This window comes from Martes martes (assembly GCF_963455335.1).
Source record: "Martes martes genome assembly, chromosome: 4".
In the NCBI taxonomy this organism is placed as follows: Eukaryota; Metazoa; Chordata; class Mammalia; order Carnivora; family Mustelidae; genus Martes; species Martes martes.
Genome location: NC_137891.1, coordinates 148,162,202 through 148,232,093, shown reverse-complemented (window position 1 = coordinate 148,232,093; position 69,892 = coordinate 148,162,202). Strand labels below are relative to the sequence as shown.

Here is a 69,892-nt window from a genome sequence, read left to right as displayed (position 1 = left end):
CAAGTTATTGTTTTGGAGCATTGGTCATTATCCCAACCCTTACCCCAGCAGTTCTACTAGGTATACACCCAGGGGTTATGTACGAGAATCTTCGTAACACCAATTTGCAGTAGTAAAACAAGAACAAATCTCCTCCTCCATGCAAGGGAATGATAAATACAGAATTCGGGATAGTAATGACGTGGGATGGGGAGGACAATATGGGTAAATGGAAGTTATTACTAATGCTCTAAAATTTGAGTGGTGGGCTCACAGATCTTTGTTATATTATTAAAAATAAATCTTATTAAAATAAATAAATTAATTAAAAAAATAAATCAATGAGGGCACCTGGGTGACTCAGATGGCTAAGGGTTTGCCTTCAGCTCAGGTCATGATCCCAGGATCCTGGGATCGAGGTTCACATCAGGTTCTCTGCTCAGCGGGCGGCCTGCTTCTCCCTCTCTCTTTGCCAGCAGCTCTGCCTGCTTCTGTCTCTCTCTTTCTCAATCTCCCTGTCAAATAAATAAAATCTTAAAAAAAAAAAAAAAGTCAATGAGCATTAGAAGACAAGCCACAGACTGGGAGAAAATATTTGCAAAAGACACATCTGATAAAGGACAGTTAGCCAAAATATACAAAGAACAATTAAGTCTCAACAAAAAGAAAACAAATAACCTGATTAAAAAATGGGACAAAGACCTTAATAGACAGCTTACCAAAGAAGATATACAGATAGCAGATAAGCATATGAAAAGATACTCCACAGCATATGTCATAAGATAAATGCAACGAGATATCATGACACAAGATTAAATGACATGACAAGATTAAAACAACGAGATATCATGACACATCTTTTAGAATGGCCCAAATCCAAACACTGACAATAGCAAATGTTGGCGAGAGTGTGGAGCAACAGCCTCTCCTCTCTCTCCTATCCCGGAGGCAGATAGCCTGTAAGCCCCTTACAACTGCAGCATGAAGGGGAAGCCCAGGGTTTCTGGATGGTGCACAGAGGTCTCTAAGTCAGGTCCAGATGTGGCTCACCCTAACGCAGAGAAATGAACCAGGGAATGAAGACATGTTACCTGCTAATCCCCTGTCCCCAATACAAATTGTGGAACTGGGACACAGTAATTATAATAAACACTCTTACTCAGAAAGGGAAAGAATGGAAGACACCAACAGGAGACAGTGACTCCTCGCAATTCTCAAATTCCATTAGGCACTGCGTATGAGGATTTTCCCATGACCCTCCTTGACCACAGTTGAAGATAATGTAGGGGAGTGTACCCAAACTGGGGATTTGGTCATTGCGTCAGTCAGCTTTCTACCCACAGATGGCTAGGGACCCAAAGGCCATTTTATTATTTAACTTTTACAGTCTCTTAGCCCAAGCTAGTAGTTCTTTTGCAACTAGAGCCCTCTTGAAAACTTAGTTGGCTTCTCATCTGTTTGTTTCTGGTCAGTTGCATATGCCACTAAGCTACAACCAGAGTTATTTTCTAGAGATTCTTAGATTTGCTATACTTCTTTGTTTTCTCACCCTCATAAGTCTTGGGTTCAAGTGTGGGTATCCAGGGCCAGCATACTTTGTTGGGGGTGCTGGTTGTTTTCCTGTTGTCTCTCAGCTCCAAGTTCATGGTGTATATTTTGGTTCGTGTTGACTGGAACTCAGCAAACCACCACTTCCCAGGTGGGAAAGCCTGATGGCTTCCTGTTAGGATCTTCCAGTGGCAGAATTGGCAGGAGGTGAGAAGGTGACCGAAGGGGAAGTGGGACTTTCTTCTTCATTTCAGCACTGACTTGCATCCCTCTGGGGGCAAAGGACAGCAGTGACGTCAGCTTTCAGCTTCCTTTGGCCCTTTCGGCCCCAGGCACATCATGTCCCCTTAAAATTTTCAGCGAGCTACACCTCAGTGGTATGAAGTCCGGTCCCCCAGAGGCCCCATCACCAGAGGCTTGGTGTCCCCCCTCAGATTTCCACACACCAGCCAGTGGTACCCCTGCCAGTTCTGCAGCCACTTGGGGTTCCCCAAACCTTAGTTCTAGTAGCTACACCACTTCCTTTTTGCTCCCCATCCTAAAGACTAACCTCTTTGGGCAATTACTAGTATTACCTCAGCCCTAGGGGTGGTAGCTGCTGCTGGGAGTTACTAATATCTGGGTTATATCAACATCCTCCTTTTGTTCTTTCAGACTTCCAACACTATGGAACCCCAACTCCCTGAATTAAATCTCCTTGAGACTCCTGGTGTAGCTTCTGTTTTTCTAACTACACCAGATACAGCGGGAGAGTCACATCACTAGATCCCTTTTCCTGAGCTGTTTTGTCCAATGTAAAGATTTGCTGGGTGCTGTGCCCTTAGCAGGACCTCTACTGTGGTACTGACCACATAACGCAGTTAGGGATTTTCACAGGGGGGTGATGGCAATACCTGTGTTTTCACTTAGCCTTTCCATCAAGATTCTTCTCAGTTTCACCTTTTATAGATTGGGATTAAGAAGCAATCTTGAAAGTCCCTGAGTGTCTTGACTCTTTCTGGCCCATTTCATTCTTACTTGCAAACCAGTCAATTCTTTTCCTTTTCTTTTACATTTTTAAAAAATATTTTATTTATTTATTTGACAGACAGAGACACAGCGAGAGAAGGAACACAAGCAGGGGGAGCGGGAGAGGGAGAAGCAGGCTTCCCGCCGAGCAGGGAGCCTGATGTGATGTGGGGCTTGATAGCAGGACGCTGGGATCATGACCTGAGCTGAAGGCAGACGCTTAACAACTGAGCTACCCAGTTCTTCCTGCACCTTCTTTTACATTTTTTAAAAATTTAAGTAAACTCCATGCCGCACGTGGGACTCGAACTCACGACCCCGAGATCAAGAATCACATGCTCTACTGACTGAGCCAATCAGCTGCCCCACTGAATTTTTTCTTAAAGCATGTCTTTCTTGGAGTACTTTAAAAAAATTTCTATTTATTTATTTGAGAGAGAGAGAAAGAGAGAGAGAGAGTGAGAGAGAGCATGAGTGGAGGGAGGAGCAGAGAGAGAGAGAGAGAAGCAGACTTCCTGCTTAGCAGGGAGCCTGATGCGGGGCTCTACCCAGGGACTCCAGGATCATGACCTGAGCCCAAGGCAGAAGCTGAACCGACTGAACCACCCAGGTATCCCTTTCTTGGAGCACCTTGCCAAATGTAGCTAACAGCAACCAACATACACTAGGAATGTTCTATTTCCCAACCTCTTTCATTGAGCTACAAGTTTATTAGATCCCTGATCTGCCCTCCCACTCACTGCACAGCATAGTTTCACCAAACGTTTCACTGCCTCCAACAACAATTTCTTTGCTCCTCCCTGCCCCAATGCTAAGTCACTGTCATATATTTGGATTACAGCCGCGTTCCCTCTCTGATACCAATTTTCTTTTTTTTAACAAAGATTTTATTTACTTATTTGAGAGAGAATGAGAGAGAGAGAGAGTAAGAGAGAGCAAGAGAGCACAAGCAGGGGGAAGGGCAGAAGGAGCGGGACAAGCAGACTGCCTGCTGAGCGTGGAGCCAGACACCCACCTCGATCCCAAGACCCTGAGATCATGCCCTGAGCCGGAGTTAGACACTCAACAGACTGAGCCGCCCTGGCGCCCCTCTGGTACCAATTTTTCATGTCAGTTGGGAAAGGCTAGGTTATGAAGAGGTAACGAATATTCTTGTAGTCTCAGTAGTTTAACCCAACAAAGGTTTATTTCTCACTCAGGCCAGTGTGTCCATCAAAGGCCAACCAGGGACTCTGTTCTGTGCTCTCATGCCAGGACTGTTTTTTTTAAAAATATTTTATTTATTTATTTAATTGATAGAGATCACAAGTAGGCAGAGAGGCAGGCAGAGAGAGAGAGATAGAGGAGGAGGAAGCAGGCTCCCTGCTGAGCATAGAGCCCGATGTGGGGCTCGATCCCAGGACCCTGGGATTATGACCCGAGCCGAAGGCAGAGGCTTAACCCACTGAGCCACCCAGGCGATCCTCAGGACTGTTTTTTGTTTGTTTGTTTTTAAAGATTTTATTTATTTATTTGACAGGCAGAGATCACAAGCAGGCAGAGAGAAAGGGGGAAGCAGGCTCCCCACTGAGCAGAGAGCCTGATATGGGGCTTGACCCCAGGACCCCGAGATCATGACCCGAGCCTAAGGCAGAGGCTTTAACCCACTGAGCCACCCAGGGCACCCCCCCCCCCCTCCGCCCCAGGACTGTTTTGAATGCTGCGGCTTACCATGGGGGAGATAAGAGGAAGAGGGAAACATGCACTGACTCATAGAGCTTCTAATGAAAAGAAAACGTATAACTTGGCCAAAGCAAGTCACATGGCCTCACTTCGGAGGGGTCAGGCACGTGCAGTTCAACTACACATCTAGGTGGAGAACAGCACTCACCCAGTAACCCCCGGAACAACCAGACCAAGTTGGAATGGGAGAATGGAGGGCTCTGAGAAGAAAAAGAGCGCATGTGATAAGCCTTTGGAAATGATAGAGCAGTGATAGAGATAACGAGAGAAATCACCACGAGTATGTGGAGAGCACAGAGAGGTGAACCTGTCCAGATCTAATGAGTGAGAATAAATTAAGGCAAACAGTACAAGAAGTAATTAGAACACAAAAACAATTAGAAACCCTAGGAAAAACAAACAGCTCTGTAAGAAAGGAAATGTAATAGTACCCAATTGGCTCTGAAAAACTAATATTCCCCTAGCTGATAATAATGTGAACACTGTATATTAGAATCAACCTGGGGGCACCTGGGTGGCTCAGTGGGTTAAAGCCTCTGCCTTCGGCTCGGGTCATGATCTCAGGGTCCTGGGATCGAGCCCCGAGTCGGGCTCTCTGCTCAGCGGGGAGCCTGCTTCCTCTCTCTCTCTGCCTGTCTCTCTGCCTACTTGTGATCTCTGCCTGTCAAATAAATGAATAAAATCTTTAAAAGAAAAAAAAAGAATCAACTGTGGTCAAAGCTTAGAGGATTTAATGATGGCCACAGGACAGAATTTAATGTTAACAACCTTGGCGATTAAAAATTCAGACAGGGAAGCGGAGAGGTAGAAGAGGGAGAGGAAAGCTGCATGGGAAAGGAAGGGCCCTAATAGCCTCAGTTGACAAAGTGGGGCACCAAGCGCTCCTGTCTGTAGACTATGGGACAACGGAAAGAGTGTATGAGTATTACTTGACCTTACAAAGGTTGCCATAGATAGAATACTGTTGGGGTGGGAGTGGAGAAGAATTACGGCCGTGGTATATGTTAATTCATCACCTGTCATGGCAGGACACTCACAGATAATGTTTAAAACTGATAAAACGAGAAATTGCTGTATAAGCACCTTATTTATAAAATTGTAGATAACAACTAGAAGAAATAGCTCAAAGAATTAAAAAGCTGTTGCCTCTTGGGAAGGGAACTGGTGGTTAGGAGGAAAGGGGCAGAGTACAAATGCCTTTCATTGTAAATCTTTCAGGATTGTTTAATTTTCAAACCCTACGGATGGATATATTTCTTAGGTAAAAAAATTATTAAAATACAATTATGTTTTTAAAAGGGCTTTACAGACAAATGAAACTGAAGATCAAGGAAATTAAGTAACATGCTCAAGGTCATGGAGCTTGGTGGCAGAGTTGGATTCAAACACGGGTTCTTTGATTTTCAGGCTGGGGTTCCTTTCGCTTGCTTACACAAGCTATTTGACAAACATTTACTGAGCACCTTCGTGGGAGATGATGTCAGGTGTAAGGGCCAAGACCCGGAAGGACTGTATTGTTCAGAGGCTGCACACAGTCTACACAGCAGGAGGGCAGACGCTTCAACCAATCCTTACAGTGCAATGTGGTTACACAATCGTGTGTGCAAGACTTGAAAACGTAAGTTATGTGTTAACCACATTCAGTTGACATTGCTGCCTCTTTCGGCTTGGACTTCCTCACTGTAATACTTAACACTTAGGTCAGGTGCTATTGGGATGGCTGTGGGCTTCTGTAAGGTGACTAAGGGAAAAGTTGAGTTGGAAATCTATTCAGTAGGATATATGTATGTGGTTCTCAGTCATTTCTATGTATAGTTAGGTGGGTGCTCGCCATGCCAGTGTGGGAATGAAATAACAACAAATCCTTGAATAATTCAAAAGGCAGAAAAAGAGGAAAAGGGGAACAAAGGGCAGATGAGACAAAGAAACCCCAGCGAGCTAGTGACTTAACCTAATCACACCAATAATCACACTATGTGTAAGAAGCCCAAATACTATAATTAAAGGGAAGAAATTGTAAGATTGGATTCAAAAAAGCAAAACCCAAGTAATTTTATACTATTTATAAGACTATAAAAATAAACGTTGTTTTTTTTTTAGATTTTATTTATTTATTTGACAGAGAGAGACAGCGAGAGAGGGAACACAAGCAGGAGGAGTGGGAGAGGGAGAAGCAGGCTTCCCGCCGGGGCTCTATCCGAGGACCCTGGGATCATGACCTGAGCCAAGGCAGATGCTTACCGACTGAGTCACCCAGGTGCCCCAGAGATACAAAAGTTCTTAACAAAATTTTAACAAATCAAAGCCCACGATATATAAAAAGTAAAATATATCATTATGCAATACATATCCTAGGGATGAAAAGTTGCTTTAACATTTGAGAAGTAATCAGTGTAATTCATCATATTAACAAATTTAAAAGGACGAACCATATGATTATCTCAATAGATGCAGAAAAAGCATTTGACAAAATCCAACATCCATTCCTGATTAAAAACTTGCAGCAAACTAGAAATAGAGGGAAGAGCACTTCTTCAGTCTGATAAAGGGCCTTTATGAAAAATCTAATGTCCTAATGTCTTACTTAATGTGAAAGATTGGGTGCCCTCTCCCTAAGGTCAAGGACAAGGACAGGATGTCAGGATCTTTCCATTTGCATTTAACATTGTGGGAGTTTCTAGTCAGGGCAACTAGGCAAGACAAGAAATAAAAGGCATAGAGACTGGAAATAAAAAGGTAAAACTGTCCCTACTTGCAGACAACATGATCATCTATGAAAAAAAATTTTTAAGATTTTATTTTTAAACACTCTCTATGCCCAACGTGGGGCTTGAACTCTCAACCCCGAGATCAAGAGTTGCATGCTTTACTGACTGAGCCAGACAGGTACCCTAGAAAATTTTTAAAAATCTATAAAGTGACACTTAAAATGAGTTTTAAGGTTTCAAAATAGATGCAAATACAGTAATACACAAAAAGCAATTGTATTTCTACATCCTAGCAACATTCTGATTGAAACTGAAATTTTTATTTTTTTAAAGTTTATTTATTTATTTTTAAGTAATCTCTACCTTTAACGTGGACCTTGAAGTCATTACCCCCTGAGATTGAGAGTCCATTCTCCACCAACTGAGCCAGCCGGCTGTCCCTGAAATTGAAAATTTTAAAGTATATATATATATACATATTTTTAATCTTTTTTTTTAAAAGACTTCATTTATTCATTTATTTGTCAGAGAGAGAGTACACACAAGCAGGAGAGTGGCAGGCAGAGGCAACGAGAGAAGCAGGCTCCCTGCTGAGCAAGGAGCCCGATAAGGGACTTGATCCCAGGACCCTGAGATCATGACCTGAGCAGAAGGCAGGAGGCTTTAACCCACGGAACCACCCAGGCACCCCTTAAAGTATATTTATAATGGTATAAATACATGAAATACTTAGTAACAAATTTGACAGAAGATGAGCAAGGCTTGTAGCTGCAAACTATGAAATACTGCAGAGAGAAATTAACGAAAACCTAAATAGATGGAGAGATACACCATGTTCATGGATCAAAAAACTCAGTATTATTCACGTCAATTCTTTCCAAATTGATGGATCTGACACCATCCCTATCAAAATCCAAGCAAGCTTTATTTTATTTTATTTCATTTTTAGAAATGGATAAGCTGATTCTAAAATTTATTTATTTTTTAACGTAATTTTTAAAAAAGATTTTATTTATTTGACAGAGAGAGAGAGAGAGAGCTAGCACACAAGCAAGGGGAGCAGCAGGCAGAGGCAGAGGGAGAAGCAGGCCCCCCACTGAGCAGTAGCTGGGATCATGACCTGAGCTTGAAGGGAGACACTTCACTGACAGAGCCACCCAGGACCCCCGATTCTAAAATTTAAATGGAGATGCAAAGGACTCCGAATAGCCGAACCACTTTGAAAAAGAACAAGCCGGTAGGATTTATGCAATTTGGTTTCAAGATTTGCTATATGTGAGATTAGTCAGGAAAATGTAGTATTGACTTAAAGATAGACATGTAGATCAACAGAACCAAGCGGAGTCCAAAACCAGACCCACACACATATAGTCAACTGACTTTTGACGAAGGCGGCAAGGCAGTTCAACGGGGAAATGATAATCTTTTTCACAAGTGGTGTTGGAGGGGCTTCTGGGTAGCTCAGTCAAGTCTGCCTTCAGTTCAGGTCATGAGCCCAGAGTCCTGGGATCCAGCCCCACATCGGGTTCCCTGCTCGGTGAGAAGCCTGCTTCTCTCTCTCGTACTCCCCCTGCTTTGTTCCTTCTCTCGCTGTGTCTCTCTCTGTCAAATAAATAAATAAAATCTTTAAAACAAACACAAAACAAAACAAAACAAACCCACAAATGTTGGAACAAATGGATAGCCACGTGTAAAAAAAAAAAAAAAAAGAACCTCTATTTTTGCCTCACACCAAATATGAAAATTAACTTGGGGGCACCTGGGTGGCTCAGTTGGTTAAGTAACTGCCTTTGGCTCAGGTCATGATCCCAGGGTCCTGTGATCGAGCCCCACATTGGGCTCCTGGTTCAGCAGGAGCCTGCCTCCCCACTCCCTCTGCAAGTTGCTCCCCCTGCATGTACTTTCTCTCTCTGTGTGTCAAATAAATAAATAAAATCTTTTAAAAAGAATAGAGAAGAAAATTAACTTGGAACAGATTATAGTCTAAATGTAAAACCTAAAACTATAAAAATTCTAGAAGAAAACATAAAAGAAAATCTTAGTAACCTTGGAGTTGGCAAGGGTTTCTTAAGCAGGATGCAAAAAGTCTATGGTATAAAATAAAAAATTGATAAATTAGACTTCATCACGATTTAAAAATTTTGTTCTTCAGGACACTGTTATGAAAATGAAAAGATGAGCCCCAGATTTAGAGAAAATATCTGCAAAACATACATGCAACAGAGGACTTGTATCTAGATAGGTACAAACTTGAATTTAAAAATTTTTTAAAAATATTTTATTTATTTTAGAGAGAGTGCATATGTGTACACATGCAGGGGGAAGGACCGAGGGGGAAGGAGAGGGAGAGAGAGAATCTCAAGCAGACTCTGTGCCGAGCATGGGGCCCATATGGGGCTCGGGATCTCACGACCCTGAGATCATGGCCTGAGCGGAAACCAAGAGTCGGCATTTAACCGACGGAGCCACCCAGGCACCCCTAAAAAATTTTAAATTGTGATAAGATATACATAACGTAAAATTTATCATCTTAACTGTTTTTAAGTGTACAGTTGCTGTTCAACCAATCTCCAGGGTGTTTTTTCTTGCAAAACTAACTACATCCATTAAGCAGCTGCTAATTTCCTTCCTCCCTAGCCCCGGCAGCCACCATTCCGCATTCTATTTCTTCTCTCTTTTTTTTTTTTTTTTAAGATTTTATATATTTATTTGACAGACAGAGATCACAAGTAGGCAGAGAGGCAGGCAGAGAGAGAGAGAGGAGGAAGCAGGCTCCCTGCTGAGCAGAGAGCCCGATGCGGGGCTTGATCCCAGGACCCTGGGATCATGACCCGAGCCGAAGGCAGTGGCTTTAACCCACTGAGCCACCCAGGCGCCCCCTGCATTCTATTTCTATGAATTTGACTACCCTAGTTACCTCATATAGTGGAATCATACAGTATTGTCTTTTCGTGATTGGCTTATTGCACTTAGTATAATGTCCTCGAGGTTCCTCCGTGTTCTAGCATGCGTCAGAATTGCCTTCCCTTTTAAGGTTGAATAGATGCCACTGTATGCATGGACCACAATTTGCTTATTCATTTATCCGTCGATGGCCATTTGGGTTGTTTCTACCTTTTGCCTATTGTGACTAGTCCTGCTGTGAACATAGGTTGTACAGATATCTTCCAGAGAGCCTGTTTTCAGTTCTTTTGGATATATAAAGAACTCTTATAATTCAATAATAAGACAATCAATCCAGTCTTTTTTTTTTTTTTAAAGATTTTATTTATTTATTTGCCAGAGAGAGAGAGAGAGAGAGAGAGCGAGCACAGGCAGACAGAGTGGCAGAGGGAGAAGCAGGCTCCCTGCGGAGCAAGGAGCCCGATGTGGGACTCGATCCCAGGACGCCGGGATCATGACCTGAGCCGAAGGCAGCCGCTTAACCAACTGAGCCACCCAGGCGTCCCCAGTCTTTTTTTTTAATTGGAAAAGATTTGACTAGACATTTTACCAAAGAAGAAACAAAGATCATGGTAAGTCTGCATATAAAAAGATGCTTCACAACATTAATGGACAGGAAAATATCATGAAACCTACAATGATAAAGCCCTCCAAATCCACTGAAATGATTTAGATTAAACTGACTGACCAAGTGCTGTGAAGATGTGGGGGAAGTGGAACTCTCACGGGCTGCTGGTGGGAATGTGGACCAATACCTCCAGGGTAGAAAAATTTTGGCACTTTAAAAAACATTAAACGTATGTTCTATCATATGACTTGGCCACTCCACTCCTAGGTATCTCCTAGAGAGAGGACAGTGTATGTCCACACGCGAATTTGAACACGAATGTTCACACCAGCTTTATTTGTATACTAGCCAGCAACTACAAACAATCCCAAGTCTGTCAGTGAATGAGTAACCAAATCGTGCTATAACCATAACACGGCATTCTACTCAGCAATAGAAAGGGACAAATTATTGGTGTGTGCAACGTACATATGAATTGCAAAATTCATATTTTGAATTTTGGAAGGAAGAAGAATGCACACTGTGTGATTCCATTTATGCAGCATTCTACAAATGCAAACTGATCAAGAGTGACAGAGGCGGACTATTGTTTGCCTGGGGAGGAGGGGGAAGGGGCAGTGTGGGGCAGAAGGGAGAGATGACGAAGGGCCATGGGAAGTTTTGGGGGTAATGATGTCTTCATTGCCTCGACTGTGATGCTTTCATGAATATATATGTATATACATATTTATATATAATATGTATGTCAAAACTTAACAAATTAGATACTTTAAAAAAAGATTTTATTTATTTGACAGAGAAAGAGATCACAACTAGGCAGAGAGGCAGGTGGCGTTGGGGGAAGCAGGCTCCCTGCTGAGCAGAGAGCCCGATGTGGGGCTTGATCGAGGGGCCCTGAGATCATGACCTGAGTCGAAGGCAGAGGCTTAACCCACTGAGCCACCCGGGCACCCCACAAATTATATACTTTAAATATGTGAAGTTCATTGCATGTAATAATATCTCAATAAAGCTATAAGGCAAAAATAAGTAAATTCAAGTAGACCCATAAAGAGAAATACTATGTAGCAATGAAAACTATGGAAAGATATTTATAATAATTGTTGAGAGAGAAAAAAAAACAGATTACAAAACGGTATATCCAATCTGGTCACTTGTTTTTATTTTTAGTTTATCTTTATTATTATTATTTTTAAAAGATTTATTTATTTATTTGACAGAGAGTGAGACAGTGAGAGAGGGAACACAAGCAAGGGGAGTGGTAGAGGGAGAAGCAGGCTTCCCTCTGAGCAGGGAGTCTGATGTGGGGCTTTATCCCAGGACCCTGGGCTCATGACCTGAGCCAAAGGCAGAGGCTTAACGACTGAGCCATCCAGGCGCCCTTTTATGATTACTTTTTAAAAAGACGTTATTTTTAAGTAATCTCTATACCCAACATGGGGCTTAAACTCACAATCCTGAGACCAAGAATTGCGTGCTCTACCGACTGAGCCAGTCAGGTGTCCCTGGCCAGTTGTTTTTAGATAACTTGATTATCCCTAGCACTCACCATTTGATTATAAAGAGTACCACACTAAAATCAAATCGTGGTTTATGCCAGCCCAGAGCCATCCTGCCCAGAGCCATCTGGGAATTCCCCTTCCCAGCCAAGTCCACTGTCCTGCCTGTTTCTGGGTGTCCCCAAATGGGTCTCACTGCTCTCAGAAAGCAATCTCAGGTGTCATTTGTGTTGATGACAGTGGGGGGGCCTCTGCTGAGCTGAGGCTCTTGTAATGTTGCCAGCTGCACCAGAGATGGGCTCCCTTGTCCATGCTGCTGCTGAGCCCCAGGCATGGGGTGCCCGTCATTCCAGCCCTGACCCTCTTGTACCCTTAGGGTGCTCTGAGAGCACAGTTGAAGCCAAGTGACAAGGGAAAGTACCCCATCTTGTTACACAGACAGAGATCCCCAGGCGCGAGGCTGGCTTGGGCCCCAGGAGTGGTGGCATAGCATCTCTACGTCTAGAGACTGTACTTCTCTCTGGGGAGGGGCTGCAGCAGGAGTTCAAGTACCAGCCCCTAGGAGGTGTCCCTGATGGCTGACCCCCGACCTCGCCCATACTGGTGCAGAATGCATTCCTCTTTGCCAACCAGTCTTGTCCCAAGATCTGGTGTCTTTCAGGGACCACCCTCCTCTCCCGCCGAGGTCCAGGGCGGTGTTTCTCCCCAACATGAATACGGATGGAGATTTTTCTAGGCAGCTCCATGTGCCTATGATCATATTCTATATTTCATATCACATCATATTACTTTATATCACAGAACATAACATATGTAGGCACACACGGTGGAGAAGGAGGGGGTGCCTCCATCTCCCCAGGGGGCATGTCTACATCTTTCATCTCTAGTCTAGTTAAAAGCACATACCTTAAACTATGAACAGTGATTCTCTCCGAGGGAAGAGACCGTGGATGGTATTCACTTTTCTTTGTTCTGTTCCAAACTGTCTGTCGTCATATTTTTCTCTGCGTACGCACGCGGGCCAGACAGTGTATGCGGGCCGGGAAGCTCGTCTCAGCATCAGGCTCAGTGTTGGGCACGCAGCAGGTGCTCCCTAGAGGTGTGAACGAAGACCGCGAGAAGCGGGTTCAGCAAGAACCTGAGGGCAGCTTTTGCGCTCTGGCGCCTGTCCTGCTCCACGTGGACCCTGCCAGGCCCGGCGCCCGCGTTTCCGGGCTCTGCCCGGCGCCCCGGAACGGACGCCTGGCGGGGCGGGGTGTCTGGCGCCGGCCCGGGTGCCCTGGCCCTTTGCGGTCGCCCGGCGGCACGGGCAGTCCGGGCCGCCCCACCCGTGCTGGGGAGGGGAGGGCAGAGGAGAGGAGAGGAGGGGAGGGGAGGGGAGGGGAGGGGACCAGAGTCATCAGGAACTCGCCCAGGCCGCTCCCACCGCCGCCACCGCCGCCGCCGCCGCCGGTGCCTTTGCGAGGCCGCTTAGGGCGCCTGCAGCAGCCTCCTCGCAGCCTCCCCCATCAGACTCTGGTCTGGGACCTGAGACTGCTCAGACGCCCCGTTCTGAGTGTCGCCCCGCCGAGCTCCTTCTCTGACGTTCCCAGCAGGCTCCCCCGGGCCTCTGCCCTGCAAGCTGTGGGGTCTAGAGGGCCTACCTCTTGGGTAAGACCGGGGCCTCCTGCAGTCCCTCCCCTGCCTCCCATCTTGCAAAGGACCACACTCTCTAGGATCCTTGTACTCCTGCCTCCTGGTCTGTCCCAGCACTTTCTTTAGGCAGAGCTGCCTCTAGCTGCGCACCCCCCCCCCCACGGGCGCCAGACAAGCTGCCTGTTGTCTGGGTGCCCTCTTGCTTGGGCAGGCTGAGGCTTGAAGCATCCTGGGTTTTGAGCAGAGATGGGCCTGGCCTCTCAGTAGGATGGGAGAGGCTGGCCCTGGACCAGGGTAAGGGCCTATGGACACAAGACTCAGAGTCCAGAGGGTGCAGCCAGTGTGACTCACTGGGACATGGGGTGGGTGGGGGAGCACTAGCCCTTGTTGTGCCGGCAAGGGTCTGGTCTAGGAGGTGAGATGAGGGGTCTAACCCCCAGCAGCTGGGCTTAGACCGGCAGCAGCTGGGCCCAGGAATTGGTTCCAGCCCCGGGAGAGGCAGGTGGTGAGAGAGGGGCAAGCAGGTTATGTCTGAGCCTGCCAGGTGGGATGGAGTTTAGGATTGGCTGGGCAGGTCCAGTACTCTGCTCATGCATCCCGAGTCGGGCCTTGGGGTCTTATCAACACCCCCTCACCCCCCATCACCACCACTTGTGTCTTACCTGGAGCAGGCTTCCCACTGCTTTCCTTGTCCAGCTTCTCTGTAAAGGGCAGCTTCTCTGAGGGGGGCCTGGCCTTGGAGCAATGTTGATGTCACCTCTACTTCCTGTCTTGCTTCCTTTGTTCCTCCCTCCTGTCCCCCTTTCCATTTATCCCACAGCTTCCTTTATTCTGCCATGCCAAGCCCAAGGGGCCCCCAGAAGGAACTGGAGTCTTCAGCTTGGGGAACAGGAGAGGATGATTCATTCGTTTGATCATTCCGGTACACACGTATTTACTCCCATTCACTCACTCTTTCCCGTTCAGCTACTCCTTCCCTCATTCTTGGGACACTTAATGAGCATCTACTATTATGTTCAAGACCCTGAGTGTTAGGTGGGAGTGGCGGCAGGATACTCTAATGAATCAGCTCCATTCCTGCTGCCCACCGTTCAAGGTCAAGAAGGGGAAATGAGCACAAATCAGCCCAATTTAAGAGAAAAAGCAGTATGAGAGAGAGATGAAGGGCTGTGAAGTGTGTGTGTATGGGAGGCGGCGGGGGGGCGCAGAGGGGACTGAGGAGGAGGATGGAAGGGGCACTTAGGAAGGGCACAGAAGACTTCCTGGAGGTGGTGCCGTTTGAGCCAGGCCTTGAACGGGGACAGGATTGGGATGTAGAGCTACCAGAAGGCATCAGGACAGAGGGAACAGCGGGAACAAAGGAAACCCCAGGTGTGTGAGGAAACAGTTGGAAGCTCTGTTCATGGTTTGAAACAATTAGAAATGAGTCTGGATGGGGAAGAGGACAGATGTGTGCTCCTATCTCCCTGCCTTCTGTTAGAGGCCGGGGGAGCAGCCCTGTTCTGGGTGACCTAGAGCCATGGTCATGGGCTAATGGCAAGACCCTTGTGACTGTTAGAGTGCTTTAATCGTTCAGTCAGACTTAGAGGGGAGTGAACCCTTCAATCTCAGAGGTATGTAAGTGGAGGCTGGGATAGTGTGTGTGTGTGTGTGTGTGTGTGTGTGTGTGTGTGTGTGTCTAGCGGGGGAGAGTTATAGGTTCTGACCCAGGGAGGGGTTCAGCTAGGGCCGTTCTGAAAGTGGGAGTTGGAGTGATGACATCGGAGGTCCCCTGCTAGCCCGAGTTTGTGGTCCTATCTGGAAAGGCTAAAGGCCCAGCAGAGGGAATTCTTGGGAGTTTGGTTATTTATTCACTTACTCATTCCCTCATTTGATCCTCTACCCCTTCCTCCCGCCCTTCCTTCTTTCCTTCCCTCCTTCCTCTCGCTCACTCACTATACCCTTGTTCTGGGCAGACCCCATGCTGAGGACTCAGATGACTCAGATGAACTCCCTGTCTGTGCCAATTCCCAGTCTGATAGGGGAGACAGACCCCTGCCAGACAGTGACAACCCAGTATCACTGTGGCATATAAATGGAGGTTACTTTGCTGTGTTTTGTCACTGAGTGGGGTGACAGAGCTGGGACATGGGCTTGAAGAATTAATGCAGACATATGTCTTCCAGCTGAAGGATATTATATGGGAAATGAAGTGCTTGCGGGAGAAAATACTCAGGGTCCAGGGCTTAAGAGGCAGGCTTTCTTGATTCGAAGGGCTCCCCAGAGGTGCACTTGGGGACCAGGCCTTTGGACTACAGGCACCACAAGATCATCCCATGTCAGCAATGAGCCTACGAGTTTTGGGCACCCCTAGAGAAGTCCTTGGTTCTCATGAACTGTGAGAGGCTACAGAGTGCTGATTACACCTGTGGGCTCTGGACTTCGATCAGGGTTCAAATCCTTACACTAAGTTTTATCAGCTGCATGACTTTGGACACATGACTCTTTGCCTTCAGTTTTCCTCTGGAGGAGAGTGATAATGCTAGTGCCTTCCTCCAAGGGTGAGGCCCAGAGGTAGTACTGTACCCGAGGGGCTGGCACGGGGCTGGGCGTGTATGTGAGGAGCTCTAATGACAGTGACGGTGGCCATGAGAGTGAGGGACAGTCACGAGCCACTTCAACTGTCTCTGGGTCTCATTCTCCCTGCCTGTGTTCCCAGCTCACTGGCTCCCACGGTATGGTCCTTGGACCAGCAGCATCAGCATCCCTCGGGATCTTATTAGAAATGCAAATTCTTGGGCTCTCTGGGAGCCTTTGCTTTCAGCGGTCCGCATTTTAAACCACCTTCTGTGTGATTCTGATGCAGGCTGAAGTTTGGGGACCACCAGCCTCACTCTCACTTAAGACCGGGTCTCTACCCACCTTTCCAGGACTGTGATTCACCCAGGGCTGCGGCGTGTTTCCTACGTTTAGGGCCCTGGTCTGTGGGCTGACGGGGAGAGGGGCCAGAGATGATAAGATGTGGTGTCAGCCCTCAGGGGACTTGTGGGAGAGTTGGGAAGGGTAGGCAGATACCCATGGAGATCTTCACTGGAGTCACAGATGGAACAGAGCTGCCAAAGAAGAGCAGAGAGGAGAGAGAACTTTGTGGGCTGCAGAGCCCTCTGCAGAAAGATCTGGATCTCTGTGGCCTGTTCCTTTTTTTTTTTCTTTTAAGATTTTATTTATTTATTTGACAGAGAGAGATCACAAGTAGGCAGAGCAGCAGGCAGAGAGAGAAGGGGAAACAGGCTTCCTACTGAGCAGAGAGCCTGATTCGGGGCTCGATCCCAGGACCCTGAGATCATGACCTGAGCCGAGGGCAGAGGCTTAACCCACTGAGCCAGCCAGGCGCCCCCTCTGTGGCCTGTTCCTGACAGGATGCTGATTCAGCCTTGCTGTGAGTTCTCTCCTAAGTCTTACTGAAGCCTCTCTTGTTTTGTGTCTTGCTGTGGGGTGAGGCAGACAGGGCTCTAGGCTTGCGGTTAGGAGTAGTGATTCTAGACAACTCCTCATGGACTTTGGGTGGCTTGCCTCTCATCCCTGGGCTTCAGGGTACCCCTGTGTAAGATAGGGGGACTAGACTGAGTCTAGTATGTCTGAGACACTGTGAGCCACTGGTGAGAGGGTATGCTGGGGACCAGAAGCTCTCTGGGTCTCTGCACCGTGGAACCCTGAAATTGGCCTTCCTGTCTGCTGGGATGCCGTGTGCTGAGCTGTGCCTTCTCTGGGCTGGTTTTCTTACCAGTCAGGGGAAGACTCATAATCTCTGTCCTGTTCACTTCACATGGCTTTTGTCACATGGGGCATGTGCTTCATTCTTTGAAGCTTCTTGCTGCCTCAGCCCGGTGGCTTGGCATTTGAGGCCCTCCTTAACAGATTCCCAGCTTTTCACTGCAAGATGAGCATCCTGTTCTGTTCCTATTAGGCCTTCCATCTCACTCCTCTTCTCAAACTATCCAGACCCATTCAGTCTTCAGGCCAGAAAGTACCACCTCCTCCAGGAAGCCTCCTCGATTGCCCCACCCCTCAGGGCCATCCTTGGACCATCTTGCTGTCTTTAAGGCTTGACTTTGATTTCTCATTCATTGACACTGAACTGCTGTCAGACCCCTGAGCTCTTTCAGGGAAAGGCTTGAGCTCACAGGGATAGACATGAGAGCCCTTTCAGAGGCACACGGAACGTTAGTGAGAGAACCAGGCCCAGAACCCAGGTGTCTTAGGCTCAGGGGGAGACATCATTAGGTGTGTGGGGAGTGAGCTGGAGGCAATGAAGGGCAGATCGGGCTGAACTGTGTTCCAGCATGGCTCTGCACTCAGCAGCCGTGCCACCTGGGCCATGCCACCTTCCCCCTCCCGCCCCAAGGGACCTTCCGGTGGGCTGGAGTGAGGACAGCACTAGGCCTTGGACACAGCAGGTGTTCGGTTATTGTGAGGAGATCATTATGACTCCTGATCCGTTTGCCCACCCTGGCTCCCCTGCCTGGCTCTGCCCTGCCTTCTTTTCTTAACCACCAAGGACTTTATTTTATTGGCCCATCATGAAAAGCCCAAGTGTCAGTGTCAAGGCCTCCTTGTGAAGCCTCTTGCAGAAGCAAGAACGACAAGGGAAAATGTGGGTGTTCTCTTAGTCGGTGGTGGCTACGGAGGGCCTGGGGTGGGATTTGGCAGGTGTCACTTTAAGAAGTCACATCGCTTATTTTAAGGAAGGAGGGGGTGCTCCCTGTCCCTGGCCAGCAGCTGGCATTGGGCCGCACTTGGGGGCAGCACTCCCAAGGGTGAAGAGTCCTAGCAGGTGGGTCTGGTGTCTCTCTGGGAGGCCGCTGGCTGCTCCCTGGCTTCCTGCCACCTCCGGCCTGACCCCTTGTGGACGGATGGAAGCCTGGTGACCGTTTTGACAGTCTAACTGGCTGGGACGGGTGAGGAGGGGACTCCCGGCCCCTGGGAGGGACCCCAGAGCCAAGAGACCCCATGAGAGGACGTTGGGGCCTGGCAGTGGGGGTGACTAAGTTCAGCTGTGGCTGAAAGTAAAGTGAGTGTCCAGAGAGGTGCCCAGCGGGCGGGCACAGGGCCCCCTGACGTGGCCGGGGTCCAGTTGGCAGCCTCTCTCCTTCCTGTCTGCCAGGCGGGCCCAGGAGCCTTGGAGGGGGGTGCTCTGGGAGAAGGGGGACAGAGGGCGGTGCCAGGAGAGGCAGGACTCGGTGATAACAGCTGGGCTCAGGAGGGGCGGGAGCTCGGGAGGAGGAGCAGGCGAGAGGCTGACCGGCTTCATTTGGAGCTGGAGCCTGGCTGTTGCTCAGGTGACCAGTGTCTCTCTCAGGGGGTGCTGCCAACAGGCCTGGCCGCGATGATCCAGAATGTCGGAAATCACTTGCGAAGGGTATGCAGGGTGGGTGTGAGGAGGCTGGTTGGAGGCCAAGGGGAGGGGGCTGGAGGCTGGAGATCGTGGAAGAGAACTGAAGTTTTCATTTTAAGCCAGAAGTTCTCTGTCTTCTCTCTCATTTTCCACGGGCCATTTCCTAGCTCTCCTTGGAAGGAGGAATTGCAGAACTCCTAGGCTGGTTTATTAGAGGGAGCAATCCTGAAGCAAGCCCCAGGGGCCATGCTGAGGGGAAGTTTTCTGCGTCTGGAGTTCTATTTTGGGGGTGCGTGTTTCTCCTCGCTGAGTCCGGCGAGTGCTTCTGCCGGACATCAGAGCTCGGTGCCTCTGCGGCGTGCTGGAGTTCAAGGCTCCTGCTGGAGTTCAGGGCTTGGACCCCGATGGAAGTTACAGGGCTGGGGGTGGGGGCTGTGAGTGGGTGAGTGAGGGTGTGGCAGCCCAGGGTTCTCCGGGACAATAACCTCTTTCAGAGAGCAAGCTCTGGACCAGGCATGGTCAGGACAGGTGTCCTGCAGGGTGGCCTTACAGCCCACATTTCGCTGGAGTGTCTTACCAAGGACTTTGGAGCTGAGATTAGATGCTGAGACATGGGATGGAGCCAAGTGCTCATCACCGCCTGGCAGGGGCCTTTGATCTGGTGAATGGGAGAAGGGTGCAGGACAGACTGGTGGAGGTTGTGCTGGGCACAGAGTGGGTGTCCTCTGAGGACATTCTCAGGAAAAGCCTTTTTATTTTATTTATTTATTTATTTTTAAAGATTTTATTTATTTATTTGACAGACAGATCACAAGTAGGCAGAGAGGCAGGCAGAGAGAGAGAGAGGAGGAAGCAGGCTCCCCGCTGAGCAGAGAGCCCGATGCGGGGCTCGATCCTAGGACCCTGGGATCACGACCTGAGCTGAAAGCAGAGGCCTCAACCCACTGAGCCACCCAAGTGTCCCTTTTATTTATTTTTTTAAAAAAGATTTTATTTATTTATTTGATAGACAGAGATCATAGTAGTCAGAGAGGCAGGCAGGGAGAGAGAGTAGGAAGCAGGCTTCCTGCTGAGCAGAGAGCCTGATGTGGGGCTCGATCCCAGGACCCTGGGATCATGACCTGAGCCGAAGGCAAAGGCCCTAACCCACTGAGCCACCCAGGCGCCCCTGGGAAAAGCCTTTTTAAAGGGGACAGGGACAAGTAAATCTCTTACTGATCCCATCCCTCCATCTGCATGACTGCCACTCAGCTCAGACCTCAGCACCCTCCCGAGTCTAGGGCACCTTCTCCCTGCTTCCCCCATTCCATATCCAGGCCCTCCCAGTCCCCTCCCCTGGAGGGATGCTTCTAATAGGTAAACGGGGTTATCCCGCACCTGCTTAGCCAGCTGCCTTCAGTATAGTGTTCATGTTCCTTACCTGATACAAGAGGCTCCTGGTAATCTTCTGCCTGCTTCTCCCTCCTCATCCCACCTCCCCCACCCCGATAGATTCAGCCATGCTGAACTGCTTGCCACTGCCTCAGTATACCACCTTTGTTCTCTCCTCTGTGCTGTGATCCCTACTGTGCTTTTTGCTTGGGTGGCCCCTAGCCTCCCCCATGTCCCCTCCCCCACGTCCCCCTTAGCTCAGATGCCAACTCCTCCAGGAAGCCTTCCTAGATTTCTCAGGGCACAGAGAGCCTCTGTGTTAGTTCCTTCTCACACTGGACTGTGTGGTAGACTTGCACATCTATCTTTTCCACCAGCCAATGAGTTCCATGAGGCTGCTCTTGGTGTGCGCATCAGAGGGCTGGGCATGGTCAGAGCCCCAGACACTGCCTAATGAATGCATGGGCCTCTTACTCCCCAGCTCCTGAGCTTGGGGCAGAGAGCTTTTTCCGGGTGGGGCTGTGTCTTCTCTTGTGCCTTTCATGATTTTTTCCCCCCATTGATTCCCATTGATAATTGGGGGAGAAGGCAGTAGGGGAAGGATGTGTCCTTATCATCATTTTGCAGAGATAACAATAGAATCGTGGCAAATCCGTATATAACACTGACCACACTATGCACCACACCAAATGCTTTGTATATATTAATTCGTTCAGTTCTCTGTGAGGTGGGTACAGCTATTATCCCCGTATCCCAGATGAGGAAACTGAGGCTCAGAGGGGTTGAGGACTTGCCCAGGCTCAGAGTCACACTGGTAGGAAGTGGCGGAGCTGGGATTTGAACGCAGGCAATCTGGCGCAGAGTCTGAGCTCTTAGGGAAACTGAGGCTCAGCCCTGCGAACGGTGCAAAAGCTGAGTGAGACTCCAGTCCACAGGATCCGCGTCTGAGCCCAGGCAGCATTTTACTTCCCCATTCTGTAGCCCCCTCTCCCAAGTCTGGGAGCGGAGGTAGGTGTGGGGGTGGAATTGGGCCCATGAGGTGACATGGGTGACCTCATGCCAGCTGAGAACACTCTGGTCTGGATTGCCACCTGTGGACCATTGCCTCCATGGTAGATCTCCTTGAACTCCCCCGTTTCCTCCTGAATTCCCTTCATCCCCCAATAATATAGGACAGTTTGAGATGGTTTTCTGAGTTGTTACCAAAGCTGTTTTTAATGAAAAGCAAGCAAATAAAAAACCCCCCACCAGACACTCTTCACTGGGGACACAGAAAGCCAGGTTAACTGGGAACAGAAGGGGGCCCTCAGAGAACCCACAGCCCTGCATCCCAGGGTTTGGGGGCCCTCTTCAGTATCCCGTGGCACGGCAGATGGCAGGCATTTTCGAGTTAGACAGTTCTGGCTCTTCCCTGCACCCAGCAAGGCTCAGAACATGTGAATGAGAGTGAGGTGGTCAGCCTGCCAAACTGAGGGAGTAAGGTGTATGTGTGGGAGGGGAACTGACTCCCTGTCTGCTGGTGCTGGAAAGGTCCTGCTGTCCTGTCTCAGTCCTTGCCTCTCTCAGTGCCCAAGGTGTGTCAGTCTGTACTGGGTCCTGAGTCCCGTACTCCTGGGCTAGAAGGGGCCCGCTGATCCCTAGTGGGAGACTGGGAACTTCTGCTCGGCCTTGGTCTTAGCCAGGTCAAGGGCACCTCCGGAGTACTTTATTTACTCTGGGAAAGGTAATGGTGCTGTTGATCCCAGGTCCCCTGAGAAGCCCCACACCCTGGCAGTGTGGCCGACAGAAGGCTGGAAGGTCAGGAACAGCCACAGGCATCTGCGCACATGCTCACGCATCTACGGACGGACATGCTACTCCCGACTGCTGGCAGTGATCCTGCTGCTTCACCTTGAACCTGGGGACAGCTGGAGGTTCTCCCCAGCCTGGCCACCCAGCCTCATGAAGGGCTTAGTTCAGAGTGTGAGGAGGTTTCGGGCACCGTGTTTGGCCCCTCTTTGGATTAACATCTTATCTTCTCTCCATTGCTCATATATAACCTTGGGCCAGGTGCTCCCCCTCTTTGAGTGTTCTTTGAGGTCCCCATCAGCCTTGACATCCTGGGGGTCTGGACTTTTGGGAAGCATTTGTGCACCATCTTGAGGTTGGTCCTGACCGTGAAAGACAGGGCCTGTCTGCCTTGAGAACCTTGCTGTGTGGTAGAGGAGGGGAGACCAACAGGATTAAAATGACACCACCTATCATACAGTATGAGTGCAAAAACTACTGGATGAATGAGTGACTATGGAATCTCAGAAGGGTGCTGAAGTGGTCCCAGAAGGCTTCCTGGAGGAAGAGGCAAGACTTAGCTACATAGCCTCAGCCTGTTCAGGAACCCTATATGAACCCTGGTTTCAGCCATGGACAGACACCCTTAGTGTTTGTAGTCTGTCCGGAGGACTCGCCTTCATCCTTCAAAACCTAGCTCAGCCATCATCCCCCTGTCCCGTCTGCATCTTGCCCGCCCCCGGAATGAATGGCATCTCCTCAGGACAGTATACTGATTTCAGTTCTTCCCTGCGCAGGAATTAGCCTGTGGCAGGTTATAAGCAGCCTGTGATGAACCCAGGCTGCTATGCGGAGCTGCCGGCTAATGAAGGAGACACAGTGAGAAAGTAGTCAAGTAAATACAGGACCAAAACCTGTGCTAAGTGCCACGAACAGTAATGACAATGAGAGTAGATGCCATCGAAGCGCTCCCCGTGTGCCAAGCATGCATGAACTCATTTAGCCTTTGTAACAACTCTGTGTAGGAGATAACGTTACTATGCCCCTGTTGAAGATGAACCTGAGAGAGGTTAAGTAACTTGCTCAAGGTTACACAGCTGTTAAGTGGCACAGCTGACGTTGAACTCAGATTGCTGGAGAACCGGGGACTGAGAGAATAATGAGAAAGGTCAGGGGAATGCCCTCTGGGCCGGTGACTACTGAGCAGAAACCTAGCTGCTGAGAAGGAGACAGCCAAAGGAAGGGCTGGAAGCACATTCCAGGCAGAGGGAATGGCATTCACTGGCAGGCTCTGAGGTGTGAGTGGGGGCGCTGGGTGCCTTGGAGCTACGAAGTGGAGGTGGGTGTGGCTGGGACAGGAGTAGGTGGGAGGGGCGGAGACAAGGCTACCCTGGACAGCGGGCTGGGGGTCTGGGCCTTGCAGGCAGGGTTTGGGGTTTGGAATGCTAGGGGTTGTATTATCCTGCCCGCCAGACTGTGCGGTGCGTGGGGATGCTCTGGTCCCCAGGCTTAGTGCAAAGGTACACAGTCCCTGCACACTGTGCTCAGAGAAGCTCAGAGAAGCTCAGAGACCTGGTTCCCGTCTGTATGGCCAGCACCAGGAAGGTCCCGGCCATCTTCCCCTCCACTCCCTGACCCCTCACAACAGGCAGGTGGGTGATAAGCTCAGTCCCCTGATGCAGACAAGGCACAGAGAAGTGAGATGATGTGCTTGGGCTTGTACAGCTGGTGAGACACTTAGAATCCCTAACTGCCAGGCCAAGACCCCTTTCCCAGCCCCTGTCCTGGCCAGGGAGACATTTGGAACCTCTGTATATCTAGAGAATGGCCTCACTGTCACACCCAGACCCACCCCATCGCAGCTGTGTCTGCCCACCATTGCCGGCTGACAACGATGATTAGGGCCATCACCTTCTCCCCTGCCTCACACATACCAGGGTTGAGGGGAGGCTGCACCCCTGCCTTCCACCTGTGTTTGGTCCAGACCAGGCCAAGCTGGCCTCCTCAGCACCTCTGCACAGCTGCTCAGGAGTCTAGAGACCTGTGTTAGAGATACTAACTCCCTTGACCCTTCGTTTCCTCCTCTATGAACCTCGACTGTTCCTCTAGATCTTGCTGGGTCATTGGCAACGTTAATGACTTTGGAGGAGTACAGAGCTTGGCATACAACTGACCATGGTAGATATGGGTCCTTTTCTTTTCGTTTCATCTAGATTCATCTGGCTTTACCTATCAGAAAACCAAGGCTCTAGCCCCGAGCCACTTTGAGCTGGTTAGAGAATTCAAAGTCTTGTGCTGGTTAGAGAATTTAGTCTCATCTGGGCCCAAGCTACAGTGGGGCAGGGCCCTGGTGCCATGGCTCTTCTTCTTGTCCTGGGCTGACCTGGCTAAGTGGACGGAGTGACCCCTCTGCCTTGTGCCTGCCCTATTCTCCACCTCCAGGGACAGATGGTGCTCTGCCAGCTCCCTGGCTGTGGGCCACTATCCAGGAGCAGCCTCCCTGTGTGGAGGAGCTGGCATCAGGGTGGTGAGGGAAAGTCTGGCACTTTGGGGACACCGGAATGAGTCAGACTGGACGTGTCCTCAGGTGCCCCCAGACTGATGTGGAGACAGGGAGAGGTACAGAACACTGGTGACAGTGGAGTGCGGCCAGGATGTGACAGAGGGAAGCCAGAGGTGGCCCTTCATCAGCCTAGGGGGCAGGGCAGGCTTCCTGGGGGAAGTCACGGGTTAGCATGGCCTTGGAAGTGTTTTCGGATCGGGAAGCCTGGTCCAGGCGGAGGCCTCCGTGCATGAGATGTGAGACTGAGCTTGTTGTGCTAGCAGTGGGGAGAGAGTGTGGTAGTGACTCCTCGAGGAGGCCCTCTCCAGCCCTCTTGTCCATGTAATATGTATGTCCTGCCTGGGGCTTCTTCCACGGTAATAGTTGGCCCTCAGCAAATCGGGCCTTAATTAATGAATGTCAGCAGACATTAAGCATCTGTTTTGAAGATACAGCTTTTGTAGTGAGGAAAGCAAAATTCCAGCGCCACCCCTCGGGCCCAACGCCCTTAGGCAAGTCCTTCAGATAGGCCGGGTCTCAGTTTCCTTTCTTGTGCAAGAGGGATCGTTATCCCTCGTATGGTTTTGGTGAGGATTACATGATATTATGGATACAAAGCCATTATACAATGTATGTAAAGGCCTGGAACATGGTAGGTCCAGAAAAAATTATGTCGGGGAGGTCGGAGGAAAGTGGAGATGTGGGTCAAAGGGTACCACCTTTCAGTTAGAAGATGAGTAAGTTCTGGAGACCTGGTGTACAGTGTGGGGAGCACTGTTAACAGCAATGTATTACCAACTTGAAATTTGCTAAGAGAGTAAATCTCAGGTGTTCTCATTCCCCCCCAACCCCCGCCCAAAACAGGGTAACTGCAAGGTGATGGGTGTGTTCATAAGCTTGATTGTGGTCATCATTCCACAATGCATATGTATATCAAAACATCATCTAGTGTGATCTAACTTTTTTTTTTTTTAAAGATTTTATCTATTTATTTGACAAAGAGAGAGAGATCACAAGTAGGCAGAGTGGCTGGCAGAGGTGGAGGGGGAAGCAGGCTCCCTGCTGAGCAGAGAGCCCGATGCGGGGCTCAATCCCAGGACCCTGGGATCATGAGCTGAGCCAAAGGCAGAGGCTTAACCCGCTGAGCCACCCAGGCACCCCTATATGCAACTTTTATTTGTCAATCACTGGGATTCTAGGGAGCCACGGGACCTGGTCCCGCGCTCAAGGAGTCTCCTAGTTCCTCATGTCTACACCCGCTTGACAGTCTGGGATGTGCTCTACAAAGTCGGCAGGCTGCCACCAGTGCCACCTGTGCTGTGGCCCTGAGAGGCCCGTCCCCAGGGAAGGATGCTCACTGCCCCATGACGGAGCCAAGCCCCAGCCTCTCCACTCCTTGCCCGTGTCCTATTTGTGACCTCCAGAACATGCTGCGATCTGCCCCTGGGGGTGCGGCCCTGCCAGGTGTGGCCCATTCCCTAACCTGGAAAGCGGTCAGAGGTCGAGAAGGGGAGTGGCTCTAAACCCGTCCTAAAGCAGCCTCAGGTTTCCAGCATTCTCCAGGGCTGAGCTGAACCAGGTGGGTCTCAATTTCCATTTGATTCCTTAGGGAGGTTGTGGTGAGACCCAGCTCCTGTCCTTCTCTGGGGATACTACCCCATGTGAGTGGTGGCAGGGACAGAGGGGCAGGAGGTGGGGGTTGTGCAGTCTGGAGTCAGAACTGAGTCTGGCTGGCTCTGGGCTCCTGGCTAGTCAGTGGCTGGCTACTCTTTTCTCAGCCATAGTTTCCTTGTCTGTAACATGGGGCGGGGGGTAGTAATGGGCCTGGTCACTTGAGACTGCTTTTGGCAAGCAGGTTAGTGCCCAGCTGGCCCTTCCACAGAGAAGATGAGTTTTCAGATTGAGTGGTGTGCCTATAGGCTTTGAGGGTGGTGGGGTACATGGGGGAGGGGGCAGGAGAGAGGAAGGGACCCAAGCACTAAATGACTTTGGAGCAAGGGAAGGGGCAAGTCCGGCATTGCTCCCACCAATCTCCACCCCCCCTCCACCCCCCCACCCCTGGCCCAGGGCCTCCCCGGACTCTGAGTTTCCCCGATCCCACCCCCTTGCTTAAGACTGAGAGAAGGTGTGTCTCACCATGCAAACTGGTTCTCAGCAAGGTAGGCAGGAGACGGGGATGGACTTTTGAGCCCACTAGGCCCTCTGGATAGGCCATTGTGGGGGTGATGATGCTGGTTGGGATGCTGAGATCCCTGCGGTGCAGGTGGGCTGGACTGTCAGAGACCACTGCACTTCTAGCTCTTTCTCTACATCACCTGGAAGGCAATCCATGGAGGGTCTCCAAAGTGTCAGGCTTGGCCTCAGAAGTCCCATGGGCTATATGATTTAATCTGCCTCAGGGCTGGTGTCCCCCGCTGCAGCACCGTGGCCAGGGTCAGAGAAACCCAAGTCCACTCTCCCCTCTGCCTCTTTTTTTTTTTTTTTTTTTTAAATAAACTCTCTGCCCAACGTGGGGCTCGAACTCCTGACTCTGAGATCGTGAGTCACATGTTCTTCCCACAGAGCCAGCCAGGCGCCCCACCCCTCTGCCTTTTACTGCCTGCATGTTGTCCAGTGGATCTTTCCATGTTCCATGTCTGAATTTCCTTTTCCTCAGCTATACATGAGGACTCCTGCTTCAGAGTGGACTAGAGAGTTCAAGGACCCCCAGGGACTAGGCCTGGCACACAGTAGATGCACAATAGACGGGAGCCGTAGATTTCTAAAACGGCATCTTCAAGCTTCTGCTGGGCCAGTTCTTGGGTAGCCCCTGTCTGCAGGCAGCTCTCTGGCTTGGGGAGATCCCTCTCCTACTGGATGTGTCCCATCAGCAGCCAGATGAGACCTCTGTTATCTCCCAGCCTCTAAGGCAGACAAGACCCCTTCCCTGTGCTCAGGTCCCCTCCCAACTACTTCCTGGTTTCTTCACTCTCCTTTCCCAGAAAAATCTCTGCAAGAGTATTCTGTGGTCCCTGCTTCCACGTCTTTACCTCTCACCCTGTCCCTAATCCGTGACTTTTCTCCCTGCCCTCCCTCCACCCCCTTAGAGCTTCTCTGCCCATCTGCTGGGACTGCTCAGCTCCCTGACCAGCAGGTGCCCTCCTGGAGAACTGCCCCACTTTAGTGTCCTTCCGCCTCACCTGGCTCCCTCTTCTTCCTCTGTAGGCTGCTCCCTCCCATCGCCCTCTAAAATAGCTCTGTCCTTGCTCTCTCCTTGGACGATGTCTCATCTGTCTACTGTGGCTCTGCGGAGAAACTACCCCCATACCTAAACCGTTTTACTGTATCTTGAGATTTTTGTGGGTCGGGAATTTGGGCAGGGCTTGGTGGGGCGACTGGTCTGCTCTCCCTGGTGTGGTGTGGAGTTGACTTGGTGGTATTCAGCTGGTGGATGGGCTGGCCTAGGGAATCCAAGGTGGTCCCCCTGGCGGGAATGGCTGGGCGGCTGGGCCTAGCTGGGCCCGGCCGTCCTGCTGTTCCTCCGGCAGCCAAGCTTATCCCACATCCTCCTTGGGCTCTTTGCACCCTCTGTTCCCCTGCCTGAACCCTGTACCTCCAGAGCTTTTTGTGACCCGCTCCTGCGGGTCCGGGCTTTGAAGGTTTCTTATTACCTGGGCTGAATTAGTATCTCCCACGCCACCACCTTCTCTCTTCATCCTACCCGCTGTTTCTTTTGGCACTTTTTAGTCTCTAAAATGATCACGTTCCTTTGCTTGTTTATTGTCTACCCATCAGAGAACACATTTAATGTTGTATTCCCAGCGTCTGGAAGGAGTGAATGGGAGTTTTAAAAAGATTGATGTTGATCCCCAGGAATCACAGGCTTTGTTCTAGCCTCGGGCACCCCTGTTTGGTCTTGTTTTTTGTTTTTTTTTAAGATTTTATTTTTTAAAATTTATTTTATTTTATTTATTTTATTTCTTGTAAGATTTTATTTTATTTTTTAAGTGATCTGTACCCCCAACGTGTACCTCAGACTCAGAACCCTGAGATCAAGGGTCACATGCACTCCTGACTGAGCCAGCGAAATGCCCGTTGTCTTGGTTTTATCTCGTACTGAACCCTCTTGTCCTCTGACCCAGCCAGCCCGGAGACCTGTCACCAGGCCACACGTAGCCCTACTCCCTCACTGTCCCCCTCCTGCTGCTTGTCTTCCCATGCTACCCCTCCCCTCAGCTGCCCCTCACAGGGCTGGGGCTTGTGCTGCCCACCACACCCCAGCGGCAGCCCGCCTCCTCCCTGTCACTGCGTGGTTCCTGCCCTAAACATGTCCCCCCCCGCAGCACAGCAGCACAGCCGACTCAGCAGGCATCGGCAGATCGTGAGGCCGCTTCTGCAGATCCAGCCATTAAGCCAGAGCCTCCCCAGCAGCCTTGTCCCTTCAAAGTGAGGGCGACAGAAAGACAAAAACGCAGGCAGATACCATGAATCTTGTCCATTTCACCTGCCTGGTCTTGTGTTCGTATGTTACCGCCTTTCAGGTGGGCATCTGCAGCCAGGCTTGTCTTCATCCCAGCCGTTTGATCACATGCTGAACGGAACAGACAAATGTGGTACCCCCGTGGAGACCCCTTCAGGTTCAATCGAACACGTTTTCACGTTTTTACTGAGGGTTTACAATGTTCTGGGTCTGTGCAAATGCAGACTGCACAGAACATGTCCATTCCTGCCTCATGATCTCTTCCCTCGCTCCTGGGATGCTGTGTTCCCAGTGAACCCAAGCTGGTTTCCAGGGATCGCTGCCCTCTCTCCCTTTGGGAGGGGTCTTGAGACTTTCAGAGTCCTTTGGGAAAGGACTTCTCCTGGCAACTGTCGCATCTGCTTCGACTGCGTGTGGACATCCGTGGGAGGCCTCTGTGGAGGGTCACAGACTTTGCCCGTTCAACATCTTGGCTCGTGGCTGAAATGAAGCTCTGGTAGTTGGTAGACAGTTGGCAGCTTCAACTGGCAGGGATTGTCACAGAGCAGGGCCGAGAGGCCTGTCTGATGTCTCTGCTGATGCAGCTCCCTGCCCCTCTCCTCTCCTGCCAAAGCCTGGGTCCTCGTCCTCAAGCTCTTTGTGCGCTCTGCGAAGGCCACCTAGCCAGTCACGCAGGCATCTCTTACTCCCAGGGACTGCACGGTCTCCTCCTGGCCAGGACGATTTCCTGGGTCGCTTATCAGGGCCTGGATTTGTAATAACATGAAGGGCTGACACTTTTTAATTACTTTCTCTGGGTCGGAGTCTGTGCTAAGCATCTTGCACGTAAAATCTCACTGAATCCTGTCAGTGGTATCATCATGCGCATCTTATAGATGTGGAAAGTGAGATTTATGGTGGCTGAAGTAATAAAGGGCTTCGGGTTATCCAGGGAGACAGGAGGGGCCAGGATTCCAACACAGGTTCTGTCTGCTGGGCCCCTCGGCAGCCCTCCTGTCAGTTCCCTGGCTTTCCTGTTTTCTTCCTTCTCTCTCTGCCCTGCTCACCGTCTCCTCAACGCGCCTTTCTTGAATTCCTCTGAGAAGGTCACCTTGCAGCTGGAGAACTCGGGGCTCAGGGAAGGCCGTGGAGTGTGGGGTGCCCCCGTGCACTCCTGGCCATCCGTGCACCTGCTCGGGGCAGTAGCCTCTGCCAGAGCCCAGGCCCAGCAACGTGGCTCTGACCTTCCCACCTGGCCCCTCAGGCCTTAGAAGCAGCCTGTTGAAGTTGGCGGTCCTTTGCGAGGCCCATTCTGGGGCCTGGGTCACTCCTTGCCAGTGTAAGGAATGCATCCGTGGATAAGGTCACAGCTTTATCTATACAAAGGGCACTCCTTTGCTTTGGAATGGTTTCTTGAACACTTTTGGGGAGGAAAAGTTGGTATGCTCTGTGAGGGGCAGCTGGGAGAGGTGGGAGAGAAGGGACGAGAGGACTGCAGACCCCAGGGAGGGCAGGAGAATGGGGGGTGTCTGGGGCCTCCCGCCTAAGTGTGGGAGAAGGGGCCACACCTGCCCTGGAGGATAGGACCCCATCCCTCAGCACAAGGGGCCTGCAGGGGCTGGAGAAGCAGCTGGGGCCTCAGAGGGACTGTGGGCTGCCAGCTTCCTGGGGCAGGAAGTCCCGGCTGTGTGGCCAGAATCCCTCCTGCGGGGCTGAGAGCAGCTCAAGCCTGAGGAATGTGTGTAGCAGGGGAGGTGGGGGGGCCCTTCCTGCCCTGTTACTTCTCCCTCTTCCTCTCTTCTTCTGTTCCCTACCAGCCTCTGCGTAACCTCTCTCTTCTTCTCACCACGTCCCTCTTCTGGCTCTTTCTCCCTCTCCCCCTTGCTGTCTTGGAGGGGATCGCGGTACTTGCAGCCACTGTGCCCAGCTCCAAGGTGAGCAGGCTTGCTCGCAGGATGGTGGATGCCTGTTGCCATGGTGACCCAGAGGCAGGTGGGAGGCACTTTTGGAAGTCTGGCAGGGAGGGTGGGGGGTGCCATGCTGAGGGGAGAGACTGGGCTTGTTCTCCCCAGTCCCTGAAGGGCCCACCTCACTGCCAGGGGCTCCAGCATGGGGCTGTGGCCCATGAATGTGGGTCTCTGGCTGGGTCTGTCTGAGTGGTCCCCTGAAGAGCTACCTAGTGCGGGCCAGTCACACTGGGGGTTGGATTGCCTGTGTTCGGTCCCTCCTGCCTCTTCCTGGGGTTTGCTGGAGGCGGGGAAGGGAGGTGGCAAGCAGCCCCAAGGCAGGGAGCTACAGGGGACAGCTCCCAGTGTGTTTGGCGGGGAGGGGGGGGGCACTCTGACAGGCATCTCCTCACCGGAAGGGTCCCTGTCAGAAAGGAGTGAGCGCCTGTCTCTGGGACTGAGCAAGCTCCTGCTGGACGGCCACTGAGAGGGTAGGGTAGCCGAGATCATGGACCTGGAAATCTTGCTGACCTGAGGTTTTCTTGCACTCCGGAGATCTGAGGATTTACAAAGGACAGTGTTCAGCTCAGAGAGCTTGCTGTTCCCTCACTAGGGGCTGCCACCCGCCTCCCTCCCTCCCGGGCTGCTGGTCCTGTGGGAACAGTGCTCTGACCAGGGGCCGTCGGGGGAAGGGGCACAGATACCCTTGCTGTTTCCTGCAGAGGGAGTCAGGGGAGGGGAGCTTGTGCATATGGATTCTGGAAGGGCCCGTGGCTGATGATGTCTGGGGATGCAGCAGGAACTACCCTGCCTGGCAGACGAGAGAGGCCATTACAGCCAAGCTGCCAAGCAGCCCCAGCCTTTGGGGGAAACAGACTTGAGTTCCTGTCCCAGCTTTGCCATTACTGGCTGGGCAGTGTTGCGCCTACGTGCCTGAATGTGTGTGTGTGTGTACAAGTTCCTGACCCTTTGCGAGCCTCTATTGTCCCGTCTATAAGCTGCAGGTAATAGCAGAGCTGATGACTGGAGCTGTGTAAAGATGAAAAGGGATAACACAATAATGCCCACGATGTACTCAGCGCGGTACCTGGCGTATAGTAAATACTTAGAGAAGGGGGTTGGCGATTGTTCTCAATCTCCTTGGCATGCCTGCCCCTGCATGCCTACCTCTGTAGCTTTAAAAACGAGGAAACTGGGGCCAGTGAGATGAAAACACGTGCTCCCCTCCCATAGGTCTTCGGTCTGGGGCACACCGCATGGACCGCGCCCAGTCAGTATGGAGGGGCGGGAACGGGGGTGCGGGCAGAGGGGCTGCACAGAGCTAGTCCTTGGTCCTCAGCTTCCCCAGACACTCATTCATCTCATTAATCTCATCTGATGAGGGAGCAGGTTCGGAGGGGTGGGGTGGTGTGCTCTTTTGAACACCTGAGTAATGGGGGCAGGGGGAGGAAGTGAGTTCCGGGGCCCCTGTGTATCTGAGGGTAGGTCCCGGACTCACGTGCCGTCTGCCTGCCTCTGGAACTCACTGGCCCACACCGCCTCCACGCCCAATGTTTCTGTTTCCCCAAAGTGAGGAAGAAAGGCTGCTGGCATTGGTGGTGGTTTAGGAAAGACAAGTCCCTGTCCAGCCAACTGCCCCCTCACAAAGGCACAGCACTTCACAGTTAGCAGGGTGCCTTGGTTTGGGGACCTCCCTTAATCCTCACTCTACTCTTGGATGGAGGTGGGGTCGAGGTATTTGTCTTCCCCCCGGCTCCTCCCAAGAAGGAAACAACTTCTCAGTAACTTACCCAAGGTCTGCCTGACTCTAAAGACCTTTGGACAGAGATCTACCTGTGCCTCAGTTTTCCCATCCACACGAGCAGGCAACTGTGATCAATCTCAAAGCCCTGCCCTCTCTTGTGGTGGAAGAAGGGTCTGTTGTGTAGATGGAGGGAGAGCTCTGTGATTCAGAGCTGGGGGCCGTGGACAGGACTTGGGACTACTCTGGCCTCGGGTCATCTGTGTACCTTGCCAGGGACAACGCCTCCAATATTTGTCCATGGGACAGATGAGGTACGAATGGGAAAGCATTCAGAAAATGCCCTCCTTACCCTGGTTGGCTCCTGGCAGCCTTCTCAGTGGGATAGGGGGAGTTTTCAAGATGACCCGGCTGTGGGTAGGTGTCAGATTTCAGACGAAGTTATTTTTACCCTTGGGGGTGGAGGGAGGCAGGTGATGTTTAGGCTCTTTTCTAGAATGGGGTGAGGGGGCAGGGGTGGGAGTTGGGCCTCTGATGGGGAACCTCACCTGACCTCGTGGCTGGCGTTCTCCCCAGTCTACATGGGGTGACACTAGTGGAGATTGGGGCCCCACTGAACAAACATTCATTTGGTCCACAGCAAGCCAGGCACTTTGCTGGGTCCTGTGGACACCAGGAGTGGAGAGACAGGGTTCCTTCCTGGTGGGTCTTCAGATCCAGGCCACCCAAATACTCACACAGTTTGTTGAACATTGTTGGTGGACAGCATTAGAGAGGGGAGGTACATGGTGCCAGAAGCATGAGAGTGGGGCAGAGGTAATGGATTTGAGGGGTGAGTAGGCTTTGCAGAGATGAAGAGTGCTCCAGGCACAGGGAACAGCATGGGCAAAGGGCCTGTGGTGGGAGGTGGGGCAGCACACTCGGTGGGGCTGCCTGGGCCTTGGTAAGGAGTTCTTCCTGGAAGTCACGCCCTTCAGGGTTGGAAAGAGTCTTGAAGACTGTCTAGTTAACATCTCACTGGACAGATGAAGAAACTGAGGCCTACACATCTAAGAACAAAACCTATCATTTTTACTATGCCAAACACGCCTGCTTCCAGTATCTTTTTTTTTTAAAACTTATTTGGCATTTTACGTTTAATTTAAGTTAAACTAGCAGACCTACCTGATATTCATCCAAAATGGTTTCTCTTATGAATTAAAAAAAAAGTAATTTATCAAGGTGAAATACACATAATTATAATTCACCATTTTCAAGTACATGGAGCAGTGGAACTTGGGACATTCACAATGTTGGGCCACCACCGCCTCTGTCAAGATCCAAAATATTTCCATCACTACGAAGTAAAGCCCCCTACCCTTTAAGAAGTCTCTCCCCTGTCCTCCCGTCCCCAGCCCCTGGCAAGCACCAGTCTGCTTTGTCTGTACTGGAGACTTCACATAAATGGAACCATGCAATGGGTGGCCTTTTGTGTCGGGCTTGTTTCACTCAGGATGATGTTTCTGAAATTCAGCCATGTTGTACGTATGGCTGCTTCGTTCCTTCTCATGTCTGACTAACGTTCCATTGTATGTAAGACCACAGTGGGCTTATCCATTTATTCACCAATGGACGTTTGTACCGTTTCCACCTTTTGGCTATGGTGAGTAGTGCTGCCGTGAAGATGGGTGCGGCTTAATTTGTTGGAGTCCTTGTTTTCCGTTCCTTTCGGTCTCTACCTAGGAATGGAGTCGCAAAGTCATACAGCATTTCCGTGCTCAGCTTCCTGAGGACCTGCCAAACTGTTTTTCCATAGTGGCTCCAACATCTTCTATCCGCCCCCAGCAGCATACCCTGTTCTCCAGACCCTTGCCAACACTCGTTATTGTCCATGATTTTGCTTTAGGCATTCTCGTGGGTTCGCGGTCTTTTAGAATCCTCACTGTGAGCTCGGGTTCTTTTATGTATCTTTTAGACAGACGAGGAAACTGAGTCATGGAGAGGTAAAATAACTTTTTCCAAGGTCTTCTGGGAAGGACAAGCTGGTAAAAGTTCCATTTATGTTTACATAAGACAACTAAACTGAAAATGTCCCGTGAGGCTCTGCTTCTGAAGGACGGATGGGGCTACCCTGAGGAAAGCTTGTCCGTACCTCAGAGTTTCTATTATGCCCTGTATCCCTTCTCCCTTCCTCATAGGGCAGGACTAGAAGGCCGGAGGCCCTGCCTTCCTCCTCTTTCATGCTGGGAGAGCGTAAGAGCTGGCTGTCAGAAGTGCCTGGTCAGCCCACGCCAGACTGTGAGCCCTGGACAGAGACTCAAGGCCGTGGCCCTATTCTCCTTGGTCACTGACTGGCCGTGTGACTTAGAGTCATTTGCTTCCTGCATCTTCCCCAGCCTCAAGGCCCGGTGAATGTTCCGTAGAGATGTAAATGGGTCTGGGATTGTCATAAACTCTACCACTTCCCAGAGGCTGCTCAGAAGCAAGGTATCTGAGTGGGCTCAGCAGTAAAATGGGTAGAATAACAATGCCTCACAGGGCAGATGTAAAAGTTACTGAGATAATCCGTAGGAAATGTCCTAGCATAGAACTCCATACATAGCAGGTGTTCCATAAAGGTCGAACCAAGTGAATGGCACATAGGAGGTGCTTACTACAAAATACTGGCTTAATTTTCTGCCTTTCCCACCCCAGAATCTTGACAAATGTCAAGTGCCAACACAGCCTGTAGCCAGAAGTAAAACGAGTATGTTTGCAGAGGGCACCAGGGACCATTATTTATCCTATAGAATGCAGGTGTGATCTGATGTTACATGATGATCAGAAACCTACGGAACAGCCCACCGGTGTCCTTCTCCCAGCCCTTAGGCTGGCTTCCTGGAGGAGAACTCTTTCTTTTTATCTCTGAGTTTGGTACCCACTGCTACCCTTTCCCGCCTTGTTTCATCTGCTGGGAACCTCAAGACAAATTTGCAGTTCTCCACGGCAGACTTTTTGAGCAACTGGGTTCCTAACATAATCCTCTCTTCCCTTATTTGGTTCCTCGGCTTTGTTTGCATTTTGGCTCTGGGTGCCCGTGGGGTCTGTGTGCTGTGGCGGTGCAGGCTGCCTCAGAGCCTTTTTTGGGAGGGAGGTAGGGAGTAGGCTTGAAGAGAAATTTGGGAGGTTGACACATGCTCCGGCTTTGCTGGTGGGGAAACTGCCAGGAGGACACCCTGGTTTCTCTGAGAGGCTGGATTCCCCCTTTTTGGGGACAGGCCATCTGGTTTAGACAGCTTCCTTTCACTGCTCGGAGTGGCCTGGCTCAGACAATCAGGTCTTTCATGGGGCCTAGCCAGTGGCTCCTAGAGTGGCCCAAAGGTGCTTCTTCATGCCTGACCGCCCACCGCCCCCAGGCCCACTTTCTTATCTCCACCCCCTCAGGAAGTGGGGAGGGAGGAACAGGGGCTTTGCAGTCTCCTATCCAGGCTGGAATTTCTGTTCCACTGTCACTAGCTTGAATTCTCACAGAACCTCTCAAAGGGGCTCACAACCTTGTCCCCTCACTGGGTTGCCCTGAAGTTCTGGTGAACCCAGGTCAGAAAGTATCATATAAACACTCAGTGTGAACTATGTTTGGGTCTCTCCTGGCTCTATGTCTGTAGAAAGCCCAAACTCAGCTTAATTTTTTTTTTTAAATTAAACATTTTTATTTATTTATTTGACAGAGAGATCACAAGTAGGCAGAGCGGCAGGCAGAGAGAGAGAGAGGAGGAGGAAGCAGGCTCCCCGCAGAGCAGAGAGCCCGACGCGGGACTCGATCCCAGGACCCTGAGATCATGACCTGAGCCGAAGGCAGAGGCTTAACCCACTGAGTCACCCAGGTGCCCCGAAACTCAGCTTTTAAATTGCTAACATTAAGTGCTCGATCAATGATCACCCTAGGGTGGGTGTGTTCTAAGAGCCTCAAACACTCACTCTCGTTTAATTTCATCTCTACAATGATACTTAGAGGTAGGTCTTATAATCCCATTCTTACAGATGGGAAAACTGAGGCCCACAGAGGTTGAGCAGCTTGCCCAAGGTCACACGAGTTAGTTGTGGAACTGGACTCGAACCCAGGGCAGGCTGACCCCTAAGGCCTGTGTACAGACAGCCTCATGTCATGATGGGTCGGCTGAGAGGTCACACAAGGCTGCTCCTTCCTGCCAGGACAGGTGGGTCTCCTCTGCTATAGGCCTGTTGTTCCAGATGGTTCTTGAAGGCACTGAGATCTCTCCGCTGGCTGGTCTCCTTTCCTGGCTCATCACTGTGGGCCACACCCTTCTCCAGGAGTCTTCTGTGGTTCCTGGAGACTCCTTGGCCCCTCTCCATCTGACTCCATCTAGTGCTCTCCCACCTGCTTCCTTTGGTCCCGTGGGTCACATCACCCAAGCCGCTGTCATTTCGCTCCCCCTTTCCGCTGTTCTTATGTCCTTTTTGCCTCATCTTCAAGCTTCAGCTCTAGGGCCACGCCATCTCTCACATTTTCCTTCCTTTTCCTTTTCCATACGTGTTTATTCGGCACCTGCTCCATGGCAGGCCTGAGTCTGTCCCGGTCCTGTGTGAATGCCTGTCTGATGGGGGAGGTGGCTCACAAAACAGTGACCACACGGCTTGGTTAGGGCTGTGATAGAGGCAGCTAAAGGTGTGGGGCCAGGGAGGCCCTGACTCACCAGGGAAGCGGTGGTGGGAGCTTAAAGGGGGTAGAGGAAGGGCTCACCTAGCACATAGGGCAGATAAAGGAATCCTAGGCAGAAGCAGCACCCACATGGTCTGGGATGGAGCTGGGTGAGAGTGGTGCTCTGAGGAACGGCATGTGGCCTAGAGCTTGTGAGAGCAGCTGCAGGAGCCACAGAGTGGGGCCTCGAATCTGAGTAGTAGGGAGCCATTGAGGAGTCTTGAGCAGGGGAGGTATCTCATCAGGCTTGCTCTTCAGAAAGGTCTGTATGGTCCTAAGGGACAGAATGAAGTCCCACAGTGGAGGGAGTTACAAAGACTGGGCCTAGTGTCCCTGCAAGGAAGGGTATGGAAAGTTACGGTTATTGTTTGGGTGGATTTGCTGTTGGGAAAGGTGTGCCTGGTGCTGGAAGCTAGAAGAAGGTGGAGAGAACGGAGGCCTGTGGACAGGAACAGTCTAGTGAGCTAGCAGTGCCTAGTGGGGGCCCGAGTTGTCACGGTAAAGGGGGGGCCTGAGAGTTTAGGGGGGTGGGTCCCTGGGACTTGGAAGAGAGAGGAAGTCAAGGTTAAGTCTGTTGGTGTGGGGTTGCTATAACAGGAGGGCTCATCCTGGCTCCCTGGTGTGACCCAGGGCCAGCCTTTCTCTCTGTGTGCGTCAGTCTCCTTAGCTCTGAGGGGACTGGGTGAAACGGCCGCTCCTGACCTGGCCCAGCAGGTCTGTGACATGGCTGTGGCCCAGGAAGAAGGACACAGAGCCCATGGTGTAGCCAGTCTGGGATGACCAAATCTGGCCAGGTCTGCTGTTGTCTGGGGCCAGTGTAGGCACATCTGCCATCCGAGAGGGCACGTCTCTGACCCCCAGATGCCCTTCCCACCTTCACAGCGGGCTTTGCCCTCCCTGTCAGCTGTCTTGGCTCAGCCTGGCCTGGCTCCTCCAGGCCCTGACTCCATCTGGGGCCTCTGCTCTCCCCGTGACTGGCCCTGGGAGGGGTGGCCTGGCTCTGGGGCCCCATTGGCCGAACCTTGTCTGGGCTGCACACGCCCCTGCGTCCCAGGCTGGCTGCCTGCCCACCTTGGGGTAGGAGGCGGGCCAGCCTGGCCTGCCATGACGTGAGCAAGACTGCCTTGAGCCAAGGAAGGAGTTAGAGTCTGAGAGGCCATGCCTGGGGGCAGTGGCGCTGCTCTGTTCCTTCCACTCATGCTCCAGCCCCGGGGCTCTGTGCCCTTCTCCTGGACAAGAGCAGGGGATGGCCACCATGGGTCTTGTCCCTCAGTTTGCCTGAGAGCTCATCCCTGCTCCGAGGAGCACGAGGTTGCCTGTCTGACAGAGTGACGGGACCTCCCAGCTTTCTCAACAGAAACGTCAGCTGGGCCTGCGAGAAACCTGCAGGGGTGGAGTCCAGTCCTGGAAGCAGGACTGGGGCTGCCTTAGGAATTGACAATCTTCCCCTGCCTGCCCAGTGAGTGACCGATGAAGCTCAGGAGGGGCGGGGACGTGCTCAGAATCACCAAGCACCGGAGGGCCAGGGCTAGGATTTGAACTCAAGTCTGTCTCTGCTCATCCTTCTACAAACCTTTGATGAGGTCCTACCGTGGGCCAGGCCTTTCTAAGCATGAGCAGTAGAGTAGGGGCTTTTCAGAGGGAACAGACCAGTTTATCTTTGTTCTCTCAATGTTTGGTCCAGGGCACAGGGGAAGTGCTTGGTAAATGAATGAATGAACAAATGAGGCAAAGATTCTGCCTCCTCCGGGCCTGTAGAATCCAATGGGAAGGTAGTGACTCCTTTTCATGGAACAGGAACTAGGAGGCTGGTGGGAATGGAGACTGACCAGGTGAGAAGCAGAGGGAGGACTGGAACTCAGGTGTTCCACTTGCTGGTCTACTGCTGTTTACATCCTCACTTTCCACATCTGTAAAATGGGGTCAATAGTTCTCACGCTCTGCCTTCCTTGTGAGGACCTGATCGGGTGGTAATGCGAAAATCGATTTGTGAAGCAGGGACATTGTGTGTCAGGCTTCCTGTGTGCATGCCTGGACCTGCCCAGAAATCCCACCTGGTCTGCTCCCTTTCTTCTGACCACCTACCCTTTACATCTTGCCTCCCCCATTTCCCTAGCATGCTCTGTGGCTTCTTTCTGGAAAGTTCTGCCCAGAACCCCTGGCCATGGGACGGGTTTGGGAAGAGTACAGGAGACTGGAGTCTGCCTGCCTCCTCCCTCTGCCATCTCCCACACCCAGAAAGGCAACCGCGCAGCCGCATCTATGCAGGCCTCCAGTGCACAACAGGCCGGAAGTGCCTTGGCAGTGGTTACCATGGTGATGGGTCCTGCTGCTTGGCCACCATAGTGGCCTGCCAGATGCCGGCAGGAGCCCGCAATCCTGGCAGCCTGGCACCCTGCAGGCCTCTTCCCAGGCTGAGCGATCCTGGGGCTGCCCTCATTCTTTCCTTGACATGGAGCATGGTACCTCAAACCTGGGGGCTCTCTGGAATGAGCTGCCTCTCCAGGGACCCAGAAGCTGTTCTAGGTCAGAAAGGCCTGGTTCAAATCCCAGTTCTGCTGCTTGGGGGGTCCACGACCTTGAATGAGTCACCTTGGTGTGTTTTGAATTTACTGAATTGGCTGTGGGAGCCTTGTGGGGGAAATTATCCAAGGAGGACAGACCCCAGCACAGAGAGCTGTCCTTGCCCCTGTCTGGGGCTGTGGCAGGGTCAATGTTGGGGCGTGGCACTGGGCCATCTCAGCCCCAGGAGCAGCCAGTGCAGTGTGGTGGTAGGACCTTAGTCCCTGTTGCCAGACCTTGGGTCACAGCTGTGCTCCCCACTTCCTGGAGCCCTACCTGCAGACTGAGGGTAGCAGTGAACCCACCTCAGGGGTTTGTCGTGTGGCTCCAATGGAATTTGTACACGCCAAGTGCTTAGCAGAGTATTTGATGCCTAGTAAGTGTGATAGAAATGTTCGCTGCGACTGTTACCCCGGCCACGAGAGCTGGAACTTGTGTCATTTCTCACACACAGGCAGGGGTGCTCAGCTCTCGCTTACAGCCTGTTAGGGAGAGCGGGCCAGAGAGCTAGGAGGCCCCCTTCCCCATCCCAGCCCATCCAAGGCACTGCCCTGTACGTCCCCTCCCTTCTGCCTGGGGACAGGCAAGTGAGGCCCTGGGTAGAAACTCCACCTCCAATTCATGTGTCTGAGGCCTTCCTCTGCGGCTCCTCCAGCTGGCACTGGGGCAGCCTTGGCCTGGATCGGACAGCTGGTCAGTGGTGGCCTGGAGCCCTCCCGGTCAGGAAAGCCAAGTGCTAAGGACAGATGAACACCCAGCGAAGGCTGCCTCTGAGGTCATCCAGAGAACGAGGGAGCCCGAAGAAGGGCGTGCTGGGGGGGACGTAGGAGCTGCTTCTGGGAACACTTTATTGGGAACAAAGGCCTCCCTGCGTGGAGAGGAGGGACCTTTCAAGAATGAAGATCAGGGGGCGCCTGGGTGGCTCAGTGGGTTAAAGCCTCTGCCTTTGGCTCAGGTCATGATCTCAGGGTCCTGAGATCGAGCCCCACATCGGGCTCTCTGCTCAGCAGGGAGCCCGCTTCCCCCTTTCTCTCTGCCTGCCTCTCTGCCTACTTGTGATCTCTCTCTCTGTCAAATAAATAAATAAAATCTTAAAAAAAAAAAAAAAAGAATGAAGATCCATCTGAGGCAGAACTGTAGCCAACTGGCCCTCCAGCAGAAGAGAGGACTGAACTTCCCTCCTCCTCCCTCAGGTTCAACCAGGGTCCTGCTAACACGGAGTTGGTGGCCAGAGGGAAACTGGGCAGAAATGGCATCCAGTGAGCACCCTGGGCTCCGAGAGCCTAGGCTGGAGGGGGGTGGCCACTGCTGGAGTTGGGGGCTGGTGCGAGGTGGCCCCTGGGGTGTCTCTGCTCCCCCTGTGGCACTCAGGTCTCGGGACGGTGGGCCTGGGAGAGCCTGCAGCAAGCTGACCTTTCTGTCCCCACTGTTTCCCAGGGCATCGCCTCTGTGTTCTCGAACCGCACATCCCGGAAGTCCTCCTCTCGCGCGGAGACCACTGCTGGGGCCATGGGGGACGGCGGGGGGTACCGGAACCCCACGGAGGTGCAGATGAGCCAGCTGGTACTGCCTTGCCACACCAACCAGCGTGGCGAGCTGAGTGTCGGGCAGCTGCTCAAATGGATCGACACCACCGCCTGCCTGTCCGGTGAGGCTCTGCCGGGCACAGGTGTCCTCCCGCGGGCAGCCCCGCTACCTGGACAAGAGGCCCCCATGCTCAGTGATGGTCACCGTCCCCTCCGGGCACCGCCCTTGTTCCTCATCCTGCTCTTTGCTCGTGCTGTTCCACCTGCCTGCAATGCCCCTTCCCAGTTCTCGATGCTCAACCCGGGCCCACCCTCTCCCCCCAACGTGTGTGCAGCTCTGAGGGCTGGCCTGTACCCTTGGGTCCCTGCTCCAACAGAGGGCCACCTCCAGTGGGGCTGCTCCAGACTGGCCTGAGGGTGCCAGGAGCTCCCTGCACCGTAGCACGGCTTGATGGGGGCTGGGCAAGGCAGAGTTGGGCCCTGACCCTGCCCTGGGGGCAGGGGAGGGATTCTGGGGGGAATAACATGGCCACAAGCATAGTCCCGAGGGTGAGAGTGACTCAGGCAAGGAAATGCGGGTGATGCCCACGGCAGAGGCGTGGCTCCTGGGAGAGCTGGGAAGTAGAATAGCCCAGGCTAATGACTCAGTCATTCAACAGCTGCTCACTGGGGGTCTCCTGTGGGCCACCTGTGGGCCAGGCACCGTTCCCGGACCGGGGCCCAACAGTGAATGAGAGGGGCAGAACTCCTGGCCCTCAAGTTTCAGTCTCACAGCAGAGAGAGATGCCAGACAGACGATCAACAAACAGGGTTGGGGGTAGTGAGCGAGGTGGAGAAAGTAGAAGAGGGTGGGGGTGTGGACCAGGAGGCCCAGCCTCAGCTCGGGCCACCTGACATTTGCTCAGAGGCCTGGTGACTTGGGGACGCTGCTAATGCATGGCTTTCTTCCGATGCCAGCCGAGAGGCACGCTGGCTGCCCGTGCGTCACCGCTTCCATGGACGATATCTATTTTGAGCACACTATTAGGTAAGTGGCCCCACCTGCTTCTTGGTCCCCTTGGTCTGCCCACAACGAAGCTAGGGCCCCTCCCCCATCTCCCCACCTGGTGGGCCTGTGAGCTGCCTGGAACCCTGGAACCCAACTCAACTGACCGAGGGCCTCTGCGGAGCAGGTACAAACCTGTCTGCGGGGGCTCTGGGAGACCCATGGACTGGAGCTGGCCTGCTGCTGGGTGCCGTGGGGTGGATCCCCACAGCCAGGTTTGCAGTTGGACGTTGCTGAGGAAGCATTGTGGGGTGCTGTGTGACTCTGGGAAAGTCAGTCTCTTTCTCTGGGCCTCAGTTTTCTTATCTGCCAGATGGAAGGGATTAGACTTAATCGGTGCATGTCCTTTGGAACTTGGACATTGTCTGTGGGCCATTGGTCACTGGACTGTAGAAAGGTTTCTAGGCAAGGTCCCTCGGCAAAGCCTGAGTCAGAAGCTTGGGCCATTCAGCCTCTGCTCACATACCCCCAGGAACGAGGAGTTCATTACCTCACAGTTTTTTGTTTTGTGGTTGCTTTCTAAAATGTCTGTACTAGTTTCAAAACTCTCCATCACCCTGTGCTGAGCTTTGCCTCCATTTAGCTTTGCTGGGACTCAAGGAGCATTCCAAGCCCTTGGCCCCGGACAGGCTGCAGGGGGCTGCACACAGTGTTCTGGTCTTCAGGCCTGCTCCTAAAATCACCGTCAGAGCCTAGCACAGCAGATGCCAAGGGCTGATTCAGGGCTTTCTGGGTACCCAGCATGTTGTGGTTAAGGAGGAAATTTGGTCAGTCCCTGTCTTCATTTATTCAGTCCTTTGTTACCACTTGCACCTGTTCTGGACCAAGGCCCATGCTGGGTTTGGGGTATGCAAAGTCAACTAGAGCATGGGCACTGTGCCCCAGGATGTCCTGTTTGTCGGGAGGCAGATGTAGAAACATAATTTCAATTCAAAGGGGTACGTGCCTTGCTAATAATGATCTCTCACATATGGGAGCTTTGTAACACTTTTATTTTGATTTTTGATTTGCGAAGAAGTTGTATCTCAGAAGATCATATGGAGAGTTCCTACATATCTCACTCCCAGTTCTGCTGTTATAGCATTTTAATTAGTACAGCACCTTTGTCACTATGAACGAACTAATATTGAGGCATTATTTGAAATACCTTTTTTTAAAAAATATTTTATTTATTTATTTGATACAAGTAGGCATAGAGGCAGAGAGAGGAGAAAGCAGGAGGAAGAAAGCTGATGTGGGGCTCGATCCTAGGACCCTGGGATGATGACCCGAGCCGAAGGCAGAGGCTTTAACCCATTGAGCCACCCAGGTGCCCCCCCCCCACCTTTTTTTTTTTTTTAAGATTTTATTTATTTATTTGGCAGACAGAGATCACAAGTAGGCAGAGAGGCAGGCAGAGAGAGAGGGAGAAGCAGGCTCCCTGATGAGCAGAGAGCCCGATGAGCAGAGAGCAGAGAGCATGATCTTGGGATCATGACCTGAGTCGAAGGCAGAGGCTTTAACCCACTGAGCCACCCAGGCGCCCCTGTAATACCTTTTCAATATATTATTCATTTAATCCACGGAACAATGCTACAAGGTTCTGGCTATTAGTATCCTCATTTTACAGATGAAGAAACTGAGGTACAGAGAGGTGAAATAACTTGCTGAAGGTCATACAGATAGCAGAGGACCCAGGAGCCCCAGAGCTCTTGTCCTTAATGAACAGGCCACATTTCCTATATGTCTGGGGGTGAGTGTGATGGCATAGAGGGTAGTCACAGGGGGCTTCCTGGAAGAGGTGTTTGAGCTGGCTTCAATACCATCAGCACCATATGTGTGCCCCTCTAAAAGCCAGGGGAGCGGTGTGTGGGCCAGTTCTAAGTCTCTGCTGTCAACACAGTTTTTGGCACTCTGAAGAGCTAGGGAGGAGAGGACTGGGGGTAGGGAGTGGGCATGTGTGATGGATGGACCTGCTGCAGGATTCAGAGACTGAAGGTGAGTCTGGGCCAAGGAGGGTGTGGGTGGAAGGGGAAGCCAGAAAAGATCCTGGGAGGGAGGGCCAGCTGGGGATGGGTCTGGAGCAAGGTTGGGGACCAGGAAAGGCCTAGCTGCCCCTGAGGAAACCTGCAGAAGGTTTTTTTGTTTGTTTTTGTTTTTGCCATTTAAAGATATTTCAAAATGTATCTCTTAGTGGTAAGAACTCCTTTTAAACATAACCTCAACATCATTGCTACACCTAAACAGAATTAACAGTAATGTCTCATGAACATCAAATATCCGGTCAGCATGCAGGGGCCCACACTGTCTCCTGGTTTTGTTTTTATTTTGCTTTATAGTGATTTTTGTTGTTCAAGTCAAGATTCAGATAAGGTTGCAGTTGGTTGCTGGGTCTCTTAAGTCTTTTTTATCTACAGGGGCTTCCCCTCCCCTAGAATCCTGTCCCCTCACCATCTCTCTCCTTTTTCTCTCAGAATTTATTTGTGGAGGACACCTAGTTCTTTGCCCTCTCAAGTTCTCCACCATTTGGATTCTGCCGTTAGCATCACTGCGGTGTCATTTAATATGTTCTTCTGTCCCCTGACAGTAAAATGGTCCTGGGGAAGGGCTTGCACAGGGCTCAGACTGTGGGAGCTGCCTCTGTGGGATGTGAAGTACACCCAGAGGCAACGTTGGGGAGCTAGAGGCTGGAGGGGCCCCCTCAGGAGGCTGGGCAGTGACCCCGGGGAAGGATCCGGTTTGGCCTGAGCTGTGGGATGGAAGAGTATCAGGAGGGAAGAGGAGCTCGGGAGTTCAAAGGGGTGTCTGCCTGGCTTTGAGAAAAACTAGTGAGGAGGAGGGTAGCGGGAGGAGTGGGGTGGGGGGAAGAGGAGAAGGAGGAGGAGGGAGAGGAAGAGAAGAGACACAAATATCTCTTTAGCACCACAGAAAGTAGAGTGTTTTTATTTTAGGGGTCACGGAAATTTTTTCTTAATTTCTTATCATGAAAATTTCCAAGACTCTAAAAAACTTGAATACTGCAATGATCACCACCAGTGAGATTCAAGAATTAACTTTTTTTGTTGTTGTTGTTCAATATGCTTTATCTATATATGGATAAATAGATAAACATACTTCTCTCTCTCTTTTCTCAAGTATTTGAAAGTAAGTTACAGACATTATGACACCTCATCCCTCCATGTGTCAGCACACATCTCCTAGAACTGACAGTCCTTCCATGCCTATTAGGACTGAGGGCAAAATAAACAGAAATGGACAAGTCCTTGGCAAATGTGAGCTTCTATTATTTATGGAGCTCATGCTGTGGGGCTAGGCCTGGCACTGGCTCTGTCAAATCGCCTCTCACTTGACCCTCAGTAGTCGTGTATCTTGGTACTTGACAGACAAGGTGCGAGGCTCAGAGAGGCAAAGCGACTCATCCAAGGTCACACAGCTCAGTAGTGTGACAGTCATGCCAGAGTGGGACTGGAACCCAGGCACCTGTGACTCTTCCCACTGTGGCCACTGCCGCCCCTTGAAAGGCAGGCCTGTTGGAAGGGACCCTGCCTAGCATTGGGGAGGAGGCTGTGCATTTGATGAAGAAATTCGCACTGTGCTCTCTATGTTTGTGAGCCAAGGCACAGAGAGATGAAAGGACTTGCTGAAGGTCACCCCAGCCCCTGTCTGGCTCTTCCTCCTTGACTTTCAGAGGGGCACCCTCAGCTGCCTCCAGTTAGACACGGAGTGGGTGAGGTGGCTCCTCTAGGGATTCTGACTGTTTATCTGGACATAGGAATTATTCCAGAGGGACAGGCTGCAGCTGGAAAGAGTGGGGCCCCTATAGTCCACAGAACCCTGGCTCTGCTACATTTTAGCTGGGTGATCTTGGGCAGATAACTTGCCCTTTCTGATGTTCAATCCCCCTAAACCTACCCGTCAAGTGTATTTGGAGGCTCTCATGAGGCAAGGCATGGTGCTGGGCACAGAGTAGGCATCTTTTAAATGTTCCCATTTTCCTTTTCACACTCTTGTTTATCGTCCCTTGGACTTAGTAGGCATTCAATAGATGTGGAATGCATTAATTCAGTAGGCCACTATTTTTGGAGGACCTACCCTTTGCCATGTGCTAGGCTTCAAAGGGTCAAGGGGGAGCAAGACAGACGTGATCCTGACCCCGGTGGAACTTAAGGATTGTTGGGGAGACAGAGGCCCATCTGTTGGAAGGAGTGTCGGGAGGGTGGAACTTCTTGAGTGACAGAGGGGTGGGGCAGGGGCCCCCAAGGAGGGGACTGTTGAGCCACAAGCCAAGAGAAGCTCGAGCATTCACGGGACAAGGGGAGATGAATGAAGTCATGCCACTTCTTTCAGCCTCCGCCTTCCCACCTGTATAGTGAGATGCTGACACTATCTTGCCAGCTTGCTTTGGGGACTCGGTGACATTGCCGATGTGACCATGGTCTGTAAACCATGACATTGCCTTGCCGGGTCCCCTCAGCAGAGGCCCTGCAAGTATCCGGGACTCCTCTTCCTTCCCTCTCTCCCCTCTGGAAGGCCCACCTCCTGCTTTTCTCTCCCCAGTGTCGGACAAGTGGTGAATATCAAGGCCAAGGTGAACCGGGCCTTCAACTCCAGCATGGAGGTGTGTAGGGTGGTTGCTGCCTGGCGGTGGGTAGGTGGGTGGCTGGGGTTTCTACCTCCTCTCCCTTCTCAGCCCCCCTGGGCACACGCACACTCACGGGGCCCTGCTGGAGGCAGCAGGGTTCTGAAACAGCTGGCAGGGCTGGGAGGATCCTAAGGCTCTTCCTGTCTGATATCCAGTAACACAGAAGGGAAAACTGAGGTCCACGGAGGGGAAGAGACTTGTCTCAGGTCACCAGGTCACATAAATTCCCACTTGAGACTTGACTTTCAGCCTTCTGGGTCTTCACACCTCCCCTCAGACCCTGTTCAGCAGCCAGATGGTCATGGGAAAGTGGGGAAGACAGCCACCAGGCCTGACCGTGGAGGCAGCAGGGCTGGAGCAGGGAAAGCCCTGGACTTCATTGCATTAGCTTACCTCCCACAGCCTCTGTCTTCCCATCTGTGAAATGGGAGCGTGATTCCTCTGCTGCGGGGTTCTTAAGTGAGCTCTGTGAGCTCTGGGGGAGAGACTGTCTCTCCCGCCTGTGGATGGCAGGTCTGGGCAGCTTCCCCTAGCCAGGCCACTGGTTCCCGAGTGGCCACTGAGATCAGGGTCCTAACTGCCTCTGGGTACCCCTGGATACCCCCCAGATGCCTGTCTTTTCACTGTAGCCCAGATTTTACCACTTTAAGTGCTTTCCTAGATACAGTCTCATTTTCATTCTCTCCTAGGTATGCCCACTCCCATTTCTGTCATTCATTCATTCACTCATTCATTCATTCGTTCATTCATTCGTATTTTAAGTAGGCTCCATGCCCAATGTGGGGCTCCATGCCAAATTACAACCCTGAGATTAAGAGCCTCACGCTCTACCAACTGAGCCAGCCAGGCGCCTTGTGCTCACTCCCATTTTATAGATGAGGAAACCAAGGACCATAAGACAGAAGTGACTTGCCCAAGGCTTTCCAGGGATCCAGGGGTAGAATCAGAACCTATCTCAGGTTTCTGGCTTCTGAGACTCAGTAGGTGATACAGAAATATGAGGCCGGGCCTGGGCCATCGAGTTGTGGAGCCTCAGGGTGGGATCTCCATTTCCCCCCTCCTCACTCCTCCCGCCTTTTCTTCCCTTCCAGGTGGGCATCCAGGTGGCCTCTGAGGACCTGTGCTCTGAGAAGCAGTGGACCGTGTGCAAGGCCTTGGCCACCTTTGTGGCCCACCGGGAGCTCTCCAAGGTAGGCCGCTACACCTGGGTGCTCATCATGGCAGGCCAGGACTGGGGCCGTAAGGCTGGGGGTTGGCGGAGGGGTGGAGGAGGGGGTATTCTCAGAGAAAGCTGCTGTGGCCAGACCCTAGGCACCTTCCCTCGCTCCTCTTTCCCACCTCTCCCTGTGCGTCTCACGTGGGAGGCTTCAGATCTCACCATTCCCTTACTTGTCCTGTAGGACCTCCCCGCCCCCTGCATCCTCTGTGCCTTTGCCCAAGAAAGGGGACTGGGGACATTTGCAGGATGAAAGTGATAAATCAGCCGGCGTGGAGACAGGAGGATGGGGACAGAGAGGGGATGAAGACTTGTAACAATCCAGCAGCAGCCCAGGTGTGCGATGGGGCACAGCCCCTCCTGCTGCTTCAGGAGACCTGTCCTGAGCATCGCCCACTCCACCCCCCACCTGCAGGTGAAGCTGAAGCAGACCACGCCGCGCACGGAGGAGGAGAAAACAGAGCACAGCGTGGCTGCCGAGCGCCGGCGCATGCGGCTGCTGTATGCGGACACCATGAAGGACCTTCTGGCCAACTGCGCCATTCAGGACGGTGAGCAGCCGGGGGTGTGGAGCGCTGCTGGTGTCCTGCGTGCCCCACCCCGCCCCCACGTCCTGCACGCCCCCCTCTGTCCTCGGCCCCCACTGGGCAACGGGAGGAAGGGAGGGTCCTTGGGACGTCCACTCAAGGTCTCCTTTAGGGAAGGGCATGTTTGGGCATCTTGTTCAGCTCCCAGGAGCCGTGAGGATGGCATTAGGATGTGAGGAACCCTTTGTTGTCCATGGACTGTATTTGGATCTCTAGGTTTCAGGGTGTTTGGGAAGGTACTACTGAGCATGGCCTGAAGACTGTAGGATTTTTTAAAAAGCATATCTATCTATCTACTTTATATATATATATATAAATATATATATGCATGCACATATATATACATATAGATAGATATACACACACATACATAAATAATATAGATGTAGGTATACATATAGAATAAAATGCCCAGAACCTGGACCCCCTCCAGTTACTCATTTTGGGGCACATTTCCAGAAGATTCCCTGCATACTTAAGCATACTATGTATTATTTAGCCCTCTCTTTTTACCCAAAAGGGAACAGACAGTACATACTGTTCAGTGTCTTATTTCTTTCCCCTTAAGAGTACATCTTGGAGATTGTCCTATACCAGCACACAAAGATCTCCTGCGGAGTGGTAGGATTTTGACAGATGGAGAGACAAGGAAAGGTTTTCCTGACGGAGAGCACAGGCTGGGCAAAGGCCCAGAGGGGTAACCTTGGATTCACTCACTGATCTCCAGAGCGGTAGGACGTGGAGTCTTCCTTGAACCCTAGAGGAGGCAACTGTAGGACAATTCAAATGTAGTTCAGTGGCCCAGAGTGAGAGAGAGCAGGTGGGAGCAGCTGGCCCCGTAAAGCAGCGAGAGGGGCTCCCAGGTCCATGTGCCTTATGTATGCGGGGTCTGGGGGCTGTGGCTGGGGAGGCCTGGCTCTTCCTACTGTCTTTGAGATCCACTAGAGCCATCCATCCACTGCAACCCTCCCAAACCCCTATTGTCCTGACAGCCCCTCTACCCCAGGGTTAGTCCAGGTGCCTGAGTGTGGCATCCAGGCCCTGGGCTGGTCATTCAGCTTGACCTGGTGCTGACCTTTTACTTGCCCTCGGCTCCATCTAAGCCAAGGCTTCATGGCTTCCTGTGACTGTCCTATCTGTCCTGTCTCCAGATCTCAGCTCAGGCGCCCTTCCACCTCCCCTCGTGCCTGTCTGTGGCATCTTGGAGCAGCCTGCCAGTGAACGGCCACCTCTTTGATGGGCTGTCCCTGAAGAGGTCTCTCTTCCTGGTTGATGCGAGATGCATGGCTCCCCCTTGGGTTGGAGTGTGGGGGGGGTCATATCAGCATCTGCTCCTCTGACCCCCAAGGCCCTGCCCACTCTTGGGCCTCCCCTACTGAGGATCTCCTGATGCCATTGCCCCTGAGGGACAGGGCCTGTCAGGGCAGAGGGAGGAAAGAACTATCCTTCTGAGAGTCTTTCTCCTGAGTTTGGTGCCAAGCTCTCTGGAATCACGATCTCACTTCATCGTCACAAACCTCGTGGGTTGGGTCTGACATACCCCTTCACCAATGAGGAAACTGAGGGTCAGAGAGGTTCCCTGACTTGTCCGAGTTGTGTCCAGGTGTGTCTTCTCTACAAGTGGGTGTCCCACCCCCTGCCCCGCGACGGCCTCACCTCCCTCATCCCGAGCCCTCCTGTTCCTCAGCTGAGGCCAGCACTCTCGGCGCTTAGTTGATATGAGACTCTGGATGACAGGGAGTGTTGGTGCAGGGGTCCCAGGGTTTGCCCTGTGGGACGGTCTGCCCTTGAGAACCTCTCCCCTTCCCATTCCCTCCCTCTGCCCTTCCCGGGTCAGATCTGGAGAGCAGAGACTGCAGTTGCATGGTACCGGCCGAGAAAACCCGTGTGGAGAGCGTGGAGCTGGTCCTGCCCCCCCATGCCAATCACCAAGGCAATACCTTTGGGGGCCAGATCATGGCCTGGATGGAGAACGTGGCCACCATCGCAGCCAGGTGAGGAGAGAGCGCGCTGTCTCTGCCTCCCCTCCTTTCTCTCCCTCCTTCCCTTGGCTGGCCCCCTCTGGGGGGAGAAACCCCAGCTTGGAGTTGGCATTCAAGGCTTCGGGAGCTTGGCTGTTCTTTTAGGGGAAACCTAGGGCTTTGAGAGCCAGAGAGCCAGAGAGCCAGAGAGGAGTGATTTTTCTGTGAGTTGGCCATCCCCTCCTCCACACAGTCCTCATCACCTGCATGGGAAATGCCAAGCCCCTGGCCCTGCGCTAGGGCCTCCTCTTGGCTGGGTCCTGCCTGCCTTCTTCCCGTATTTTATGCTCGCTGCACCTGAAGCCATCTGCCCTTCCCTGTTCCCATTCTCCGTGTTCCCATCCTCTGCTTTTGCTCCTGGCCACTTCTTCTCCTTTTGATCTGCTAAAATCCACGAAGCCTCTTTAACTGTTCCCTTCTCCCTAGAGGTGAAAACAATTCCTTCCTTCTTCTAGAATCTCTGCACTTGTCGGGGGTTTGTTCTCTAAATATGGGGGTATTTTTTTATAGCTATGATAACTGACACTCACTGCCTGACACTCCTACCTCTAGGGCTTTGTGTTTCTGTTCCCTCTGCCAGGAGTGCGCTCTACCCCAGGGTTAGTCCAGATGTTAGGTTAGTTAGGTTAGTCCGGATGCATTAGTGTGGCATCCGGGCCCTGGGCTGGCCATTCAGCTTGACCTGGTGCTGACCTTTTACTTGCCCTTGGCTCCACTTAAGCCAAGACCTCATTGCTTCCTGTGACTGTCCTACCAGTCGTGTCTCATCCTACCTATCCTCTGCCAGGAGTGCCCTCCTCAACCCACGTCTTCCTGAGCCAGAGGAATTATTCCTCACCTCTAAAGAGCCTGGCCCACACGGCCCCTCCCTTGTGTTGATCCCCTAGGACCCAGTGTACAAACAATGCCATTTTGGGCAGACCCACCTGCATGTGCGATAAGATCTCAGAGGAGGGTCACAGCCCAGATAGTCAGGAAACCCTTCCTGGAGAAGAACTCTTCAGCTGGGCCTTGAATGACAAGTAGCTTTGGGTAAGGGGAGGGCTTCTGGATAGTAGAAGCAGCTGGTGCTGGGGTGTAAAGGTTGGGGAACAATGTGGGAGGAATTAGCCCCAAGCCCTGTCCTTTCATCTTTCGCCTCAAGCTCAGCTGCTTGCTAGTCGTGCATAGACCTGATTGTTCTAGGCTGCGAAATGGGACTTTAGTTCTATTCCCCTGGGCAGAAGCATCCCGGGTTAGGTGGGAGTGGGTGGACCAGAGGGCAGTGCATGTGGGTTGGGTCTGTGGCTGGGGGCAGCGGGAAAGGCTGGCCCAGGCCCGTGGCTGAAGCACTGGGGCGTTTGTCCTGTCTCCCCGACCCCGGCCTCCTCCAGCCGGCTGTGCCGTGCCCACCCTACGCTGAAGGCCATTGAGATGTTCCACTTCCGGGGCCCCTCCCAGGTTGGGGACCGCCTGGTGCTCAAGGCCATCGTGAACAACGCCTTCAAGCATAGGTAAGGAGTGGGACCAGGGCCCCCTGGGATTGAGGGCTCTTTTGGACCTAGTCGCAAAGCTGCCAATGCTGCAGATAAAAGGCCCATGAAGACTAAATCCCGCCCAGCAGCAGGGCACCCTCACCATGACCGAGATGCAGCTCTGCTATTCCCTGCTCTGTGCTCTCCAGCCCTGTAGCTTCTGGGGTCTCCAATCATACCCTATGCTCAGTGTGTCTCTGTCTCTCTTCCCGGCTCCTGCCTCTGGGCTGTGCTCACATCATAGGGCCCCCTCTTGCCAGTGTTCTGTCATTTATCAAGTCTTTCCCTACCTTTCTCCTAAAACAACAATTCCTTCCCAGAGACCTTAATTTGGAATGAATCAGATACTTCTGAGAAAGCTTACATTAAATATGTATCTTTGTTGATTTCAAAGATCATAATGCAGTTGTTAAAAGTGAGGGAACCATGGGACACCTGGGTGGCTCAGTCCACTAAGCGTCTGTCTTCAGCTCAGGTCATGATCCAAGGTCCTGGGATCGAGCCCCACGTCAGGCTTCCTGCTCAGGGGGGAGTCTGCTTTTCCCTTTCCCTCTGCCCTTCTGCATTCATGCTCTCTGTCCCTCAAATAAATAAATAAAGTCTTAAAAAAAAAAAAAGTGAGGGAGCCAGGCTCCCTAGGTTTAAGTTTGGCTTACCTTTTATTGGCTGTGTGGCTTTAGGCAAGTTACTCACATCCTTGAGTTTCAGTTATTTTTTTTTTTCTTTTTAACAATTGTGCTGTTTGTTTGTTTGTTTATTCATTTATTTCAGGGAGAGAGAGAGCCTGCAGAGCAGGGTTGGAGGGGGTGGGTTGGGGGTGGTGTCTGGGGAGGACCAGAGGCAGACAGAGAAAGAATCCCAAGCAGGCTCTGTGCTCAGTGTTCAGTCCCACACGGGCAACCACCCCACGATCCTGAGCCAAAATCAAGAGTCAGACGCTCACCCATCTGAGCCACCCGGCCGCCCCACTTGAGCTTCAGTTCTTTGGCCTGTGAAATGGGGCTCAGCACAACGACATCGCAGTTGTGAGGGTTCAGTACGGTCTTACTGGCACATTGACAAAGGAACCGTGCTGGGCAGCATTATTATTACTGTTCTGGCCATTTTTCACAGTCTGACCCACACACGGTCTGCAGCTGTGGTGGGGGAGGGGTGGCGGAGGGAGCCGGTGGGAGGGGGTCCGTGGGGTGGGGTGGGGTGGGGAGCCCTGAACTAGCAACTGCAAGTCCAGCCCAGCTTCCCTTCCTGGCTGCTGTGGGACCTTGGCCCAGTGACTGTCCTGTCCTAGGTCCTGGTTCGCCCTCTGCATAACATCCACATGCTGCGATCATCGAGCTTCCTGAGAGGGGGGCACGGGAGTGGCTGCTTTTTATAATCCATGAAACAGCAGCAAGTGAGCTGTTGGAAGCACGGCTGTTAGGGCCCTCATGAAGGTGTGTGTAGGGGACATTATTTCCAAGTAGGAAAAAGTACTCACGTCCTTCCAGAATCCTTTGCAGTTTACGTGGCATGTTTTATATACATGATATGTATGTATCTATGTATATGTGTGTATGTGTTATATACATTTATTCCATTACATAGTATATATACATAGACATGTACATACATGTGTGTATATACTTGCTTAGTGTCCTGTTCCCCAGCTGTTAGCACATGAGCACACGGACCGAACCGGTGTATTCCTTTCTGGGGCCCCAGTGACTAGCCTAGGGCCAGGCCTGTAGTAGGTGCTCTGTAAACAGTGATGGAAGGGAACAGTTCTGGGTTTCCTACCAGAGGGATTCTGATCTGGGCTGCTGGGAGAGCCGCAGGAGTGTGTGTGTGTGCACAAGTGCATGCATGTGCGTGTGTGTTGGGGAGGGCGCATGGGCTCAGGGAGGTCGGTCCAGCTTGGAAGCGGCCGTCCTTCCCCTTCAGCATGGAGGTGGGCGTGTGCGTGGAGGCTTACCGCCAGGAGGCTGAGAGCCATCGGCGGCACATCAACAGTGCCTTCATGACCTTCGTGGTCCTGGACGAGGATGACCAGCCTCGGACACTGCCCTGGATTCGGCCCCAGCCGGGGGTGAGTGGCACCCTGCCCCGCCACCAGTTCCCCTCCCCTCCCTCTCTGCCCAGGGGTGGTGGGGCCTGCTAGCCCCTGATGCAGCCGGGGAGTGATGGGCTCAGCCCTGCCCCTCTGCGGGGGCACAGCCAGCTTGCGTTGCCCCGTGACCTGCAGAGACACCCCTCGTGCAAGGCAGGCACCCTGGTCTGCCTGCAAGAACAGGGCGCCGTGGATGGGCCTAGCTCAGTTAGGTGTTAGCAGGCATTCAGCGAGCCTGCAGAGTCAGAGGAGCGCTGGCTTTGGGGTCAGATGTGAGTTGGAAGCCCCCTCTGCCGTGTTCTAGCGGGCGCCCTCTGCCAGTTTCCAGTCTCTGCCCATACAGCAGGTGTGTCTGCACTCCTGCCTCCCGGGGATGTGGGGGGTATCTGAGGGGTGCTGAGCCCCATAGGTACTCAGTAAATAGTGACCATTATGAGGAGGTAACAGGAGAGCAAGAAGCATAGAGACCAGAGTCAGGGGCTTGGGTTCAAAGCCCATCTCTTAAAAAATGCCATCTTGGATCTCCTGGGGCTTCCTTCTGGGGGTGCCGAGGGGTGACCTTGGAGAGGCATTCCCTCTCTCCAGGATGGTCCTCCACCCTGCCTACCTCACAGGGCCAAGCATTGGCTATGAAAGACCCCCACTCCGCAGCTGGGCTTCTGCGGGGGAGGGGTGGAGGAGGGGTGGCGAATAGTTCACAGGCGCTCTCAGCCTGGGCCAGGTAACGCACATGAGTGGGGAGACACCAGAAGCAGTGGTTAAGAGGCTGGACTCCAGGTCAGGCTGTCAGGGTTCCGTTCCTGGCCCGATTCCTTACGACTGCAACCTTGGGTAAGCCACCCACCTTTCTGTGCCTCAGTTTCCTCCTCTGTAAAATGAGGGTAAGATGAATACCAACTTGAGAGGGCTGTGGCGAGGCTTGACATTCTGCACGGAAGGCGCTTCAGAAGCGTGCCGGGTAGCAAAAGGTGCCCAGGAAGCGTGGGTTCTTACTAGCACCGTCTGTGCCCTTTGTGATCCCCTTGTGGAGAGGAGGATGTTGAGGCTCAGCAAGTGCAGGTGGTGCTCCCAGAGTCACTTAGAGAGTCTGGGGGAAGCAGGGGCTGCAGCTCAGAGACTTGGCCCTTTCCTGTCCAGGTTGCTTTGCCTTGGGCTGCCCCCGTGAGACCTGAGATCCACGTCAGGGCTACAGGGCCTCCTCGGGCCTTGGGGGGGGCAACAGTAATGTGGGTGCAGGAGCCGGGTGGAGGGCACAAGCTGCTTGTCCGGCCCGCAGCACAGTCTGTCCCTGCGTCTCTCCCCAGGATGGCGAGCGGCGCTATCGAGAGGCTAGTGCCAGGAAAAAGATCCGGCTGGACAGGTGAGTGCGGGTGGTGGGAGGGGACACGAGTTCAGGGCTGTCCACCTGCTCTGCAGGCCCCAGGGACTGGCATTTCTTCAGTGCCACTCCTGTGCTGGGGCCTTTACGTCCACACAGCCTTATTACCCAGTGGTCTTCCTGGCCCAGTGTCTGGGCAAGGACACTGAGCACAGAGGGATTAGGTGGCCATGGGTACACAGATGGGAATGGTGGGCGGAGTGAGACTTTGAACCTGGCAGGGTCTGGCCACTTCTGAATCCTGGGTTCCTTCCCTTGACCGCGATGAGTGTTGGGTAGGTCCCGAGAGCAGAGGCAGTTGCTCAAGACGCACAGCCTGGTGTGGCCCATGGCTGCTGAAGCACTTTCCACACCGGAAAGTGCCGGAAGTACACTCAGGTTTGCCATCTGTGTGGACAGGAGAAGTGTGAATCTACAGAGCACTTACCATAGGCCGACCCTCCCCACCATGATAACCCCATGAGGCAGGTGTGACGACCAGCCCCACTGTATGGAGGAGCCCACTGAGGCTCGAGGGCAAAGCTGCTTCAGCCAAGGCCATCTGCTTGGCGAGGGCACGGAGAGCGAGCCTTCCCCCAGCACCCTGCCCCTGGCCTCACTCTGCTTCTGGACGAGTTCGTATGCTCTCAGCTCCCATTTTCTGGGTGCCCAGCCTGTCTACCTGGCTGGACAGGAGTCCCTCCCCTGCTGCAGGGCTGAGCACTGGGAGCGAAGTCTTCTGAAAGATGTGGGCTCCCCAGGGACCATAGTGGTTCTCTTCCCTTTCCCAGGAAGTACATCGTATCCTGTAAACAGGCAGAAATGCCTCTCTCTGTCCCCTGGGACCCTAGCAACCAGGTAAGGCCTCTGCTCTGAGGGGACAGTCCACAGGTCCGTGTTGGGGGTGGGGGAACCCTGACTCTCTGTTCTTGTCAGAATGGGTTTGAAAGTAGGCCTGAGGGGGACAGGATACTGTGTCATGACTCAAGATTGGTGCAGTTAGCAAAGGGCTTTCCTCTGTCCCCATCTGGCAGGAGGGAGCTGAGGCCCTGAGAAGAGGGTCACACAGTGAGTCTGCCCAAGGCTGGGTCTCCTATCCCGAGGCCCAGGGCCTGGCACCCACCCCCCCCTTCTCACCCCTTCACGGCCCAATGTCCTCTCCTGGCCCAGAGCCCCCAAGGAAGGGGAGATGGTGAGGCTTCTCTGTGTGCTCTGTCCAGGTCTACCTGAGCTACAACAATGTCTCCTCCCTGAAGATGCTGGTGGCCAAGGACAACTGGGTGCTGTCTTCCGAGATCAACCAGGTAGCTGGCCCCACCCACCAGCAGAGATGGCTGACTTCAAGCCACAGAAGTTCTCTCAAACCACTCATATCCAAAGGGGATTTCTTTCTTTCTTTTTTTTTTTTTTAATATTTAATTTATTTATTTGAGAGTGAGAGTAGGCAAGAGAGAGCACACAAGCAGGGGAGGGGGCAGAGGGAGAGGGAGAAGCAGACTCCCTGCTGAGCAGGGAGCCCAATGTAGGGCTCAATCCGAGGACCCCGAGGACATGATCTGACCTGAAGGCAGATGCTCAACTGACTTTTCTTTTTTTTTTTTTTGAAGATTTTATTTATATTATTTGAAAGGGAGAGAATGAGAGAGAGAGAGCACGAGAGGGGGAGGGTCAGAGGGAGAAGCAGACTCCCCACTGAGCAGGGAGCCCAAATGTGGGACTCTATCCCAGGACTCCAGGATCATGACCTGAGCCGAAGGAAGTCGCTCAACCAACCGAGCCACTTAGGCACCCCTTAACCAACCTTCTTAAAAGGTATTGGTTTCTCCCATGAAACCATCCCAGTTAGAGAAACACGGTGCTCTCACAGGACCTGGAGTGGACAACCCCCCAGATCTTTCTCTTCTGTCCAACTACCATCTAGCCCCCAACCCCTCATCTCTGCTATTCTCTGCCCTGCTGCTTCCTCCCTCTCTCTGCTCCTTCCTCCCTGCGCAGATAGGGCCAGCGGACAAGCCTGGATTGAGGGAAGACATGAGCTCTGCCTGTGCCCTAAGGAGAGTCACTGCCCCTCATCTGTGACATTAGGGGCTTCACCAGGTGCCTGGCTCTGAGGACCCTTTCTGTTGTTGCCTTAGTCACTGCTTCCTAATACACCCTCCTGTCCACCTGTGCCAGATTCTCCCAGCGGCCCATTTTCATGGGGATGAGCCTGAGGCTCAGAGAGGTTGAATCGCTTTCTCACAGTCACACAGCAAGTCAGTGGCAGCCCTGAGCTTCCAGCCCCGGCCTCCAGCGTGGAGTCAGCTCACCCTGTGGCCCAGCATAGCCCAGGGAGGAGGTGCAGGACCGAGGCTGCCCTCTGTCCCATGCAGGTCCGCCTGTACACTCTGGAGGAAGACAAGTTCCTGTCCTTCCACATGGAGATGTTGGTGCACGTGGATGCCACCCAGGCCTTCCTGCTGCTCTCGGACCTGCTTCGGAGGCCCGAGTGGGACAAGCACTACCGGTGAGGGCCGAGGTGCGGGTGGGGCAGGGCCCTCCGCTCAGGCCTGATGGGGAAGCGGGGCCCTCGGGTGTCCCTTGCTGAGCCGTCCTCCCTGACGCTCAGCCCCTGCTGGCCTTTAGCCGGCCATGGGGGTGGCGGTGTGAGGGGAAATGCAGTTAGATGTTGGGTGGGTGTCAGAGTCGAGGGCATTCTGAGCCCTCAGGGAAGGGATTGAGCCTGAACTGGAGTTGGAGGCCTGGGTTTAAGTCATGTTTCTGGACCAACCAGCTCTGTGACCTTGGGCAAGTCCCTTCCTTTCTAGGCCTCCGTTTTCCTCCTCTTAACATGGGTACTTGAGGTGTGGGTCATGCATTTCACTCTGGGATAGATCAGTGATTTTCTTTATTTTTTTTTAATTTCCCCCTTTTCTTTTTAAAATTTTTTTAAATTTAATTTAATTTTTAAATTTTTCTTTTTTAAATTTCTGCGTTTGCTTTTTCTTTCTATTTTATTTATTTATTCGAAAGAGAGCAAGCGCACGCGTGTGCACACAGGATGGGGGAGGGGCAGAGCAGAGGGAGAAGCAGGGAGCCCACCATGGGGCTCGATCCCAGGTCCCTGAGATCATGACCTGAGCTGAAGGCAGATGCTCAACCAGCTGAGCCACCCAGGTGCTCCTAGATCAGTGATTTTCAGACTATGTTCTGTGGCATTCTGTATCCCCACAGGAGGCTCGGGGACCACTTGGTGGGGGTTAGAACGCTGAGGGGGCTGGTGGCCCCCTCCCAGCTTCAGGGGAACGCATGGAACGGCCAGTTTGATGAATTCACCCAGTCTGCCAGCTCTTCTTAGAGAAATGTGCACGTATATGTTATTTTTGAATGTAGTGAGTTACTGAATATAAATGTTACTCCTATGAATACATTTGTTCCCCGAATTTACTGATTCTCCATGTGAATATTTTCTTCCTGAATTTAGCCAAGGAAGATAAAGCTGTTCTTAGGAAAACAGCCCAAATTTCAGTATTTAATATGAGAATGTTAAAGTTGAAACTGGTATTTTTTCCCAGTTCCCTTAAAGTCATTTTCTGTTGTGCCAACACCTTACTTTGGTCATTTCTCCTGTGGCTGCTCTACGAGGCGCCTATGTTCCCAAGTCTGTCCATGAGGAGGATCCATGCATGTGGGAATTCAGTGAGCAGGTTGTCTGGCGAGTTGAGTTTTGACAAATTGCCTTCCCCTTCCTCCCTCCATCTATCTTACCGGAGCAGGCCTACTTGTGGCTGTTTCCACACAGGCTTTCTGTTTAATCAAAGGTTTTGGTGCACAAAAGACCATTGCTTTAAAAAGCCTAAGTCAGGGGTGCCTGGGTGGTTTGGTCCATTAAGTGGCTGCCTTTGGCTCAGGTCATGATCCCAGGGTCCTGGGATTGAGCCCTCCCTCACCATCAGGCTCTCTGCTCAGCAAGGAGCCTGCCCCTCCCTCGTCCTTTGCCCCTCCCTGGCTTGTTTGTGTGTGCATATGTGTGTGCATGCGTGCGCATGCTTTCTCTCAAATAAATGAATAAAATCTTAAAAAAACAAAAAAGTAAAAAGCCTTGGTCTAGGTAACCCCAAGCCTGTTAGTAGTGACATTCTACAAAGCTGAGAGGTGATTTGGTGGTGGATGTTGGGGGCATTGGGCCTATGGTAAGAAGGCTTCTTGGAGGAGGCAGGCTGATGTAGGCCTTGAAGGCAAAATCGGATCTCGATACTTGATGGGATTGGGGCAGGGGAGTGTCCCAAGGGGAAAGGGAGTCCTTAGCTGCTTCCCCCCACCCTGCCCATAGCACCCTGTTTGTGAGGCAGCCTCTGAGGGAGGGTGGGAGAGCAGGGGAGGAGGTGGTAGGGTCAGACATGATCATGTATGTTTCTGTGCATGCGTGTGTATTAGTGTAAGCCTGTGTGTGTGTACCTGGACCCATGTGCAGTATGCCTGGGCCTGTGGGGCTGTGGCTGTGGCCAGGCTATTTGCCTGAGTCTCAGGCCCTCATCTATATGATGGGGACACCAAGAGGACCTATTGCGTCAGCTGCTGTGGGGTTAAATGAGACAGTACATGGAGAGCACCACAGAACAGTGCCCGGCACATGGCAAGCACTCATAACCAGGACACTGTCACACATCTGTGCAGGGCCGTGCGTGCACTGGCAGGACCTGTGTCTGTCTGTGTATGCTCACGGGCATGCCTTTATCTGTGCATTTCTTTGTTCCCATGTCTGTGTGCATTTGCCTGTGTACCTGTGTGCATGTGTTCACATGTGGTTGGCCTGGCCTTCCTGCCCTCCTGTGGCCCCCTGCTGAGCAGTGTAGGTGGCCAAGTGTCCCCCCAGACTCTGCTCAAGAAGGCTCAAGCATGGGAGGGCCTGGGCTGGACTGGCTGTCCCAGGAGCAGCCAGTGTGACTGAGTCCTGACCTCTGGGCCTCCCTATAGGAGTGTGGAGCTCGTGCAGCAGGTGGACGAGGACGACGCCATCTACCATGTCATCAGCCCTGTCCTCGGCGGCGATGCCAAGCCCCAGGACTTTGTGATCCTGGCCTCTCGGCGGAAGCCTTGTGACAACGGGTGGGTGCCAGGCTGCCGAGGCCGGAGACGGGCAGGGCTCATCTCCCTCCCTGGGAGGGGACAGCAGCTTAGACTCAGAGCTCTTCCTGTTTGCTGTGGGACTCCAGGCACTGCTTGGCTTGTTGGGGCTGCCGGGGTCTTGCTATGGGTAAAATGAGGGGATGCAGCTCCCTTCTGGTTACATGTGCTCTAAGGCAGGGTAGTCTCTGTCCCTAGGGGAGAGGGGGCGAGGCTGCCTTCCCCCAGACATGGCAGGCCCTTGCTCATGCAGCCACCTCCTTGGCCTCCACCCTCTGAAGGCCCCATGTTGACTGAAGAGGGGCGAGGCCAGGACGCACAGCATCACTTCAGTTGGGGACAAGCACAGAAAAGCGAAGCACGAAATCCCAAAGTGTGGGACTCCTTTGAGCATCTGTAGTGGAGCAGCTTTTCCAGAAAAATCTGTGATGAAGCCATGCTGGCTCCTGGCAAATTCGGGGCTAACACACAGGTCCCTCCTCTCTAGCCTGGCCCAGAGCCCCTGTCGGGCCTTTTAAGAGTTTCTGTGCCTCAGCCTCTGGTGAGGAGTCGTCTGTGGGGAGGGGGCTCTGGCGCCTGAGCTGGGGGAACAGGCCCTCACCTTCTCTGTCCTTGCTCTGCTCCAGGGACCCCTACGTCATCGCACTGAGGTCAGTTACACTGCCCACACACCCCGAGACGCCAGCATACAGGCGCGGAGAGACCCTCTGCTCCGGTTTTTGCTTCTGGCGAGAGGGGGACCAGCTGACCAAGGTGAGGCCGGTGTCCCCACCCCCCAATCCCTCCCCAAGGCCACATACATGTCCAGAGCTTGGTGCTGTGGGCTCAGTCAATTGCATACCTGGGCTCCACCGGCAGGCTCTCTTCTAGCTTGGGGGAGCCGGAGTGTGTCAGGGTCTGATCTAATCTGTGAGGAGGGAAGACAGCAGGGTCTCTGAAAAACCTCTGGAAGCTGAGGGCAGAAGCCTGGGTTCTGATCTAAAATTCATCTCATTATTTATTTACTTGTATACCTTGTCTAGGAAGGTTTTATATGGCTCTCAGGGCCCATAAAACCCAGCAAGGCAGTTAGCGCTAATTGAAAATGTGGGGGAGGCGGCTGAGGGCCAGTGTGTGTGTGGGGGCAGCACCCAGGTGGGGACCCTGGTGTTTGCTACCTTTATACATGTAACCTGAGGGGCTTCTCAGCACCATCCCTGGGCTTATTTCTAACTTGCTTCCATGACCCTAGAGCGCCATTCATCTGTGCAGGGCTTGGGAGACCCCTTCCCTGCCCTTCAGAACCTCCCCCATCTGACAAGGCAGGCACAGGTTGGCAGTACCATGTATGGTGACTGAAGAAAGCGGGGTTGTCAGCCACCAGGGTCACATCACGTCATCCCCTAGAGCCGCCAAGTGCTGGCCTGGATTTGCTGCCCTCCCCATCCCCCCTCCCTGAATGTGGTTTCCTTCCCACCTGGCAGGTGTCCTACTACAACCAGGCTACCCCAGGCTTTCTCAACTATGTGACCACCAACGTGGCTGGTCTCTCCTCGGAGTTCTACACCACCTTCAAGGCCTGTGAGCAGTTCCTGTTGGACAACCGGAGTGATCTGGCCCCCAGCCTCCAGACCCTCTAGCCCCGCCCCCACAGCGGCCACCGCATGCCCACTCCCCCTCCATCCTGCTGCCCTTAGGGACACATGTGCAGTGCATCGAGAAGACAGGAGCATTTATTCCTTGCTGCCTCCACCATGGGAAGCCTGGACCCAGGGGTCCGCCGGCCCAGCCCCCACAGGCACTCAGTTCCTGCCGGCGTCCGCCAGCAAGTCTTCGCGGTCCCTCTGAGGCAGCCTGTAGTAGACTCGGGTCTTGTCCACAGCCCTGGCAGCCAGCAGCACCGCCCGCACTGGTGCATAGCCACCCCCCTCAGGGCTGTGCTCCACTGTGACAGTGGCCTGGGGCGAGGCTGCCAGCAGCCTGGCCACCACCCCAGCCGTGTCCCGGCCCAGCAGCCCAGCCTGCAACTGGAAGGACACAGGCTGCCAGAGACCCCGGCACAGGCCCAGCATATCTGCAAGCAACTGTTCCCCGTAGCCACTGCCCAGCGCCTCCTCAGGCCAGCCTGGTGCCACTGTCACGTGGGGGAACACCTCTGCCACGGCTATCAGCAGCTCCTTGCCGGCCACGTGGCCAGGGACCACAAAGCTGCCGTGGGAGACTGTGGCCCCAATCCACACAGGCCGCAGCAGGTGGCCATGGGCAGAAAGGTGGGCCAGTGTGGCCAGGGCCGGCCGGAGGGCCAAGGGCTCGGCTATATGCAGGTAGATACCCCAGCGCCCAGGCCGCCCACTGAGTTGCAGCAGGTAGGACTCCAGTGTCAAGACAGGACCTCCTGGGGCACGCACCATGGCCACGGTGTCCTTGGCTGCAGGCCCCTGGAGGCCAACGTTTAGCAGGATCATGCCTTCTCTGTCTGAAAGGGGTGGTGGAGGCAACAGTGTCAGGAGTTGGGGTGATGGGGGGGTACCCAGGGGTGATAATGGGGGCAGCCAAGGAGAAGCTGGTGGCCTATCTGCTGAGATCTGTCGATGATGGTCTGGGCTCCAGGTGGAAGGCTGCTTTATAAATGTGCCTGGGACTCATCAGAAGGAGATGATCAGCAGCTAGCTCGGCTCTGGGCCTCTGACTGGGACTCAGTCCTGAGGCCGGGGCCTGCCTCTTCCACAGCAGATAGAGCTCCGGACTCAAGGGCATTGAAGTTTAGGGCCCTGGGCTCTCCTCCACCATGGCATCTAGCACACCGCCACGGTAACAGAGGCCCTAGATTCCTGCCCGAAACAAAGGACACCCCCTCCCCGCCAGCTGCCTAGTTTAGCTAGGAGCACAGGGGCTCAGGGGCTGAAGGCAGGCCTTACCTGGGAGGCCGATGGTTGCTCTTCTCCCGCTGCCCTGGAGGTCAGGAACCAGCCACTCCACACTCAGACCGTCCCCCCCAGGGGGCTGGAGGAGGGGGATCAGGCTGCCTCCCGTGTAGTAAATTCGCTTCCGCGTGGCATTCGCTGCGGGCCCCAAATTGTCAAGATGAAAGGGCCACTGTTCCCAGAGCACCTTCTCTGTGCCCTATGTCTACACACATTCTCTCCCTGCCTTAAGGCACCCCACCAGGCACACGTCCTCCCATCAGAGATTACAAGAAGGGGCTGGCCCAAGGTCCCACAGCCAAACAAGAGTTGCTGGGGTTGGAGCCTGATGGAGCCAAGTCTGCCCAGCCCCAAAGACAGAACTCCCTGTCCCCGCACCAACATGGGTCCCATAGCAGGAATGTTCAGTTTCGTGGGTTCCCTGGGAGATAGCTTAACTGGAGGCTCTCCTAGGTCCAGGGTCAAGGGAATAAGGGGTTTGGACAAGTTAACAGGTAGCATCTGGGTCACTGATTAGTAGGGTGCAGAGGGGGCAGGCTCTGAGAAACTATGCTGCAAGGGAAAAGTACATGGGGTTTGGGATTTGCTGGGTTCCAATCTAGGCTGTGCTGTGTACAGCAAATGACCTGGTGCAGATTACTTAACTGGTCTGAAGGTCAGTTTCTCTCTCTTTAGAATGGAATCACTGCTTCCTGGATATTGAGGCTGACACAGCACACCATACCCACATTTGGCCTACAATACGTGCTTAGAGTCCACCCAGAATTTTCCCTTCTCTAGCTCTGCTCTACTCTCCACCAAATGCTGCCCTGTGCGAATTCAGGCCCCCTGCCCTCCCTGGCTGCCCCACGCCCCTCCCTACCGGCCAGCTGCTTGAACTGCGACAGGACAGGCTCAAAGAGGTCATAGTAGACTTGGTGGGGGGCGGTGTTGTCTCGGATGTAGAGGAGATCATCCACTGACACGGGGTCCGAGGCACCCTGCCACAGCGTCAGGCTGTACCTGGGGCCCAGAGAGCCAGCTCAGCTCCTGCCTGGGCCCAGCAAGGTCCTCATCCCAGAGCAGGACCCTAGCTGTGCAGGGATAAGAGTAGCTTCCCACCAGCCCCTCCTCCCTGAGAACTGCTCCTGCCTTCCCAGGGCAGAAGTCATCACAGGGGCATCAGGAAGGGAGAGAGAAAGGTTGAGCGGGAGGGGCTGCCCCATCCTGCCTCCTCACTGGGAGTGTATTTCTGGTCCTGTCTTAGGAACGGGACAAGGATAGAAAAAGATGCGTACAGGCTGTGGGGTAAAGACAGGTGTGGAGGGGGAAGGAGACAGCTCTGGAACTCCTGTGGGAGGTGGCCGAGGCAGGTGGGACTCGGTGTAGACCGCAGGAGTACATATGAAAGTTCCTCAATCCCTAGAGGACGATCTTGGGCACAGCCAGCTCCCAGGGAGGAAGACTTGCCACTAGGTCAAGCCACCAATGGACTGGCTGCTTCGGATGATAGTGAGAAGCCCATCACCAGAGGTATACAAGCAGAGAGTAGGGATGCTGCAGAGGATGTGAACACCAGTGGGTGTTGGACAGATGTGGTTAAGTGGGTGGGATCTCCCTAGGGGACATTGGTGCCCGGGGGCAGATTTGGCAGATCAGGGGCTGTGGCAGGGGCCTGGGAGTTTTCACCTCTTGGACTGGCCCAGCAGCCAGCTGAAGTGGGGCCAGGCAGCCCGTACCATGACAGCCCGCACAGGGAAAGTGACCCTCTGTGGCAGTGCGCCCACCAGCCCCTGCATCCTCTCCACCATGGCTCGGGTATATGTCATGTTCGGGAACACAGGCACATAGAAGGTGGTCCAGCCCGGAGATAGAGTGGCCTGAGGATACTTCTCCTGGACCAAGGCCAAGAACCTGCAGAAAATCAGAGACACTGGTCTTTGAGAGCCTTGCTGGCCCCTTCCTTACCTCCTGGGCTCCCATCACTGGACTAGGAAGTGGAAGTCCTATGGAATGTAGAGTGTAAGGACAGAAGCACAGTCCTGAAGAACAGAGTGACTTATTCAGGTCCTACGAACGAGGCATGAACTTTGGAGTCAGGGGGTTCTGGGTTCGGGTCCTGACTCTATAACCTTGGGCAGCTCATTCAACCTGTTAGTCTCAAAGATGTTACTACCCCTTCCGGTAGGGCAGGGCCCCTTCAGCATCCCCAGTTGGACAAGGGGAGACAAGCCAGAGCCCCAGATGTGGGGATCTAGACTCTGCTACTTGTTTCTGAAGCTTCAGATTTTATTTTTAAATCCCATGTAAATTTTCCCCTGGTAGAAATTTTAATGGAGCAATGATGTTACCCTCTCCTTCTCCCCAAACTATCGAGTCAAATCAACACTCCAAGAAGACGAGCCATTATTTATCTTCGGCCACTGACTACATTTTTCCAACGGCTGCTTTCCAAATGCACCTCAGTTTGAGAATCATAATTAAGTACTGGATGGATGGATGGACAGATGGAGAGAGGGATGACGAATCAGAAAGGCCTGGCTTAGAATCCTTGCTCTGCATTTTTAGACCTAGGCCACTCGTTTAACTTTGATGCAATAGTTCCTGTGTTAATAAAATGAAAATAATAGTACCTACCTCATTCTCTTGACAACTGAAGTACTTTTTGGAAACAGTGCCTGGGCACATAATAAACATTCAACAAACTGAGTCTCAATTACTGTCAGCTTTCCCTTCTGCAACATGGCGGGAGATGCTCTCAACACTGCGCTGCTACATAAGGGTCAAAGTGGACACATTTTCTCCTTCTGTGTGGCCCTTCATTATAAACTGTGGAGTACCGTGAACTGGTGTATGGGGGGGGGGGTGTTGGTGGCAGTGCTAGGATTTCAGGGGGGCCGGGAAAGGAGTTAACACTTTTAGGCTTTTCTCTAGCAGGTCAAGCCCTACCTTGGTCCCTGGGGATACGAAAGGACTGGGCCCTGTCTGCCCCCTAGGGGTCCACTGTGGAGCAGGAGTTATAAACCGGTAATCTGGCTGTGACAGCCCCCGAAATCAGGGCTGTGTTAGGAGGACGTGTGGATTGGATTGGACGAAGGCTCTCAGCAGCCTGGGATGTCAGGGTGGATGTGGCAGGCGGTAACGACTGGGCCAAGGTTCACCAGGGAACAGGGGAAAGGCATCTGAAGTGAAGAGAACAGCATGTGAAAAGGCTCAGAGGTCTGGTTCTATGGTGTGGCTGGAGGTAAACTCGGCAAAGGGACCCCGAGCACTTTCTGTGCCAGACGGTGAAGGAAGAGCGCTGGCCACAGCTGGGGGAGAGAAGCGGACACTCACCGTGAGGCATTAACCTCGACTGAGATGGGCACATTGGGGCCCCTCAGGATGTCAGCATTGATCCACACGGGCCTCCGGACTCTCCCGTCCTCTGTCAGCCGCCGCAGGAGGTCCAGTGAGAGGCCCACAGCCTTGATGCTCTTGAAGTCCAGTTTGATGCCTGTGGGGAGAGGCCGAAGGGCTTGGGGAAATGGCCCCTCATGCTCAGGGCAGAAGGAACCAGCAGACACGACTTCCTGGAGCAGAGAGCAGTGTTTGGGGTGGGGTGGGTGATGAGGTGGGCAGACAGGGCCCAGATTCCAGCTAGGTGTGAAGAGGGCTTTCAGACAGGCTGAGCTACCCACAGAGGACGGACCTGCCCTGTCCCTGTAGGGAGAAAGCAGAGGCCAGCCCAGGGCTCAGACTTGGGCAGGCACAGGGGTTGTCAAGCATCAGAGAAGAGGAGACCATGGTTCTTGGACAGGGCAGGCTTAGAGTGTCCTTAGCCAACTTAGCCTGTGTGGAGGTCACTCAGCCTGCAGGAAGGAGCATGTGAGTAGAGGTGGGCAAGGCCCCTGTGAGCAAAGGCCTATCCTACTCAGGCAGTGAGGGGCTGGGGATGAATGGCGATGAGTGGAACCACAGGCGGATGAGGCTGTGACGTTAGAAAAGGCTGCTGAAAGCCAGGCCAAGGAGAGGACACATTGTCCCAGGGCAATGGGGAGCCATGCAGGGCTAAAGAGGGGAGTGACAAAATTGGCGTTGGGAAAGCTCACTCAGATGTATGTGGTGGTGGTGATGGAGGGAAGACGGAGCAGCCAAGTCCGGGGGCGGGACATGGTGAAAGATGGGAGGTGGAAGGGTGAGGCCTGGATTCTGACCAAAATTGGCAAAGGGACCCGAGAGGGAAGGGTGGAGTTGGGCTTTGAACAGTTTGTACCTAGTTCCGGGGGATTCGGAGGCAACAATCTGAACATGTTTGCACTTCGCGGTGTACCCTGCCCTTTCCCATCCCCCACCTCACCTAGAATTCCCTGGGCCCCGGTGGCTGGCAAGGGGAGGGGCAGGGGGTGGGGGCAGTGGGGGTGTGTGAGGGGTGGGGCCTAGGCAATGAGCAGTGAGTCTGGGGCTGGCCTGGAGGGCTGGGGAGGGGCTGAGAGAGTCCTTACCCTTCTGGGAAGAAGCCAACACAGCCTCCAGCCACTGCTGTAGGGTGTTGTCGCTGTAGATGGCTGGGGGGTGCGCCATGATGGGGACCCCTGTTTCGTTGACTGTGTCGAGTCCTTCTACCGTGACATCTGCCTCCAGGACCATGGTATTGCCTGGGCAAGAGGCAGAACTGGATCAGTTCCTTTGAAAAAGATTTCTTTTTTTCTCATCATCCAAGTCTTACCCATTTATTGAAGAACATTTGGAAAATACAGAAAAGCAGGAAGAAAAATACTCAACCCACATTTCCATCACAGTTCACATTTTGATGTATTTTCTTCCATTTTTGTCTATGCATGCTTTTTACACAGTGGAGACCACACTGCATTTATAATTTTTAATCTTTTTCTTTCAATATTATGACATTTTCACCATCTATGTCTCTTTTTTGTAAAGGCTACAAAAGCTCTGGTTAGAGTGCTCCCACGATTTTGTGAACCACCTCTTATTCCTGAGGCAGTTTGGTAGTTTCCAATTTTTTGCTACTAATAAATGATGCACAGTCTTTCCTGGTTTTTGAATTATTTCTCGGGCCTACTTGTGGAATTAGAGTTAGGGCCATGTGGGGTCACAATTTTAAGGCCCACATTATCAAATTACTGTCTAGAAAAATTGCTCTGATTCATGCTCCCGCCTGAAGTGCACAAGCTTGCCCATCTCCCTGTACCTTTGTAGCACTGAGCCTTGTTATTTTAATTTTTCAAATTTTAGTTTTTAAAACCCTGTCCTCCAGAGTTTGGTCTAGGAGGGAGCTAAGGCCTTCCCAATGGATGTGGGCTTGGAAGACCCTGCCAGGGTCACTGGCATTTGGGATGCACAGCACAGGGAAGAGGGAGGGAGCGAGCCAGGGGTCACGTTCAGCTCTTCAACACTGGCATCAGAAGGGGCCTCCTGTCCTGGTTCACACTCACCACCTCCTGACCTCTCACCTCTAGCCCTGCCCCCCCTTGTAAGTCCATTCTCTACACAGCAACTACAGGACTATTCTAAACATGCACCTGCTCATGTCACTTTCTGCTAAAAAACAAAACAAAATGGTCCCACCCATTGCCCTTGGACTCAAACCCCAATTCCTTACCACAGCCTTTGCTGTCCCACATGACCATGCCCTGACAAAATTTCTAATCTCACCTGGAGTCCCCCTCTCCCTCAGTCTCTATGTTCCAGTCCCTCCAGCTTCTGCAACATTACTACCCATCACCCAGGAACTGTTAAAATTCAAGCTCTGATCAGCGGGTCAGGGGTGGGGCCAAGGTTCTATGTTATCTCTCAGCTCCCCAGCCTGGCCCAAGCTGCCGGGCCTTGGACCGTCCTTTGAGTAGTGAGGCTTGAATATTTTCTGTCCCCCCATCTCTGGGCTCCTACTCCTGGTTGTTGC

The 69,892-nt window shown here is 52.7% G+C and overlaps 2 protein-coding genes across 2 annotated transcripts; one reads left to right on the top strand and one right to left on the bottom strand.

Annotated features, from left to right (window-relative positions):
* Positions 1-18,975: 18,975 nt before the first annotated feature.
* Positions 18,976-62,727, top strand: ACOT11 (acyl-CoA thioesterase 11; the record flags this gene model as incomplete). The annotated part of the gene is made up of 16 exons (XM_080801374.1): positions 18,976-19,008; positions 41,467-41,677; positions 42,513-42,582; positions 47,137-47,197; positions 48,313-48,411; positions 48,853-48,988; positions 50,862-51,018; positions 52,419-52,538; positions 54,480-54,624; positions 55,950-56,005; positions 56,794-56,860; positions 57,223-57,306; positions 58,375-58,508; positions 60,959-61,090; positions 61,735-61,861; positions 62,572-62,727. 16 exons carry the CDS (start codon positions 18,976-18,978, stop codon positions 62,725-62,727), a joined length of 1,788 nt encoding a protein of 595 aa, XP_080657500.1.
* Positions 62,728-62,803: 76 nt separating this feature from the next.
* Positions 62,804-68,621, bottom strand: FAM151A (family with sequence similarity 151 member A). The gene is made up of 6 exons (XM_080802562.1): positions 68,475-68,621; positions 67,327-67,486; positions 65,680-65,904; positions 64,874-65,013; positions 64,006-64,149; positions 62,804-63,563 (listed from the first exon to the last, which is right to left on the bottom strand). Exons 1-6 carry the CDS (start codon positions 68,617-68,619, stop codon positions 62,890-62,892), a joined length of 1,488 nt encoding a protein of 495 aa, XP_080658688.1. The 5' UTR covers positions 68,620-68,621; the 3' UTR covers positions 62,804-62,889.
* Between the last annotated feature and the right edge of the window lie 1,271 nt (positions 68,622-69,892).

Excerpts from the sequence above, each read along its gene's own strand:
- FAM151A (XM_080802562.1), bottom strand. The coding sequence starts at position 68,619 with ATGGTCCTGGAGGCAGATGTCACGGTAGAAGGACTCGACACAGTCAAC. Across the intron at positions 65,905-67,326 it reads GTCGAGGTTAATGCCTCACG|GTTCTTGGCCTTGGTCCAGG; the intron begins GTGAGTGTCCGC and ends GATTTTCTGCAG. Across the intron at positions 63,564-64,005 it reads AGCAACCATCGGCCTCCCAG|ACAGAGAAGGCATGATCCTG; the intron begins GTAAGGCCTGCC and ends CACCCCTTTCAG.